Genomic DNA, 72,089 nt, shown 5'->3' on the forward strand with positions numbered 1-72,089 from the left:
TTTATTTCCACATTCGCCGTCCGCCTTCGTATCGCAGCCTTTTCGCTCGATTTTCTTCTGGTTCTCCTGGTCCCTCTTTCTCCCCCCTTCCCAGACCCTCCGTCTTTCGTCCCTAGGGAGGCCGCTTACCTCCGCGAGACGTCTGACATCCAGCTCGAGGTGGATCGCGGAGTAAAGGACGCGTTGGAAGGACGAGCTTACACGGGGCTGAACGAGAAACCGGGCGGAAGATCGGTATCGCGATCTTGTTGGGCCGAATGAAGAAATGTAAACGCCAATTAAACATTTTATTGATATGCTTATGTCGTGTACGGACGTCTGTTTCTCTCCTGTTGCACCCCACCCTCCGACCTCTCTGATCGTGGGTGAGGAGGGAATAGGGGGAGGGGGAGGGGGGGTAAAAGGCAATCGGAGTAACGCACACGTAGCTGGACATCGTCGTACCTTTATATACCTACACGAACGATTTGTTGACCGAATGCCCTGTGCTGTCGAGGGGCCTAGTCCATTCGCTGTTTTTAGCTAATCCCACTCGCGGGAGAGATCGAGAGATCGAGATAGAATCGATTCCATGCCGGCGAGATGCTCCGGGGGGACACTAATCGCGCCAAAGGAAGAGTATTTGCCGGACGTGCCGACTAAATGCTACGAATACTGTCAGTCGGGGATTAGCGAAAAACGGCCGGACCGATTAGCTGGATAACGTCGTTGCCTCGAATGCATAATGAACACATTACACGCGGCCAACGTGTTCCGAGAAGACGGAAAAATTTGAAATTGAAGGGAACGAACGTGTTGCGTATTCTCGATCGCCTCGGTCGTGTACTATTGTGGAATCGATTCTGCTGGGAGAGTTCTAAGCAAGTTAGTTAACATTGGTTGCTAAGAAAGCCATTGTTAGTGGGTTCGAAGATCGTATTCGATCTACCATATCTATGTTTCAGTATGTGAGGGAAATATGTATTTAACACAACTATGTCTTTGGTACTCAGGATCGTAAGAAGAAATGAAATAAGAAATACTTCTGGATGTTGTACATACGCAAATAGACGTATAATAACTAGGTTGCTCATTCGGTTGAAAGGCCGTGAAATATTAGAAAAAGCTAGCGTATGCTCTGGGGTCATCATTCTGCCTTCGCCTGACATTCATTTCTTTTCATTCCCTCTATTTCTCTGTTTCCTAGGCAACGAAGATTTCTTCACCGTACCACGCGTCGTTAGAAGTAGACAGGTTGGTGATCGTATAGCAGCTATCTTCTTCTAATTTTTTCCAAATATACTGACTACAGGAGACATTCAAGGTCAAGTTCAGACCTTATAGGCGCAGTGGAGAGCATGATTTTCGAGTGCTAGACCATAAATTGGATAAATGCTTTTCCAATAGTCATTCTGAAACGTTCTATGACTATGAGTGCAAGCTCAAATAAATCCTTCCATAGTAAATTTCATTTTACTCTCTTGTCTTGCTTCAGTATTCGCTATATACACGTGTAATAGTGTCTATAAAGGTAACCGGATTTTTCAATACAGTAGCAATATTAAAAAAATCGAACAACCAACTAGCCTGTTGCAACAAGTACACTCCCCGACAACGTGTCATCACGCGAACCCCAATTTGCATACGATTAATCAGTCGTAACCTACACGGTACTGCCCGAACAGCAAACCGGGGATAAGCGGTTTTTTCAGAAAACAATGCCGTGGAATTGCCGGCGATTCTCTCGTTCGCGTCGCAAATCGACGAATAAACCGCGTTGATCTGTCAGTCAAGGCCAAGCCTCGGGATAATAACAACGTAACGAAAAATCCGTAACAATGGCAAACGCAGTCGTGGCGGCGGCTTACTGTAATTGGAGGATGAACTTTCTCGCGAGATAATTAGACGTTGCCACCTCGAGTAATCACGAGGATGCAAAATACGGTGAGGACCGTGAAGTGTAACCGGGTATACTTACGCGGTTGCGTGCTCGGCTAAAACGGAACGTGAAATGCGCGGCGGGTATATACCTCCGTACAGGTGAGAGAAGTCCGTGGTGAACGTGTTAACCGAACGGTTCGTTTCCATCCACCGCCCTTCGTTCATGGCGAGTAGAAAAGAATATACGGAGACGTTCGTGGGTCCGTCGACTCGAGACCCGACGCAACGCAACGGGGCCCTCTGACTCGCGCCACGTCTGTTGTAATATGACTTATACTGCTTTTCCCGCCCACCATAGAGTAATCGCAACCGCCACGCCTTTTTCTGCACAAGGCTACCGGTACACACACGATCCCGAGACATTTCAATTAACGAATTTCGCGCGTGGCTTTCATCTATATTCTGTTCTCTCTTTCTCTCCGCGACTGTGCGTGTACGCGCGTGACAAGATGGCGACCGCCGCCCCCCGACACCAGCCGAGGGAAGCGGCCAGACGGTGTTTGACTTTTCTTCGTTGACTTTCCTTTTTGTGCCACTCGACTGGCTCCCGCTAAATTTAATTCATTAATGCCGGTTCGTCTACGAAATCCGGTTCCCCTTCCTTTACTTTGTAACTTCTTGTCGACGGATGGAAATTGTCACGGGCTCCAGACTCGCGGTTCCGTGAGAGGAGTCGCGGTGGAATCTAATGAGAAGGTTCTTCGAGAATCACGGTAGAACGGTGAATGTGTCGAATTGTAGGATTCCGGTGAGATAACTTTCGGTTTTGTGAAATTTAGTACGCTGTATCCGCGACATTATGGCGTTTAAGAGCAATGATTCTCGAATTGCACAAGTCGGAATGATAACGGAAGCAGCGCGGGAGATTCACATTTCAGTTAAGCCCCGGTAACATTCGTCGATCGCTATCTCTCGGGACTGGTACGTACGATCGGCGCATGTACCTACGCTTTGCGCCCGATCCCGTCGCATTGAAAAATATTACAGACCACGATTAAGATCGGAGAACCTCCTTTAACGGGATAATTGAGACGTGTCCGGGCGAGATTTCTGATTTTGTCTCTGCCGTGGGCGATGCATCCCGAAATGTATTTACGTAATACCCCTATAAACACGAACCCCGTACACGAATATTAATGTACACGACGACTCCGTAACCCACAGACACAATCTGTGGTGTGTCGTTCACCCGAGCGAATTTAAATCTACCTGGATGTCGTATTGCTACCCTTGTAACCATTCGAGTGTATATTATATTCAGAGGGTATCATAAGCGTGTTTTTGAAGAGACGCCGTGTATACGATTACTAAGGTGAACGAAAGTACACCTATGCGGAGACCAACACACACGCCCTAATTCGATACATTTAGGGTGCGTTTTCACATATACAGTCCGTGGTGCCTGTACCGCTCACGCACATCACATCGACGGCGTGTGCGCGACGTGTTGTACAAGGTTGGCCCGGGGGCCAGCCGAAAACCTGATTATTTTTATCTTTTACGCTTAGCAAAAAGCCCATAAATATCCGTTAAGGTGTTAAGTTACCACCCATGGTACGCGGCAGCAACTTCGTTCCATTCCCGTACCCGGCCAAAGGCTACCAGTGTGCGTTCGCGCACACAAACGTTCCACCACGGGTCAGTGTTTCATTCGTGCGTGAGCGTATATACACATCCGACCGCTAATCTGCGGTGGCATCGATGGTAGCCGAAAAGTCGATTGGTACGCTCGTAATTCGTCCGCCGCGTTGGACCCGGGAATCGCACCTGCGAGAACGTTATCGTCCACGCGGTCCCCGCAAATCCCATTCGGCGTGACTTTTCGCGCGGGAATGGTCTTCCTCGACGCGATAAAAAGTACCCGGGAACCACGTTTGTAAACCCCCTTAATGGGGACGCGATCGCATTTACTGTCGGACGGGGAGACAAATTCCGACCGCTCGGCTACGAATTGGATGGAATGGAAGGGAATGAGGAGGGGGAGGGGCTTTGGAGCGATTAAACGGGCCGAGTCTAAGAATTTACTAAGGATCCTTTTCGGCAGGCACGCCTCGACGTGCCGGTGGCTGAATTTTTTTCGGCGGTGCGCGCAGCCGGAACCTCGTAACTTTCGACTCTTGTCGGGACGAAACCGTGGGCGATAACAACAATTATGGGATACGTAACTTTCGCATATATGTGTATTAGTGAGGCTAAATGGTAATCCGAATGTCTGGTGCTGGTCGAGTGTGTTTACTGTGGTGTACGAGGGTCGTTCTGTGTTTGTAAAATGGTACTCGTGGAGATGGACAATGTGTGAATTAAGAATTCGTGGAATGTCTCGGCGAGTTACTTGAAGATAAATAATCGAATACTGAGTAATCAGATGAATTTCTGGAAGATTAGTAATACATATGGAAGAGTTACTGATATTGCCTCGAAAATGACACCGAATCCTATGACAGGGCTTGCCTTCCAATAACTTCTCGTCTAACAGACATTTTCTGTATTTTCTCAGCGGAACTATTTTAAGAAATAGACGCTATTCAAGTAAGAAAAGTGATTAGAAGAAGTTATTCGACAATATTGTTGACTCCAATATCCCACATGTAGCCTATAGTCTCTAGCAGAATAATTCACTCAAAAATAACATCCAAAACGTACAACAAAAGTACACGATTTCAACGTATCATTTACTCACTCAGCATTATAATGCGCCAGAAAACCATTTCGTCAAAAGGGTTAATCTAGTCCCATAGCCGTCCCGTGGCCCTGGTCCGCGACATAATTTTATCGTGATACGACGATCGCGCGGCATCTGTCTGTGCAAAAATCGTGTCTATTAACATCCTACCACATTGTAAGCATTAAACAAGGGGGAGGAGATTGGGCCGTGCATAAGTCCCGGCGGGCTCCGTCATTCCGCATCGACTCGTTCATCACGGAGCCCGTTTCCCGGCGTTAGCTCGTGCCCCGTGAATTACCATGGCTCCACACGCGCGAGCGTTAAACGAACCGTAGATGGAATCCAACGATAGGCCAAGGTGGAGATCCCCGCCGTCCAGGCGGATTAGAGGATGGAACGCGGCGGCGATTCCTACGAGATGGGCCTCATACGCCCTCGCTGGCCACCCTCTCACCGACGAACATTTATATATTTACACTCGACGCCGCGACGTCCGTTGAGAAATGTTCATTGAAATCTTGTCTTGAAATCCTCTCCCGCCGTGAGTTCGGAACAGGGAGGTGGGACGGGGGTAGCAAAGGTTGAAGGCAAAACGGAACAATCGATGATGGCGAACCGTCACGGACCTGGCCAGAGCTCGATGGACGTCCTCGTGGGGCATTGTGGGGTTCCTCACGACCGCGGGGAGACGTGACCTCGGTCGCCACTCACAGACGGCGAGAAAAAACTTACCGATGGATATCTTAATGCTCTTTCTGAGTGTACGCGGTCCCTTGGAATGTCGCGGTTCATCGCGGACTCGAATCAGGGATGCCGGATTTGCGAGGTCCTTGCTGGAACGAGATCGTCGGAGAGGGTTTGAAATTCAATGGAGTACCGCGCTGGCTAACTGGTCTACTTATATTCTTCGGTTAATTACTTCCTTGACTACAAACCGTCCTCAATAATCCGAGGCGAGTAATATCTTGAAGTCGGGTGATTTGATAGTCTCGCGACCTAAGAAGTGGATTGCGTACGAATTTTAGACAGATGTGTACAATAAGTTTCTTTGTAAATTATCTTATACCGAATGATAACATCGAAGCAACAAAAAAGTGGATATGCCACACACGTCATTCCCATTTTTGATACAAACGACCATCGACGTGTGTAGCACGGTATTCCTAATCTTGAGACAAATGACCTTCGACGTGTGTAGCACGTCATTCCAGCGCAAGGGGTTCCCAGAGATTTCACACACAGCAGTTTCAAAAGGTTCTGATAATCGCTATAAACAAACAGAATATGTTAGCTTGTTATCAAATAATCTCCCGACAAAAATCAGTAGCGTGTACCCCACGTTAGACCTATCCACAGCTAACGACCGATATTCGTCCACGTCGCATGCAACCGGCAAACGAATCGCGCTCGCCAAGGGAATGTCACCGGATTCCGATCAGGGCGTACGAAATTTCGCCCGAGGAACTCGCAGAATTTATTCCAACCGACTGCGTTAGTTTACCACGTTAAAAGAGGCGAGGGAATTCGATTTTTTTTCTATCTATCACGACGTCCCTGATGCCCCCTTTGGAGTCTCGCCGCTCCCGAACGCGTTATTATCGCCGCGAGATCTCGATCGGATCTTGCTCGCTCGTCCCTGTTACCGTCCACCCTCCGCGCCCCATCTCGATCTTTCCTCTCTCGGTCTTCGGGGATAGAGGCAGGCCAGAAAATCGGCGGAGACCTTTAAAGCGGTGCGCGAACGCGCGGAATCGTTTGGGAGGCAGCGGCTCGAACGAATCGATGAAAAATAACACCTGTCCCGGCTTGGCTGCCAAGATCGTAAACGCACCTCGATATATGTATACAGACGTAGGCAAAACGGGGTCCCGTGGTACCGAGAGATCTGTACCGAGGTGGAGAGGAGAGAGACCGGACACCACGGCACCCCGCATACGTGTTACACGCACGACGCTGGGTAACGGAGAGCGTCTCAGTTAGCAGCGCGCCAGAGCGAGTTTGGTTTATAGCCGTGCGTCCGATGACAATGTCCACGCGGCTTTAAATCTCCCCCTTTCTACCCCCCTCGCTCTTCCAACGGCGTTGCCCGGCGAAACCGCGGCGTTTCTTTTCTTTTCTTTTTTTTTTTTGCTTTTGCATTATATCATATTCCATCCCTTCCGTCGCGAGTTCCTACAGATCGTGTCGCCTTGGCGCTCCGCCTCCTTCACCTCCGTCTTTTTCCTCTTCTTTGCCCCGGTCGCCTTCCTTGCTGCAATCTTTCTTTCTCTTTCAACTTCTCTCCCTTCGCCTCTTACTTTATGCGTGTGCCGGTGTGTCCCCCTCTGGAACCGCGATCCTCCCTGCCGCGTATAACTCGCTACGCGTGGAGGGACCAACGGCACGCCGGCGTGGAGAACGAATGTTTATGCACTGATAACTGACAGCACCCCGGCGCGGCAAGTCGGTACCGATCGCCTCTCCTGGGATTCACCGCTTGGGCCCCAGTGGCCCCTCAGGGGACCGTGGCTCCTCGTCCGGCTACGGGTGAATCGCGTGACTTTTTTAATGTGTTATCACCGCGCTCTTCCCCGTTTAAACCTCGTAATTCATCAATTTCGGGTACTCGATTACAGTCGGAGAGCCTTAACTTTTAACGTAAAATCAAATAAGCACTGACACAGCATTCTGTCCTTTGTGCTACCGTAATATATGGTGACTCAGTCGGGGTAACTGTGTTCCAAGTCAGAAAACGAGCATTTTCGATTTGCAAGTCTTTAAGTTGTTAAGTTGATTTTTACGTGATAGCAATACCAACCTGTAAAAAAACTGCCAAATTGAAAATAATAATTTTCTGATTCTGAGACCTCGACCCCCGACTGAGTCCAAAGTTACTTCAAATTACAGCACCTTAGTCGAAATAGTATACTGTTGAAAGTTTTGAACGAAATGCCAATTCTACGTTCATAGACAGACTTCGACCTGCTATGAGGACTTTGACACCAACGGACCCCGTTGGACTGTGCCCTCGCAAGGAGAATTCTATCGCACCGGTCAGCCGGTGTAAACGACTCGCGACGAATGTCCAAGAAAATCGGATTTCCCCCAAGCCCGTGAATCACTCCCCCGCTAAAGACACCTCGTCGCCGGTCGGCGATCGCGAGAAAGCGAGTGCTCGCGGACCATTTTACGATCCCGATCCGTTAATTCAACGGTCTCGAGGCGCTGCTCGCCAGGAGATTTACGGTGGTGCTTCGAGTCCAGGTCTACGGACTTCCCCCCACTCTCTCTTTCTCTGACCATCTCTCCATTCCTCATCCTGATCCCTGGTCCCCAGTCCGCTGTTTCCATCGTTCTGGCCCCCCGACACATCGTCAAATCTGGTTTGGCTCGTTGCGCGCGGGCCCGAAAGGCCCTCGCCGTCTAGTATGACAAATGTTATCCCTGACAGTAAACGTCACTAGTTTAGGCGCGATGATTCACGGCCTCCCGGGCATAAGCGGGCGCGAACTTCCCGAACGGGGCCCGTCGAGTACCCCGAGAACGGGGTTTATTTTATTTGCGGCTTAATTTTATGTGCTCCTCCGAGAGTCGTCGGCGGCCGTTGGCTCGAGGAGCCGGAGTCGCATTATGCGCGTTTCGACCCGCGTGATTGAAGCCTCGCCGACCTTCTCCGGTGGGACCAGTCCTGCCGCGGGATCGTTCGACTAGGGCCCCGGTGACACCGGTCAAACGGGATTTATCGTCACTCGTCTTGTTAGGTTACTGGCTAGACACCCTCAACGAGCTCTATTCTCTCGGTCGGGAGACGACGTGGGTGGAGGAAGACGTTGGGGCCTCGTGGAAATTGTTATCCACGCGTTAGGCGCGAGTCTGGTTGTATAGTGCGGCTTGTCTCCAGTGAGACAGGAAAATTGATGTTTCTATCGTTAGAAGTTACCGAACGGTATCTTCGACGTTGAAATGCTCTACTACACAATGTGTTTGAAGGAAAATACTTTCCTCGAACGTGGAAAGTGTGATCGTTCCGGGGGTGAGTTAGACAGAAAGAGGTTTGATTTTATATCCAGGATTCATCGAATGTCCCTCGTTGGACGGAATTATAATAATCGAGGATTAAGAAAATCGTTCGAAAGCCAGCGAATTCGAGATTCGGGGGATGGTAAACAAATCTTCGGTCAATCGACGCTGGCCAAGAAGATACGTTGGAATTACTGTTCGAGAAAATAGCGTTCGGTTGAACGTGGTACGAGCTCCGATCGGGTCGAGCCGGGGTTACGACAGGGACATTCAGAAGGGAATTATGATGTCGTTTTACGAGCGTCTCGTGAAGTCGAAAGGGATTAAATCGCGGCCTCGCCAACGTGAGTCCACTGCTCTTGCACGGTTCCCGTTCGCCGGTTTTCGTTCGGTTGTGCACGCGGTCAAGAGTCCAGATCGATGAAAGGGATCAAAAGAACGGGGCCGTAAAAGGTCCGACGGCGTTCTGGCCGATCGGGCCCGAAAGAAATATTGAGAAATCTGTTACGATCGGACGGCTGCTCGTCGCACCGCCGCTCGGTGGACCACGCCGTGGAAGGCAAATTCCTTTGGTTGGCGTGTTTTAAACGAAACGCTCGGTAGACGGTTCTCAACGGTGGACCCCCTCTGTGCGGCCTCGGTCCACCGAAACGAAGCCTGAATATGTAGGACGGACACGGGACGTCATGTCACTCCCGCCGTTCCCCTATTGTTCCCAGACGAGATAGGGAGACACATCACAATTGTATTAATCATGGAGAGGTGTAGCGTGGACCCGGGGCCCTGACCCCATCGGTAACACGGTCTTTATCCGAGTGACCTTAAGGATCTCGGCTTGTCCACGATAACGTCGACTGATATCGATTATCTTTCCTAACACGACGCGTCTCGATCAAGAGGCCCATTATTTTCCTGCGAACGTGTCTTCGTACGATGCTTGGCATCGATCTCTGGTACGTATTGAAAGCATTTGTTATTGGGAGATCAGATTAAAATTCTCATCGTTCCTCCAACGTGTGTGCGCGATGCTTCTTACTCACGATGGATCCACCCGCATACGCGGAATTTTGTAGACGTCATTTTCAGTTTGAAATTCTCCAAATAATTATTATATAATATGGAAGAGAAATAAAACTTGTCTCAGTAAAAATATAGTACGTATAAAATGAAGCATGAAATAATATAACTGTGTATATTGTAGTTAACAAAATTAATCTAAGATTACATTTATTAAGCCATTGATAACCGCGAGACATATCTATTTCGACTGGTCGATGAACATGATAAACTTTTGAAAACTTACAAATTTATGAGTCAATTAATTTCTTCACTTTCATATCGTAGCAAAGGTTGCAGAAGATCTGAGAAAATATATTGTTATAACATTTTAATCATCGTTATAAGAATGTACTGACACAAGTCATCTGTACTTGCTTTCTAGTTCTAGTATTAACCCAATGAAGTTAAGTTATTATTTTTCCCAAGCAACCTATGCAACTGACAATGAGAAATAAATGCATATTCCATATAACAGTGCCAAAATTAGTAGATTAAATCCTGTGACGTACTATAGTACGATTACGGTCATCAGTGGGTTAATTCCTGGTTGTAGGTACTATTCAATTTAACAACGAACCAAATTTTTTACACAGTCAGAATCGACACCCTGTATTTTTTTCAAACCATCGTAAACGTGCAGACAAGCTCCGTTTCCACGGAATTCCGAATGCATCGCAACTTTCCCCGATCGCAGTCCATGGCGTGCTTTATGCTCGCACGGATCCGCCACTACGAAATCACCCCATTGACCCCCGGTCGCTCGTAAGAAATTCGAGGGCGTCGTAGCCGGTGCGCCTGGAAGCCGTTTGTTTCGTTGTCGTTGCGTCGTTTTGTGTGCAACGGGGCGCCGTATACCACCACCCGACGGCCCATCCGCCGCCGGTTCCTCGTTTTCTCTCTCGGAGGGACATCAAATAAATCACGGACTATCGTCTCTCGCTCGAAACGTTTCACGTCTGTGCCCCGGCTCGGCAGTCGTCGTCCCTTCGGCTTCTCGAACGAGGAACAATTCGAAATGGTTTCGTGCGCGAATTCAGAACTTATGGAATGCACTTTGAAGCAAGAACCTCCTCCTTCGGGACAGAGAGGGACAGAAGACGGGACGGAAACGAAAGAACGAGAAAGAGAGAATAAGATAGGCTAGAAGGCGATAGTGACAGAGAGAGAGAGAGAGAGAGAGAGAAAGAGAGAGGGAGGGAAAACGAGCGGAGAGAACGTTGGATTCTCAGGCAAGAGAGGCCGGCTAACGTTGCATCTCGTAGCGAACGCTAGTACGATAGAAACGTTCGGAATCTCGGTGACGTGATTATCTTTCCCATCGTTCGCCGCTTTTGCAATCTCGGTTAGATAATTACGCTATAAATCGCGCCGATGAATAGAGCCTCCCCCCGCACGGGTGTATTGCGCGCGCTCCCGCAAGGAACGTTACAACGACCTTTTGTGCAGCGCTCCTCTTCGTGGGCCTCGCGATGGTTGCCCTCTCCCCCCGAACCATCCGACATCGTGGATCGCCGTAGGAAAATTTTGACGGGAGAATGGGATGAGAGAGAGAAAGAGAGACCGGGGACGCGATATTTCAATTCCGACGCGGAATTTCTCCGCGCGGCGTGTCCCCCGGTCGTTCGCGATCGTATCTGAAAAATTCACCCGCCGTCTCCGTACCCCCGGCTAACTCGCCGCCGCTAATCGTTTATTTTCATCCGACCTCCGACCCCGCCGCTCTTATTCGTAGATCTGATCGGTGAGCTGGGGATATTAATAACTACGACGGCCAGGTAAAACGGCCACGAGAAGACGAGAGCGACAGCGTCGAGCGAACCGCCGTTGCATCGTTGTCCCTCCCCCCACACCTCCCGCCAACACGTTCTTCCTCTCTCTCTCTCTGTTTCCCTGTCGTTCCTTCTTTCTGTTTTTCTCTTTCTAATCGTGATCCCATTTTTTTCCCCCAAGCGTCGTCCGCGTCGCGACGTGCCACAGAAAGGCGGTCGTAACGTCGTTTCGCGCGTGGAGCACGTTCAAGATGGGCACGCCGCCGGAGGATCACGGGAAGGAATAGGAGCTGCATCGAGGGAACCACCAGGGGACAAGAAAAAGACGAGGTAGAGTCGATGCCGTGAGACGGACAGGAGAAAGACGACACGGGCCACGGAACAGTGAAGGAACGAGGTGAAGGAGGGAGGATAGAGTGATACCGGGGGTTCGTTCGCGAAGCAGAAAGAAAGAAAGAGAGAGAGAGAGAGAGAAGGAGTAAGACGCGTCGGCCGCGATGCCAGCCAAGGAGAGAGGAGTGTACATTCGTTATCTGATCAGAAACTTAAGGCTACCTTGAATGAGATGAATGCCTTTACGTGTCTCTTGCACTTGCCTAGGCACATCCATTCGCCCTTTCATTTCAAGTGCTCCGCTGCCCTTTTGTGGGTGGCTGCCCTTTCTCCGAGGCCATCGCGGTGTACCCATCGCTCTTTCTGCCCCCCTCCCCTTTTCTTGCCTCGGTTGGTCGCGCGTAATTTATCGCATCTGCGCGAAATTTCGTGGCCACGGACTGCATTCGTCTTCTTGGCTATCCGAGTGTTCTCGCGATGCCTGGTCTCGATCGACGGTAGCGGTTCCGCGCCGTCATTCGCGGGCGACCGGTGGACCCAGCGAGGCCCTTTGACCTTGTGGCTCGTGACTACGATCGATCCTCCGCTCGTCTGTATGAAACTGAGTCGTCTTACGGTCTCGTTCGAATTGGCTTTCGACGTTTCCCCTGAACCCCTTTCGACGGTCAAATGATCGACCATGGTGAAGCATTTATCGAATGTAACCCTTGCGGTACGGGAATACTTTTGACGAATGGGTCGCGCGTGAGCGAATTATTCTACTGTTTATGGCACTACTACTATTCACGAAACGTGTATACACATCGTGCTTGTAGCAGTCAATTCATTGAACGTGTATACACACCCATAGCATCGAAAGGGTTAATTTCATAAATTGAAACTATCAACGTCCTATCTGTCGAAGCGGGTAGCTTCGACGGTGAGTCGGTGCAAATTGTTCCAGCAGGTGTTTTTCGGTAGGGAAAAAAGCAGACTTAAAGGTAGCTATCAGGGGTGGCAAATGTTGCTGATGATCAGTTCGTAATCGCTAGCTCATTATAAGGATTCCATTAACGTCGGAACGTTAACGCTTCCCGAACCCCGGCAACAGTGTAACGCACCTCTTACGATCGTGCCAGGGCAGATCACCCCCCCCCCCCCCCCCCCCAAGGTGTCTGGAATTATATCGAAATGGAAGCGGATCGGGGCCGGGGATGAGTAGGACGACCGAAAACGAAGGGGCAACCCGGGTTCTTTTCGCGGCGGCTCTCGCCGATCGGCACTAATTTAACGAGGTATAAATAAAGCCCGAGGGCAGAGCCGAGCCGAGATGGAGGAAGCTGGAAAGACGTTTGAGTAGGGTTTGAACCAGGACGGAGAGGGGTGGAGAGGGGGGTAGATTCGAGGGGAGAGGGCTTGCGGAGGAGATGCGTTCAAGCCTGGCGGCGAGTTAGAGGTGGTTGGACCGAAGGCCTGGTTAGCTGTTTCGGAATGACAAGTTCATTTTATTAAGACGCCTTCAGCCGCATTATGGTCGTCACGTGTTATTCGCAGACCCGCAACCGACCGCACCTACCCATATCCTCAGCTGTTTCCAAGGGTCGAGTGGGGGTTTGTGTTGGTGCGTGTGCGTATATATATAGAGAGAGAAAGACCGATGGTGACACGATCCACGAGCAACCGGCGTTGGAACATTTGGGAGCATATATGAGTGCTGAGTGTGAACGGATATGTCGCTTCCTTTGATGTCTCCGTTGCTCCCCCCGCGAGAACCGACGACGACCAAGACAGCAACGAGCATCACGACACTGGTTTCAACTTTCTTTCTCCTTTTTTCCCTTGCAGCCGCTCCCGCGTGACCATGTTTTTCATTCCCTGACATATTCTCTCCTTTTTGCTGGGTGTTCACTGATTTCTCGGGTAATAAGGTCTTGTGTACATAATTCTTAGCTTATCGTCGCAGTCCTATATTATTATTCCTCTGGAATAATACACAAGCATGCAAAACGTTTTCCGTTAAAGAGCCGGGTCACAAGCAATCGCAATGTGCACGACTACTGTGTCGATTCGATTTTCGTACAGCGGAGGAACAAGTTAGAATCTGAACTTATGTACAATGTGGCATTGTTCGTTTTTTTCTGGTATCAGAATCAGAAACATTCCTATCAGCCAGCAACCCTGTTCTCTCTGGCTCCACCGTGCCCTTTCTCCCTTGCGGTCTTCTTCGACATCGTGTTGGCCACTTGCACAGAAGGGGTCCTTTGGTCCTTCTTGTATCAGATCGAATCGGTGGAGCACCTTCTTCCCATCTAGCAGGGGACAGAGTAGTCTTACCTTCGACCGGAAAACAACCAGCGTGCCAACCACGATAATTCTGCGTATCGGACAGTCATTGTGTTTCGTTCCGCTGGGACTCATTCGTTGCAATATTTCGTGACACGAATATTACCTGAAATTTTCATTGGAGCAGAGTTGGGCAGAATTTTCTTCGAATAATACATAGTGAAAAGCAGCAGTATCTAAGAATATCCTTCAGACCAACAAACAGTTAATAAGATTAAATAATTGTTTGCCATGTGCCTACACATTCCAAAAGTATTATTTGACTAAAAAGATTGGAACCTTCACGTTTAATCGATCAAAAGTAACCAAATACCTTTTTATCATTTATTCGTTATTAGAAACTCTTTATCCAAATAATGAATTTTTCCATCTCTGCATTGTAGACTGTACAACCGTTCATAGGTCCGTACATCCTGCCACTTACATAAGTCTTCCAATTTCATTTTCTACATAAACTTGATATTAACCTCAATCGATACAAGATCAGTGTTCATGCATCACATGAACGTACCCGTTTACACAGATAATAATCAAGAATTAATACAGCCTCCTTTAAAAACACTCCATTCAACTGTCACCAAGTTCGCAAATTGTTCCATCAATGAAGGCCACCATTCGGATCACAGAGAAACAAACGTCCCCCCGTCGCATACGAATACCGACCATGTATCCTCGATCCCGAGAACCGTCCGCGATCGTTCCTGGAGTTCTTCTTTGCCGCGCGCTGATTGCGCTATTGACGGCGAGCTCCTTGCGGCTGTCTCTTCGTACGAGTCCCTTACCGCGGAGCCGGCCAACGACGACGACGTCCAGACCGCGGAGACTCGCGGCACGATACGAATATTAATTAAGAACGATCGGATCGGTGGCCGTCAACGGCAACTAATTAGCGGAGCGTAGCTGCGTTGGCCATCACGACACGCGGACACGGTGCAGAAAAGGGAAACACCGCGCTCAGGGAAGGGAAGGGGGGCAGTGGCTTGATCATCAATAATCAGGCTAATTAATTATCCCCCTCTCTGTCACTGAGATTTTACAATTCGCGCACGGAGACACACAAAAGACCCCAGGGGAATCCCAGGCACGACGACTGGAATCCGTGTCCCACGGCGCGAAGACGCGTTACTCGTCGTCGCCCTCGAAGACTCCTCTCAGTTTCCACGGGTTCCCGCCACGGGGCTCCCGGCTCAACCGTGCCTCCTTTACGATCCCAGCCAAGTTTTTCTTTCGCGTAATTTTCACCGACGGCCGTGAAATCATCGTCATCGCGCCACGGGAAACCGGTTCTCCTTTCCGTCTCGCGCGTATACATGTAACCCTAACGCGCGCGACGTCGAAGAAACAACGCGACTAATAATGTATCGCTCGTCTCTCCCCCGTTCAGTTGTTTTCGTTTTTCCGCGGTTTTTGCTCGGCGAACGGCGAACATGTAAGCGACTCCGCCGTGCAATATCACTCACCGGTGGCGGAGCCTCGTTTAATCAGCTCTCGAACGAAACGAGACGTGTGTTCGACGCGTCCGCTAATGTTCTTGGGCGTGTGGATTCTGATTCGTAGCACGATGTACGTACAGTATGGGCTCGGAGATTCAATTAGTGATCGAGGACGTATAGGTACAGGGGAATTATAATCGTTGAAGAGTATAGTGTGCGCGGTATGGTATGTTGGAAAGGTTTGTTCTACGTGAAATGGGTGCAGTAGTCTCGGGGAATATTGTCAAGATTAGAGACAATAGTATATTGTGATGATATTACGTCAATTAGAAATTGAAGCGAAATCTATGAAGTAAAATGTGTCACGATTCTGGATGAAATAACCATCAGGATTTACTTACGTATGTTAATTCGGTAATTATGTATGAAAGTGCCCAATATTTATGGTGGCGGACAAAGGAAAGTTTAAAGGATGAGGTTAAGTGATACGAAAACCACTGTAATGGACAAACACATTGTTTCCGAACCGAGGAAAACATTTTTGTAAAATTGTTTTAAATAGTTTTAAAATGAGGATTGGTTCTTGATTTTATGAAAAAGATGTTGTACAAGATACCAAAAAGATTCAGTGAGTGGGTTAAACTTTGTTTTGTCCGCGAATGTACTGCCAAATGGTCTGACATTTAACGTATTATTCATCATTTTTACAACCATTCCTACCAACAAAATTATTATCAAACATTCTCATCAGCTCCAAGTTTTCATTTCTGAAAGTCGAACAAATGTTGCCCCTCTTACCTCCTTAGTAATCCTGTCCCCTCTTGGCTATATACCAACTTCCATTCAGTAGACGGAGATTCATCATAATTTTCGAAACTTATTCACGTGCATGCAGCTACGTCATCGCTTAGACACAACCTCCGTTAGAATGCTCTCCACGTGCACCTATTCTTTTTTTTTTTCTTTCTTTTGTGCGGAACGCGTTTCATTCGCGTTGTTTATGAATGCGAACCAGCACAGGTGTGGGCGTGATCACCTGCTCGCGCGGAGCGAACGCTCGCCCGCCCGCTGCTCGGTTAAGCGTACTGGTATTTCAATCGGTATTTCGCCAATGCGCCGGACTTAATTTCGCGACAGGCTTTTCGGCTCGCGCGACCCCTTGGCCCGGCTCGAAATTCTGTCGCGACTGCGTGGCGAACGAGCGAGAGAGATAGCTAGACCCCGTGTCGCGTGAATGTTTTCCGCCCGGTTGGAATTCCCGGTGCGGTGTTGTACCCGAAACTGGGATGGGGTTAAATTAAATCACGCCACTCGTTTTTCTTTATTACCGAATTTTAGGGGATAAAATGTTCGAGTAGGTAATTGTGTATCAAGAATTTCTGAACGTTATCTTTGTGACGATATCATTTATGTGAGAATTTCACTTAATAATTGCGTTCGTCGTTTGGAGCTATAGAACACGAAATTTAATTTTTTTAATGAATATTCGGTGTATTGTACAGTCTTTGGCATGCCATCTGTGATTATAATGTTTTAACTTTTTTATAATGTTTAACAGAGTTATAACATCCGAAATATCTCACACACCTGTAAAAAGTCACATGCACTCTGTGTTATTGTATTAATTTAAATATAAATACTAATACTGAAATTCCAGCCAATTTTGCCCTCATATTACGGTGAAAAATTATGAAACCACTAGCTCTAGAAGTATTAATCCATATTGTAGCAATAACTTGTGACAAGTTAGAAGCTCCAGTCAGTACATGAAACCGTATTAAAAATATCCAATTCGAAATCTGTCGCCGGTCTAATAATCCACACCAAGAATCGTCCGCCATAACATATTTTTCGCAACACGTGTAAATTTAACGCGTCGACCGAACGAGCTAGCAGCAAACCGACACGTTTTCAGGAGACTTTAATGCGCGGGCAATTGCACGTTTCCGCGGGCAATTGATACAAACGTGAAACGTTCGCTCGCGATTATCGCGCATCGGCTGGCTCTCACCGGAGTATCGTCAATTTAGCAGAAAAGCTCGAAAGAATATAGGCATTTCTGTTTCGTCGGTAGCCGTTCAATAATTCATGAAGCCCCTTCGCGTCGGTTACCGTACGGGGCGCAAGGAATTACGAGTCGTCGTTACTCGATACCGCTTCCGATTCACGCGAGACGTTCTCGCGTCGGCCAAGGGGGGAAAGGGGAGACCTTTTTTTCCCACCTAAAACGGCAGAAACCCGGAACGGGTGGAATGCACGACCGTGGAACGACGCATCGACCGATTGGTCGTTGCCGGAGCTGACCCCCGCGGGTCGTTTGCATGAATTTTCTACGGACCTTGGTGGAATCGCGTGCACCGGTTAGTGCGATCTATCACGCTTTCTTTCCCCTCTGACCTTTTTACCCTGTTTGAACCACCGCTCGTCCCAACGTCCTCTTCACGATTCTTTCGCTATTCCGTGTTCCTTTCCTTCACCCTCTATTTTATCTAACCCAATACCCACTCCCCTTACTTAATCCCCGTTCGGGCAGGCCTAAGCACCGGCGTCGAACGGCGAAACCAAGGAGCCCCTGACGGAGCAATTAGCGAAATTGCTAATTTCCAGTCTTTTTAATCAAATTAGTGAAAGGGTAGACGCGCACGCGCACTTTTATGCCCCCGTCCAGTTATTTATGGTTTATGGAAACTTCCCGAAACGGACTTCGTGCTCTACGAGGGCCCGGCCCTCTTCGAGTTTCGCCTCCTCTCGGATGACCGGAGGAGCTTGTTTCTTTTGCCAGAACTCCGGGGCGAGCACCACCTTTCTTTCCTCTCTTACGTTTCTTCGCCGCGCCGAGGCTCGTCGTCCTCCGCGAACATCGGTCACGGTGGCCAGGTACCCGTCTAATTAACGGCGCGTCCGTCGCGAAAGGAAGGTCCTGTGCGCCTGGATCTTTTTTTTTTTCCTTACGATCGCTACGTATGCGGCTCCTTGACCGAGGTATTTGACACCGAGACTTGTACTGTTTGAGGGAAATGTACACAGTGCAAGGAATTGTTCCCTTAAATTTGTTAAACTATGGGTTTAGTACGTTAACTGTCACAGTGAAAAGAACCGTATGTAGCCAGACACACTTTATTTGGTTTTTTAAGTTTACGCAAAAGTTTTGCAGTAATACCTAAATAATCCAGCCTCTTTGTAATGTACGTGTCATCGATATTTGTGTGATGCGGCAGTCAAAGTGTTAAGAGAGAATTTTCGAGAACTATTTTTTTGAAACAACATATTTACTAGTCATTGATACCTCGAGAGTAAGGTACGTCCTGAAATTAACGGAATAGAATTCTATACATGTGCCACAGCTATTAATAACTACATAGCCTTCGTTGATCAAGACAGTTGATATACAAAATTCTACCATTTTGATTGTAATTGTCAATGTTAGATACAGAACGCGGGAAATTCTCAGATTTTACATAGCTAAAATTCATTTGTGTTCAAATCAAATCTGTAAACTCTAACACAAAATCAATTAGGGTAAACACATCAAGGAATGAACACTTAAAAGATTTTTATAATAGATATTAGTAAATATTTCGCACATGAAAATTTGATTTTTTAATATCTATACCTTTTTATAACGTACAGATTTCAATTTGAAAAACTAAAAAAATGTAATTAATTAAATTAAAAAGAAAAAACACAGATATTATCAGTGAATGAACATTTCTAATCAATTGAGAAATGTTTGAATATGAACCAAGGAGTTAAAAAAAATCAATATTTAATCATTCGGTTATTTTAGTAACTTAATTTACTCATTCAAATCATCAATAAAAATTCAGAACTTTTGGGCTACTTGCGGTCTTTAAGAAGCTATTCTAAGACACATTTACAATACGAATACAACTTATATGTACTGATTTTAATAAAATAAGTACACGTACATAAAGAAACTATATTTATCCAAAAACGAATAGTCTATAAAAGTTTCAAACTTTGTACAATAATGAATACGTTCGTCTTACATTTTTCTCGCAATATTCTCAGAGTATACTCATCTGTCTTCTCTCACAATACAAACTTTTTTTGTCTGTACCTACATTCATTCGGACTGGTTTCGCCTTTTTCTCGTTCTGCAGTGTCCTCGATCATTACCTTTCCACGATCAATCGGGGGAACACTGGAGTGTCCCGACGAAGGAGATTTCCTGGCTCGCGCCTTTCTTTGTTTTTTTTTTCTTAACATCGACCCGCAAGAACGTCCACGCCGTGTATATTCGTCCGCGTAGCGGTATATACACGTCGCTGAATGCACCGTGCAGATGCCCACCGTGGCAGCTAAAGGCCTTCCTCGCGGCGGAGAACGATCTTCCAGGGATGGATCAACGACCTCCGACATGGATGCCTATCTACGGACAAGCGAGCCAGCATCGATACACCCGGCCGTGAGAGGAGGAGAGAGCGAGACGGGAAAAGAAAGGATCGTGGCAGGCGTTTAGACGAAACGGCGACACGTTTTGCCGTGTGTATCGCAGAAAAACGATGAAATAGATAATCGTACGGCTTAATATACGGCGACCTATGCTTCCTGTGTTTTGTCGAGGTAGGTACTCGAAGCAATTACATTTCGATGACTGAGATGCAGTAGGTGATTGCATGTCCTGAAGATTTTTTTTTTATCATTGATTAAGTACCTTATTCCGTTAGTAAACCGTTGATTGTTTCTTCGGATTTCCGTGGAATTTTTTTAGAATTGAAATAAAGCACTGTGTTCGAGATACATGTTCAGTTTCCATCTACGAGTGTGCAAAATTATCACTGTTTTTGAAAAGACTTCTAAAACTTTCAGTATAGGTGTTTCCAACCTGGTGGTACAACCTGAAAGGATGTGATCCTATATGCAAAAGTGAGTCGAAAATGTAGAATATAAGTTTGTCTCATGATGATAGTTTTCGAGACAACCGAATTCGAAAATTTGATGGACACGCCTGCAGTTGAGTAAGACTTGGCTAACGCGTCTGTTCATTACAGCCCGTTTCTACTTATTGCCAGCACACATGTGTGTTAGATGAGCTTTCAAATTCGATTCTCCTGAAAACGAAGTATCGTATGAAACAATTTTATTGTACTTTTACAACTTATTTTTGCATGTACAATTACTTCTTTACGGGTTGTGTCACTAGTTTAGAAACACCCTGTGTAAACACTGAAAAAAATAAGAATTGAACACTAAATTTTCTAATACGTTTTGTGAATTTGATACTTTAAGCTACAGGAAATACTTAAGCTATAGAATAGACAGGATTCACAAAATTCGATTAGGTTAGAAATATCAAAGAATTCGATAAATTCAGCTATTGTTCCATTCACAATTTTATCATCAAAGTGGAAAAATTTTATACAAAGGTATGAACGAACTATCAGAAAGCAATTACCTGCGTGCACTTATCTATTTTCTCTGAAACTCTCACCTACATCGATCCATCAGTCGCAATGAGAAAAGTTACACTCTACAACACTACGACGTACCGTACACAAAGATCGACTTCACAGAGTCATCAGCTTCAAGTGTAGAGTTCCCAAGTCTCGAGAGCATTGTCAAGTGTACACAGTCTCGCCCCCGAACTCCGAGCCGCCCAAAAACTCTGACCTTCGATCGATAACACCTCCCACAGAGAGGGAAATTGTTTGGCCCGTGGAATGGTAGGCGAATCGGGTTAAGAGCGAGAGACGTCTGCCAGTAACAACGAGCGACAAACATCGTCTGGGGGAAGTGGGCAGAAAACCGTGGTGTAAAGTATAGAAAGGCGAGTTCACCAGCGTGGACCAGGCTGAACTTTGATGTACTGTCAGCCGGACATCGTAAACGCATTAGTTGTCGGTATACAGCGCCGTGACCGGAGTGTTCGTCCCTGGGCATCGTACGATTCCGTTATAGACGTTGCGCTAGCCATTCGTCGAGTCGCGCGTATACACGTACCCGGGCCAAGAGGCGAGCTCGTGGGAGCCGTGCGCGCGACAGAGACACGGACAGATGAGGCACAATGAATAGAGACGAGCCATGGGACCAATGGGGGGTAGGAGGGGCTGGTCACGAGGTAACCCTAGGCGCATAACCGCGCGTATAGCTTGGAACACCACGAAGAACGTGGCCGAACACGAGAGGTGATCGATGTCGGGCTTTAACGCGGCCGGAATCGTGAAGAATGTTTGCCTAACAAGGCAAACACGGGGCCCAGGGTACGGTCGAGGCGATACGGTCGCGAAGCATTGTCGGACGGAAAACGAGCGATAGAACGCGGGTGTATCGATGCCGGGTATCAGACACGATGACCCTATGTCTGCTCCGCGTGAAACCGGGTTTCAAATCGGGGCGACGTCAATCAAATCCCTAGACTAGAGAATTACGTTTCATTAATAGGAATTCGATAGACCGAACAGAAATTCGTCGGTTCAGATATTCGGATCGGGATAGACGACTTTGCTCGTTTACAAGATGTTCGTGAGATTAGATCGATCTCGAGGCGATGTCGATCGAAGGGATCTATGGGAGCGAAAAAGAGCGATAAAGACACACAGGGATCCGTATAACATGCGAGTACCGTGAATCATCCGATGGGGAAATCGCCTGAAGTTACGGGCGCTGAGTCACTACGCCGGGAATCTTCGTCGATCCGGACTGGAAAACCGCGTACCATCGTAATTACCGATCGATTCCTGGTGACCATGACGATTCTAACAGTATACCACGACGAAACGTACCGTCGTCCCCGGGGCTGGGAAACGGGGACAGGAGGAAGGAGTGATCGTGTGCTTGGATCCGGCACGTCGTCGCGCATCGATCATTTCGCGCACAACTACACCACACCACCGCGAGGACCTCTTCTGTCCACGTTTCCCGGGGCACCGTTCGATCCCGTCGTCGTCATCGGTCCCGTCCGACTCGTTAAGCTGGCCGGCTCACGCGCGCGCGACATGATTCATCGCGTGAAACTCGGCGAGACTATGCGGAAACCCCGCGTGCGCGGTCCGAGACCGTGGAACGACGCTGGGCCGGGAGGAGAGGAGATCCTTATTGTTGGAAAACGTAAAGAAACCCGTTGGTAGGTGGGTGACGCAAAAATCGTGACGACCCGTTAGCACGGCGCGGCGTGGCTGCCGTTGCGCGGATCGGTTGGGCGCTCGTTCCTAGCTTTTAAACGTCACTTGGCCGGTAGGAAGAGGAGAACACACGATACGAATCGTTGTGGCTGAGTTACGGCCGACCTGCCGCGACCTCGGATTATGAGGGTTATTGCTGTGTGCGAGTATACTAATTAGCGTGGATATATACTATGCGGCTTACGGTAAATACCGCCGAGAATTTTCGCGTGATACCCGCCTGATCGTGTACACCGAACGTAACGTACGTGACGCCCGCGTGTATGCATCCTGGAGAGGTTTTCGCTTCCTCGTGACTCCGGACGATGCGCCTAGCCCGCCGTCGGGCAAATTATTTCGTCTTTTTTTCCCCTCTCCGCCTTCTCGTCCTGAACCTCCCTTCCCTCCCCAACCCGCCGTTTTCCCTCGAGACGGGCGGAAGAATTAACGCGCCCGCGCGCGCAACAGATACGCCTGAGACTCGTCACGATGAGAAAGATCGACCGCGACAGGTACCACGGCTCCGTTTCCGCGTTACCGACGTTATACGCCCTTGCGCGTGTATAATTATGCTAGGGGAATTTTACGTCTTACGGGTCGAGAAGCTGTAAAGTTTAGAAATCGGTTCGAACGGTTCTCGCGATGAAACTGGGGGATGGCGAAATTGTTCAACGAAGGCGGTGGTAACGACTGATCGCTGTCTGTAACTTTGCGGATGGCGTCCAATGAATACTCGGGTACTATTAAATTTACGTGACGCGAAGTATGGTTTACGAAACACTGTATAATACTCCGTCAAAGAGTCATTGAACGTAATTCACCAAAACTATTCTACTGAATTGTATATTGATTTTGTAAGAGTTATAGATTCATAATTCAATTCCTGTTGCAAAGTTCGCTGATTTAATCCACCAAACCCTATGACCGTGAACCAACCTGATAACCACTTCTGTACACTCACACGGTGACCTCCTTTTGATAGGTTAAATAAACCAACGTTACACGATCGTTTCGTGTTACCATCCAGATCAATCCAACACCGAGAATGCAAGCCGCTACATATCAAACCAGGTTGCGTCCCCCGTGTCCTCTAAGCAATTTTCTTGCTCCGGCTGCAAGAAAAAAAACTACCCAACAAATATGACGCGCAACGCGCTGGCTCTGCGCGATCAGAATCGAGAAATTCACCTGGATAGACACACGTACGGATCCGTCTGTCCGCGCGGTATCTACAGGTGGTCGGGCACTGTCAGGATTGGTCGTACGCGGACCGGTTCGAGATCTCAGGACCATATCTTTCTACCTCTCCGTCTCTGTTCCGCGGAACGGAGACCCCCGAGTCTATGGGCGCTACCAGACGGCTTCTTCGTGCACCGCGGCGGAAACGTAATACCTAGATGGTGGTGGCTCTCTCGATGTGGCTAGCGAGGGCTTTTGACGTCGTGGTCACTGGTCGCGCTCGGTCCCGGTTCCCTGCTCGGGGCTGCCTACCACGACGGTTTCGGTCGGTAGTTCCCGGGGCATTTAATATGGCAGCGAGCTCCCCGGAGACACTGACAGATCTCGGCAATTAATAAAACGTTTCCCTGCTTATTGTCGTGCGGCTACTTGGTTATGCTCCGTAGGCTACTCTTTTCACCGGCGTAGCGCGTAGTCGTTCCCCTGGGCTAACACAGCCTCCTCTGTTGGCTGACTGGCTGGCCCCGTCGCCATCTCCTTCACGATCTCATCCCGAAGCGCGCGAGAGAGATGCTTCCGCGAGCGCCCCGGAACGTGCACCAGCCCAAGGAAGCCAGCCAGCGGGGCAAGGTGACGTACACAGAGAAACAGAGAGAGAGAGAGTTAGAGAGAGCGAGCCCACGGCCCTAACCGGCGTTCTCAATGGACGCGTATTAATTGGGCCTCGGCCAAGACTTGGCACTAGTGGATGTCCTCGTGTCGAGTTTCCACCGGCAGCGATTGTTGCCCCGGCTTCGTCCAACGAGATAACGACTACTGGGGCTGTCGGTCCCCGGACACCAGGACCTCCTAGGTTTACGAGATCGAGCGTCACTATCGTGTCCAGGGCCGTGCCCGAGCGCGACATCGCGGAAGATTTAAGGAAATCGTCGTGTCCCCCACCCGTGAAAAATACCTACGGGATCAGCCTACGGGACCTAGCTCCCGGTGAGCGAGCGAGCGCGCTTCGTTGCGCCCGGCCGACATTGTTGTAACGATCTCGGAACAAGGGAAAACGATACAATCTTTGGAGGGTACTTGATGTTATTAAGGAACTGCCTTCGGGAGGCAGCTCCGTGGATGGGCCAGACGCTTGATAGGATTATGAGAGAGGCCAGTCATGATGAACGGTTTTGTCCGGGATTGTATCTTTGATGTTTAGATGAGGACTACCAGCAGGTACATCTTCGTACCGAGCATGAATTCCACCAGCGATCGAGTCATGGCGGACGAGATCGGTGAAAGTTCACCGATTACGATCGCAGAAACATACGAAACTGGCGATAAATTATCGGACGCTGGATTAATGGTACTGTTCGTGCTCAAAGGTATCCGTCCGTACGTTTAGTCTCCCTTAAACAATTATGATCATGAAACATTGCAATCACAAATACCGATCGAATTTAATAATAGCGTTCCTCTAGTTCTCGATTTAACCTAACAATCACTTCTACAAAAATTAAAGAGACTTTCACGGATTCGAACAGAGTAAAAACTGTCTACCCAATAATTGGAATCATATCGATCTTCAAGGAAGTACGAGCCGTACAATAATAGACACTCGGAGATACCGCTAGGAAGATTCCTGACGTTTCGAGCTGTTCATTCCACGGTTTTCGAACCGAGCAATTATTACGAACGTTCCGTGACGGAGTCCCGGTTCCCGCGTTCTCCGGCTCGAGCGAACCTTGGACAACGGAGGAATGTCACGGATTCTGAGAAGCTTTTCGCGGCGGGAGTCGTGGTCGAAGCGCTGCGGCGATTACAACGCTCCTTTTTTTTTTCTTTCTCTCTCCCTCTCTCTCTCTCTCTCTCTCTCTCTCTCTCTCTCTTTCTCTCTCTCTCTTCGCGCCGTGGTTTTCGTACCACTGCGAAACAGCCTCTATCGTAAAAATCGAGCGTGGCGGTTACGCAAGAACCACGGGAACGGGTTATTATTAACCCGTTACAAGCGATTCGTTTTTGCGCGGCAACCTCTGGAACTGCAGCAGAGGTATAGCGGGGAAAACGGTCTCGCGAATCGGCTGTTAGACGTGGGACCAGGCTGCGTCCGAATATAGATCAAAGATCCGATTTACTTTACGATCGCTGTTGCTCGATGTTCAGCCGCTTTGTGGTCACCCTGACGCGCGCCCTTGGCTCCACACCAGACGAACGGAGCGAACTGTATTAGCTATCAGATGCTCGCGAGTTCGCACGACAGTTAGCTTCTCCTTTAACCGTGAGTTTCTCATTTTCTACGGTGTCATACAGACGAGTGGAACGCGCTGGTGTCATGTCTCGTCGTGAGCAGTCGTATTCTTGGCCGTCGTCACCAAGGTCCATCGACCGACGTTGTGACTGGCTTTTTATAATTATAATGGTAATTTCGATACGTTCAAACCGAGATTTAATAGACCGCTAATAAAAAGGCACCCACGGTGTGTGTAAAGATAAGAATCGATGTGAAGAATTGCTTAATTCTCGATTCCGTGGCTTTCCCTTTGCGGCGAAGGGAACGCCGCTATTAAATCGTTGATGCCGGGGTACACGACCTGGCCCCACCCCCCTCCTTCCCCGACGAGATTCGTTTGATCGTTTTCAGAGCCAGGTGAGTGAGCCCCACGCGTCATTAACCGACAGCGATATTTGCTCGGCCGAGGTAACAAGTGGGCGAGAAGTGGAAGACGGTGTACTTGTAAATTGTATCGGTGGACGGCGAACGAGAAGAACTGGAAGAGAAGTTTTCGAAGTTACAAAGATAACGAAATCAGAGAGGAAGACGGTGATTCTCGACTTCGGCGACCGGACCGAGGGCTTCGAGAAATGTCTCCTTTTATCCTGTTAGGTGGCTGGACGAAGAAGCGATACCACCGGGCTATCGGTTCACGGAAATCTCTCGACGTTTACTTCGCTGGTAATTCGTTTTCCCGAAGCCCTGCCTCCGATATTACGCCAATCTATACGTTTCTTGGATTCGAGTTCGTGTTATCGGGCTCGTTCGATCGGGTTCCCAGTCGTCATTATAAACGGTATCCGTGGTAACGATTGCGGTAACTGAAAAGTCGCGGTCCCGACGAGAGGTTGACCGGTTTGTAAATTTCGGGGAACGACGGAATTACGTGCCGAAAACGGGCTACGTGTTGCAGCTACGTTTCGCTTCGAACGTTTCCTCTTTCACGATAGTTTGTCGCATCGTTTACATTTGTTTTTATTCGTATTATACTATTTTATTGTTGGTAAAATTGAGATTTTATTTTGGTACAGAGGAAACATTAAGGAATATCATTTAACCGTTTTTCGGACCATGGGGGCCGCAGCGGTTTTCTCAAAAACATGAAAGTAGACACGCTTTAATACGTTTTGATACAATTATTTGTAAACTCATGTAATCCTCTACTATTTTATCATGTTTCTAAATGTTGCCAAGTAAATTCTCGTGTACTTGCCAGTCCCAGAAATATTGGTTCTAGAAAATTGTCTAAATTAAAAAATACGAATAAGGGTTAGGCTTTAACGAATTATAGTGTTTAGGGACAAGGATTTTTAACCTGTAAGTAACATTAAGTCGAGTCACGAAAAACTTCCATCATATTTTCTTACCGACAATGGACAATACCAAGTCCATTATACAGAGAGTGTTAGTATAAATGTGGGGCACTTTCAGAGGGTGGATTCTACATGTCAAACTAACGCGAAAAATAAAAAATATCGACATTGTTTTTGTGGCTTCGTTTCCTAGTTACTAATTGTTGAAAATACGGGCGAAACACGTATGAAATACGTCTGAAGCGACGGGTTATTCTACTTGAGAGGGGCGTTCTTCAACTGTTCCACAAGTTGGTTTCATTCATTAGTTTCACTAGGTTATCGATCATGCCCGCGTATCAAGCTGAGAATTGACACTTTCATCATTCTGGATTTTCGTCTTCTTTGGTATCTAGAATCCACCCCGTGTAAGTGCCCCACATTTTTATCAACATTATTTACAGTATATCCTCAAGTAGATTTTCAGAACAAATATATCATCCCTATCTGTGATAGAAGTTATTTACGGACCGAACAATCCAACCCTGGAGTCTTCTACCGCAAAAACAAATATGAAATCAATTTCCATCGTGCAAAACAAAAATCGTCAATTGGATCGTCTCAACGATCGCCATCCTTTGCAAGTAAATCAAAACTCGAGCGACGCTGTTCAGATGCGGCCCAGGATTCCCCGTGGGTCCGAAACCGTGGAAACTCCTGCGAAATAATAGGCAGCATTACGAATGGACGGAAGTCCGATGGTCGGGAATCGTTCGAAACGCGGAGTTGCAGAAAAAATTAAAGGAATACGAGGACGCTGGATACGATGGAGGAGGAGAAGAAGGGGGTGGGGAGAGGGGTGGCGGCAGCTGACCTGGACGCCGGTTCATTTCGAGTTTGGGATTCGGGAATTGGTTATGAATAATGCAGGCGTTCCGACGACCGGCTGGAGATCGAATCCCGTGCTGGTCAAACGAAGGTTCCGGGTGAGAGGGCTAGCTGACTTTAAACGCGAAACGACGATGACAACGATCGAGAGGGAGGGGTGGGGGAAAGGGCCCGATCGGTCGCCTCGGTTGTTCCGGTTGTTTCGAACGGTACTCCGCGCCATTCCCTGGCGAGTCCTGGGGGATAGTTATCCGTCGAAATAACCATCGCGGACCCCCAGGCCCCCGTGGGGCCCGCGTAACTTTGTCTTTCGCCGAAATACTTTCGTGCCCGTATGAATAATGCATCCGTATCGCGTACTTGGCAGACTCTTTCAACATATATCAGCCGTGTAACGAGGATTCAAAGCGTATTTCCGTTTTCGCAAACGGTCGTTGATAAACGAATGACAGCGGGTACCCCGCGCTGGGTATGAGAGACTGAAATATATGTATATGTATACCGTGTTCCGTGTCCGCGAGAACGCTTCTCGTCCGATCCGACGCGTATACGGATTTATAAATTCTTGTTTGTTCCGGCGAGGTGTCGTGTATTTATTCGTTGCTCTACGCGTATCGCCACCTTCCAGTTTCTCGTATATCATCGCTTTCTGGCTTCTTTTAACACCCCAGTGGGCGATTTTAAAGAAAGGACGTATGAAATCTCGTTTTCGAATGAACCATATTCTCTTCATTAATTATAGTTCATTTAACGTTGTCCATTCATTGTTAGTCCTAGAAGGTCTCCCAGCTTCTATTACACTGGAAACCCTGAAACACTCGATACAATCGCTCTGTGAGTAGAACGAACGAAACTATTCTTTTCCAGAGATCGTTCTTGGACTTCTAAACTAGACAATTATTTATCATGTTCAAAAAATTGATTTCCTAGAAAATTAGTGAAAACCACAAAGTTTGCTATCGTTCGCTCGTGAGACAGTGACCACAGCAATTCAGAACCGATTTGCCCGCAGAAAAGAAGAACAGATCTCGTTTAATAAACAAGCAGGCACGTGGCACGAGCCATTGTGATTTATCGCCCCAATCGTGACCGTCACGAGAGGGTGATCCCCGCGGTATCTCGGCCCGCAGATGTTTTCCTTGTCCGACGTTTCGTGGAAGGCAATTTTGCGGCGATAGGTTTGCGTCTACGGTACGCCTTGCTGACCAGCCTTTTGACTAACGGCGGATCCTCACGAGTGGACCGTGCTTTGTGGACATCTGTGTTCATCGTTCGAACAACCTGGAAGTAATACATATTGGCGAACTATCCCTCGGGGTTGTTGGTGTTCAGTCAAAGCAGGGAAAATCACTTCTGCTGCTGGGTTTGCGGTTATTTCCAACATGTATCGCAAAGTGTTGTACGTAATTTTATCGTTGATTAAGTACTTTGGGAAAAATTAGACATTTTTTTCTACTATCAGTCAAATGTGATGGAACTACAAGCTCAAATTGAAGAATATCTATCGTCAATTTTAGATCGTATTACAATTTATATTGTACGTCTTACTTGGAAAGAATATACAATGTCAACAATAACGAAGTACTAGACTGGAGAACAACCTCAATAGAATTTTCTTGAGAACCTCTCGACCTTTCCATGCTTATTATCATGCGGTCGAAATTGGAGAACAATTTCGACCCTTACAGACAGACCCCATTATACAGAAACTCTAATATTGCAAAGTCAACGATAACCTTGACATAACATCATCGAAAAGTCCGCGGTCTCCCTCATTTTTCCTTTCAATATCGCCGCAAACCGAAGAAGCATCTATTCAAGCCGTTCGTTCTCATTAAATTCAAGTGAAAACCATTCCATCAATCACCGTCCATAGGTTCCGCCGTTGAACAGAAGATTATCACCAAGTGCGCGGCACAAAGCGCGTCTCGCGAATGAACCCTCCTTCAATAACTCTAATCCATCCGGTAGCCGATGCACGAAGCCAGGGCTTCGCTGTTGCGTCCGTTCGTTCTCCGCTGGAAAGACGACGTCCGTCAATGCACACAGCCACGAGTTCCTTGGCCGTCGACTAATTTTGAATAGGAGCTCATTTGCGGCGTGGTCTGGGTTTGCACGCGCGAACCCCTGGCCAAGCAACAAAAGCGGCCAGAAAAATAGAGGAATCCTCTCAAACACGATGTAGATCCATCTGGACGTTTGGCCGAGTCCTTCCGCTCGTGCGCCGTATGTCACGGCTTTTGAGCAGCACGGTACTAATCTCCGTCGGACGTTCCTGACTACGAACCTTTTCGCGAGCTTTTCGAGAATTTTACGAAGCGAAACTAGTCATTCGTACGGTGACCGTTTCGCGGCCGGGGGAAACAATTCGGTCGCGCCGAGAATGCGGATCGGTTTCTCGCGAAACGGCCACCGTTGCTTGATTCTTGACACGTTTCAGCCGGAACGGACGACAACCGACCCACGATACCCGGTACTGTCGCGTAGATACCGTTGGAAAAATAGCGGAAGAGAGACCTGCTCGAGTTCCTGCGGCTTTTCCGAGAATCGTCGCCGCCGGAGTATTGTTCCGTGTGTGTAGGAGCGATTCGCTACGGTACCGGAGTGACATTAACGGCCAAACGAGTCGAGGATGTTTTAAAGATATGTAGGACTTGGTCTCCTTTTCTCATGTCAGGGAGTTGAATTTGACACGGTTGTTTAAGGTTCAACGAAGTCTTTACTCGACTAGAATTTTTAATCTTACAGAATCAATCCTTCATGTGTCTTGATGAATTGACACGATAGGTCCCGTTGAATTGTTTAGTAAGAATGTATCTTACATTAAATTAAATCTTAAATTTTGTAGCATCGTTCTTTTATATTCTGACGAATTAGACTATTAGACCGATAGAGGTCGTTGAATTGTTTAGTAAGAATAATCCTAAAATAACAAATTAGATGGTTGTAATTGTACTGAGCAATGAGGATGATAGGCCTCGATGAAGAAGACTTTCTGTAAGGCCTGTTACCTATATCAGGAATTCAATCTCGAGAAAACACTTTCTATTTTGGATCGTTGTAATTTCCTATAGCACCATTTTCGACTATACAGCAAGACTTGGATTACTTTAACGACTGCACTGTACATCGAATTAGTGCTAACTAAATAATCCCCATCATATTCAATTGATATAATTAATACAGTTTTTAGTTTAATGACTCCATTCAATGGTCATCGAGAGACTTGGACCAATTTCCAAAACAAAAGTGGTACAGCAATCGGTATAACGTTCCTCGATGGCTACTATACATCGATGCAGACCGTATTGAGCATATGAATGCGTTCCTAAGCGCAGAATCCAAAGGTAATTTCACGTCTTTTAGTTTCTTTGCGAACTATCGCGGTTTTATGCACATTTCCGTTCGAACGGTACACCGTTTATGGCATTCGCGTTCGGAATAATGTTCGCAGGATCTTCCACCGATGATTACAAGGTAACCGGGCATGCACGCCGCGCATATCCGTGATTTTTCTAATCGTCGATGAAGTACCGCTAAGCGCACGATTACGCAGCACGGTTCCATGTGGCGCAGGTTCGAAGGGACCCGGAGTGATGCTGACAGGACTTCGAATTCGTCGTCCTCGTCCGCCTGTTAGTCTGTCAAATGCGTGTTGTCGTGAGCTTGTAACTTCGCGATAATCGCTTCCCCATTCTCCTCGTCATCCTCCTGTCTCGCGGAGCTCAGGTGAAATTAATTTCCGAGAGTGGAAGTGTTCCTTCATAATTAACGATCCATTTAATTCCACGGAACGGATTAAAGTGACTGTAAATTGAAGTAAAAATTCTGGATGCGAATGTCAGACTTCCGTTTTTATTGGTACAGAGGATTCCCTGCCATTGGTGCACAACCTGAATCGAAATGATTCCATACGTGAATGTAAAATGAAAATATGGAATAGAAAGGTTCTTAAAAGGGAACTTCATTTTAATATCCTTTAGGTGTTCGGTATATTTCTGTTCTCAACACTAGAGTTCCACTAAATAACAGGAACGATACACAATACTTAAGAATGCAAGAAAGTGGTCAAAGGCTAAATTCAGTTCCATCAGAAACGATGTCGCTTTTAAGACAACATTCATTCCTCAATTTCGGACTCATTCATGCCCACTCTGTACATTAGTCGTAATTCCGGAACCCTTGTGCAACCAAGCGAGTGCGCTCCAAAAGCGTTTTCACCTTTATAGAACAACTCTTTGAGGCGTCAACACCGTCTCCATCTTCACACAGCCGAAAAACACGACCCTCTTACCCTCGACCTAAAGGGGTCGCATCTTACCGAGAGCTTGTTTCCTCAAACTTCACCCTTCATTTTCTCCAACCCCTTATTCACTCCTGAAATACACCGAGCCATTCTCCCCGCGTTCCTAAACTACACGAGGGAAGAACACCTACATAGGCGTACACGATCTACACGAATTACTCAAGAAAAGAAAGAAAACGCGATAAACTTTCTCCTCGTCGGACACGGTAGGTCTACCCCCACGGCAATAAATACCATAAATTTGTCTTCCGCAGTCCTGTTTCATATACGAAGTTACGATCGCGAAGGACATATCTCACGGGGCGATTTTTCGGTCGTCTACTAGCTACATGCTTTTACGATACACAGGGTACGCAAAAGCGGCCCGAAACGATGGGCTCGGGTACCTACGTTCCTTTTAGCCGGTTCGACGGAGGTCAAATCGATTTTGGCCAGAATTGGAGATAAGGTTTACGGGCGCGTTTCAGCCGGGGTCGTGCACCCTTAACGCCGAGTATTTCGACATCGGCTCGTACGCGCGCTGCTCTCTTTCGCTATTTTCGAGTCGACTGTGAACGAGAACCGAGTGAAGAGGAAGGGGGTTTAACACGACCGGAGTAGCCGGCCGACGCATTTCACACGTGTCAATCGTGGCCAAGATTTACTGTCAGCTCGACTCCCCTCCAGCACACCGCTACGTCTCGTTTCCCCTTGGTATACGCGACACCTACCCGCGCCTTTCTTGACCGTTCCCGCCAACCACCCACCCTCTCGTCGTCGTCGTTCCTCTTCGGTCCCCTTGCCGCTCTCGTACTTCGTAAATCATTTCGCGAAACTTTGCCGCGCGAACGACGTTTACGGTGGCCCTGCGCTTATTGGACCGCGCAGGGAACGATGTCCCATTTTTGCGAAATTGACCCCTTGACTCTCGTATGAACGCGTAACGAGGTGGCTCCAGAAAACCGTGAGCGTGATTTTGAATCATCTTTTTTTTCCAGGTGAAGAGGTGACGAAAGGCTGCTCCACATATGACTCATCGTGTACGGGGAACGAGGACACGCGCGAGGCACGTCGAAGTGTAAGAGAAACGGTATTGTGTGACACGGTGTGCAAGACTATTTATATTCCGTGTACTTCCAGTGCTGTTTTATGCGCCACGTGGTGTGCAGAAGGTTTGGCTGTTAACTCTTTAGGGTTAGGTGGGTTAAAAACTGTCCCACCTTTTGCTTAGCTTTTTATGTATGGTGGAATATATTTTAACCCACCTCGAAAAGTTGAAGTTACTCATAGTCATACAGTTTAATATTTTATCTTTATATAATGTTTTTTATATTAAAAACACGTACAGTACGGTTTCATATAACACGGAACGTATCTCCCGTGTGATGACGGAGTGGAGGATAGGGTCTATTGTACTTATTATGGATTATATTTAAAATTGCATTCCGATCGGCAGCGACGACTCGCACGTTCAATATCGTCCGGATGCACGTTGGAAATAATTGAATCACCCGACGCGTTCCGATGCAACGAAGAGGCCACGAATGCGTCCCACGTCGCCGGCACGGGGAAAATGTATTCCGATACGATGACCTTCTTCGTTCGTGAACGAATATTTAATTTTCCGTGCCCCGTCTCCCGGTGCATTGTTATTCTTCATATGAGAGGGTAATGTTTCCTCGTTCGTGCCGGCGAGAACGGCACGAAGCCGCGAGCGAGGCCCGCAAGAGGAAGGAAGCTAGGCTGACTGCCGGGTGAGCCAGCGAACCGCGAACCGTGAGCAAAGAGGCTGGCTGCGAGTCAGCGAGATGATACGTCGTCCTTGCGGAACAACCAACGGTGATTTCGACATCTCCGGAGTGGAATTTCCTCTTTGATGTCTCGCGGTGGCAAACACTGCGCGCGGCACGGGCTTATCCCGGTGACAGGAATTCTTCGTCTAATAACGTCATCCGGTACCTCCGGCAATCAAGATACTCGATATACGGAAATTGGCTGGAGCATGATGCTTGTGTGCTGGATACACAAAGTGGCCTGGAAAATTGTACACAGAGGAACGCCGAGGAAATAATCGTGATGGAGAAAGAAAGTGCAAAATCTAGGTAACGTTTGAAAAAGGTGTACGCTTTTTGATAGTCGTCTTTTCTGCTTGAGTAATGAGGGCTTACATGTTTGTGTTGTAATTTTCTGCTGGTTTCTCTGTTACAAGAACGGTGAATTCGGGATTGCATACATTGAATCCAACTCGTGCAGATTGTGAGCTACCCGGGCTGTCGACGATTCTTCCTCTCCGAATCCATATAATGTACACGAACAACAAACATGGCTAACAAACTTAGGAAAACTTGATAAAGCTTTGAAGATCGTACGAAAGATTTGCAAGTTACAGAAGAGGGGATTATTTTCGATGGATAAATTACACTATTTCATAAGTCTAAACAATATTTAAGGCTACTTGTACCGAATTTATACTAATATCATTATAAGTGTATTCTAAAGTCGTATATTGAATCTGCAGTGCTATTATAGAAAACCAGATCACTCGATTCTACGAGTTGCTGCAACCGACCGAAAGATTGTCCCCATCGGGAGCGATTCATCGTTCGTACACAGTAAAACCGGAACAACGAGAATCCCACCCAAAATAGTCCGACGAACGGGCAAATGGAAAGAGCAGTCGCGCATGAAAATTTTACCGCTCGATTTCCAAGCGCAACTTCGTCGGGATGGATCCACCGCAACGCAGCCTATTCCGTGCACGCAGCTATTCCGTTAGGAATCTCATCTGCGTTCCCACAACAACGAGAGTACATGTCCGCGAACCGCGAATCCCCCCTCTGTACTTTCCCCCGCGCTTCGCCACGCGGGTTCGATATCGATGCCTGGTCGGAGCCGGAAGGCGAGAAGGTCGATGGATCCGTGGAAGATAATTGGGCATCGATCCACCGAGCCTGTAATTATTCCTGTAGATCGATTTCCTGCCGGTGGAATCGCGCGCGTGTACCGAGCAGTAAAGTTTGAGGCTGTACCCACCCGGATAATGAGGAGTCACGGGCGATTCGATCGGACCGCGCGGGCTCGATTAAAGATCCACGTCGAAAGAGCGATTCCCCCGACAGCGAAAAGTCTGTCAGCCGGTAGATAAAACTTGGGCAAACAGGCTGATACGATCGGCTGGCAAATTGACTCCTCGCGGTAATGATTTTCATTGGCCCGTCATCGCACGCGCGCTCGCTCGCTGGGCACAGCTTGCGGGAATCTTGATCGTCCTCGTCGCCAGGGAGAATGCGCGCGCGCGCGCGCCCGCCACACTTCACTAGCCGGTTTACCTATTCATGCGAGCCTTTACACCGTGTTAATGAAAAATGCGGCCAGTCAGCTGGTTCTCGTCCTTCGTGTATACTGGGTGGCCGTCTTTGGTAGAAGACGTTGCTGTCTTGTTCGTGATATAGGAATTATGGTACTTTAAACCTGAGACAATTTTGTCGTTTGGCGTGTATTTTTGTTGTTAGTTTAGAAAAATTAATTTCTTCGTGATTTGAACATGAAAGTGTAGTTTTTATTTTATGTGTTAGGTTGCACTATATGAACTGTTTCTATGAAAAGGTAATGCTTTTCTTGGATAAATAATTTCAATCGGTTGGAAAATGCACCACGCCGATTAAAATAGCATTCTTCGAACGAAATATTATCTGATACATTCGTTTTTTTATAATAATGTGAATGTTATGTTGTATGCTTTGGGGGTGTTTGTAATTGACTTTGGAGTGTTCAGTTGTATGATGTTTTCACACCCTGAAATTACCGACTGTAGATTAGGAAATATTTTATTTCTCTGAAGATGAAGAGTGTGGTTACTACAAGACTTTATGATTTAATTCAGTCAACTTTGCCATGAGCTAATTTATATTCATATCGGAATAGTAACGGAAACTCGTTTGATATCATATTGTTTACTTACGTAGAATAATTAAACAGTCGCAATAAAAATTCAATAATCAAAAGAAATAGAGAAGCAGAGTAATGTTGTAATTTTTTACTACCACAACAAACAATATGGATCATATTAAATTCAATAATCGTGGTTGATTATAATTATTCCAATACATATCAGCAATTTGATGTGATGAAACCTAATACATAATGTATGAAATAGGTATGCACTTAGAATCGTATCGAGATTTTTTATAAATATTGATTTTAATAATAATCGGTTATAAATTCTTCTATATAATCCGTTAACTAACTTCTATCTTCCAAGTACATAATTAGCATAAAGTAATTATCAACAGTACACTGTGTATATTTACAATTTTATCGTGATAAACAAAGAATAGGAAGATTCAGAGCTGTCTCGTTATGCAGTCAACGAGAACGTCAGTCAACTTTTTCACTGCAGGATAGTTGAAAGCGTTCAAGACCTATACCGTTAACCAATATCCGATCACTTGCAAAACACGGAGGCCCATTAATAATAACAATATCAGACTATTGGATAAACCGTCAACCGAGATGTTCGTTGCCTCTTTGTTATCTATCGCGCTCGAGCGGCCGCTTGATCGACATCCGCTTTGTGAACATCAAGGAACTTCGCCTCTATTCAAGACGTCCCCAACAACGAACAATTTCGCTCGAGTGCCACGTAACGCAACGGGCCGACGGACTTTCTTCCCCGTTGGTGGCCCCATTCGCGGCAGCAAAATTGCAAGAAAGTGGCTGTCGGCTAGATGTGGAGCAAACGCGAAACAGGTGCAAGCGTCCTGGAATAATATAATTGCGTGCTGCTTAAGGAATGTCTTTTTGTTGGCGAGAACGCGTCACGGTGGTTGCTGAAGACCGTGTCTTTAAGCGGTGTAAAATCGACGGGAGCTGCGAGCTGAAGTGCTTAGAAACGTTATGGGACGCATCTGTCTGACGTGCATCTTTAATGGTAGCTTCGCATGCGTTGCAGAATTTTCATGTTATGGAAAAAATCTGGCTATAATACGAAGAGTACTTACTCAAAGTATATTGAATTAAGGGGGTTACTTGGTTTGACGGATTCAAAAAAAAAAGAAAAGAGAAAACGTTTTTCCCATGATACGCCACCGAAAATGAGTTGTATGAAGAAATGTACACTTTTTACGTTAGAACTTGTTACAACTTTAAGCTTATTTGCCTGAGAATCGCATCTTTCTTATCATCTCACTTGAAAAGTTATGGAGAAATAACTTTGTTGAAAGTAGGATCTTTGGGCGAAAAATAACGCGTTTCTGATAGCTCCAGATTTTATTGTACTTCCAAGGACCGAATTCTCGTGACAGAGGTTCTGACCCCTGTGTGCGACGCTGCTTCTGAGAACAGTAACGCCTCGTCTGAGAACTCTTGTTTAAATACCGCGAGATATTGCACGCGTTAGTGACCCGCATTGAAGTAACGAGGTGCTCCGGAGTGCGAGGGTACTTGCTTCTCTTAATTAAAATGAATTCACCCCGTGTAAAATGCGACGTAAGAAAGTTCGTTAAGCCCGGGGAATAGTTTTCAGGTTAAGTGAATGTTGAGTTTCGCTGTAATATGGATTCTGTTTGAAGATTCTTCTTCTTATATCGAGACTTTTTGATTAGTTATCTCTATCCTCGACTAAACCGAACTGGAAAAGTACACCGTACGTTTTTACGAATATTTCCGTGGCGGACCAGTTTAATTCCTCAATTCCCTTACATCTAATCTTCCAAGCAGTTAAATTTACGTCACTCTTGCAAAATTATCTAATTATTTCCAACAAGCAGTGTTATAGGAAAAGTAAAATTACAAAATAGAAATTGAGTTTCGTGGAAGTTACAATTTACAATAGTATCATACATTAAGGTTCTTCAGGAAGGCAGCATAATCTACCCTTTCGATAACGGAAGTCGAAAGACAGCAGGTGAAAAATTCGTGATCCACGCGCGATATTTCAGCCGTCACCCGGTACGTGCGGCATTATGCGCCATGAAGGGATCCGCTACGCGGGCACATATACTAAATGTCCACATAGATACCTTAAAATACATACTTAGCCTTCATATGTGGTGGCGCATAAAAGTGCATAAGAGATGGCTATCCCGAGCGAAGGGAAGACATAGGCACCTGCATTATAAGTTCCTGCCTACCGCGTATATAGCGTCCATTTATTGCCGGCTTTTCAGCCGTGCCCGAGGCGTGTCCTAAAGCTCCCGGAGCTTTGTGCTTTCGCCAGCACGTATCAACGGGCCTGAATGCGTTCGCGAATCGTTTGTAAATCGGGTCGGCCGACCATTCGCGGCGAAATTATTAATAACCGTCGATCGAACCTGAAACTTCCGGGATTCGAATCGCTCCAGAGGCTTATAAATTCTTTCCAATACGATTTTCTTGAAATTATTAAGCGATCACGCGAGTTCATAAAATCTTACCGATCCACGTGTTCGCAAATCCTATCGTTTTAACCGCTTGTATTATGCAAGCTACGCGAGGTTATATATCCACGAACCATTAGGTTGTCGCGAATAAAATGGCGAATTTGTTAGCGACAGTTCACTCTCCATATTTATGAACGCAACTTCATTGAAATTCGTATCCGTTATCGTTCGCGAGAATTTAATTTTCAGGGAAAAAATTTCGTTAAAAGCTTAACGGTAACAGAATGGACTCGAGACAGTGAACGGATTTATGTAACAGCATTCCGCTAAGCGGATAGTAGAGCCGAAAAAAATCGAAAAATCAATGAAAGAAGTTTCGTTCCATCGTCTGATCAAGGAACGCCTACTTTCTGAAACTTCTTACACGGTCGAAACGCGAAATTGATTAGATTCACGGAATATCACCACGAATAATAGGAAAAGTTCGTCGTCGGTTCGGGTAACGGTTAAGAAGCGTCTCTCCGCCTAAAAAGCGATTCGTATCGGCTGACTGGGCGCGAGCTTGTTCGCCGATTAAGTACGCCGCTCGCGCCGATGATTAATAATCAGATTAATAGGCGGATAGGAAGTTGCGAAGAAGACCGTGCTTGGTTCGCGATCGAAAAAAGGAAGAACGGATAAGAAACGGACACTTCGTGGCGCTGGGAGAGAACGAACAGTGGGAAGGGGGAACGGAAAAAGGGGAACACAAATTAAGTTTCTTAGAAAGATTCGTACGGTTTGCCTTCCTACCATTTCCTTCACTGGGGTTCGGTGATTTATAATTCTATCAGCATCTGTTCGGAAAGGGCCCCGAAGAAAACACACACGATAGATAGTGTCTGGCTTCGGGCGTACTTCCCCCGCCGCTAAAGTACAGCTCGAAATCACCTGTATAATTACAGGTATCAGTAGGAACATCGACTTCAGCGTACGCGTTCTCGCGGCGCGTCTTATTAACATAATGTTACAAGGGAAGCACCGCTGATGTCATTAACATTAACGCGGGCAGACTTTTTCACGGTGTCGTGCGTCGACGTGTACGCGAGTTAGGTCCAAGGTAACTTATCGCGTGAAAATTTCCGTGCTCTTTATCACCTATAGCATCAATGTTACAGATTCCAAAGGAAATAACATGTCCAGCGAAAGTTACAAACTGTACCGTTCCGGGTGACTTAGGAAATATTATACCATTTGAACCAACTTCTCAGCAACTTAACACGACTTTCACATAGAATATTTGGATAATCAAAAATTTTAAAAATTTCAAAATATGAGCTACTCAACCGAAGATTTATTATTGTATTTACCTCGTGCAGCTCTATTAAACTTTCCAAATCCCACATTAAACTCGTTTCATTTCACAAAATCGATTTCAACAAATTAATTTCTGCGGTCGTGTAGTCAAGTATTCAGCGAGCGACACGATTTGTTGCAATAAAGTGGAAAAACGAGGCGTGCAGAGCACGATTAGTGGTTACGTGCCGGCTGTTTAAGGGAAGCGGAGAACACGTTAACGCGCGCACCGGTCACACTAAGCACCCGTCACGTTCGTGTGCGTGCGGGGAAGGTAGATCCATTGATAATGTCCCTGGCTGTTCTCGCGTCCCATCGTAAGGACTTGTTCATAGTTCATGGATGTTAACCAGCTGGAAAATAAGAGAGGCTCGGCTGGATCGTCGAAGGAAGGAAATGAAGGTGGAAGGTGGGACGGCTTCAACGCTTGTCTAAGGATCGTCGTAGGAGGCTAGTTTGCAGTTTCCTCTTTTTCTGCAGGTTCTTCCTCCTGACCGCATTTTGTTCAGCGTAACCTTCGCTCGATCGTTCATCATTGACTCTCAATCGACAGGTTGGAGTAGCTGTTCTTTCCTTATTTTCTGGGTTAACACTGTCTGCTATGGTCTCGCACTGTCTACTATGGGAGATTGCCGTTAACTACGTTGAAAATATGATGTGAAACTTTCAGATAATTGGTGTTTATTCCACTAATTCTACTGAGAATGCAATTTAATTTCATCTCCTCTTTTTTTAACAGAAATGGATTTGGCTGCGATTTATGGTGTTAGTCCTTTGCTATTTTTTAATAATGAAAACAGTGACCTAAATTCTTCTCACTTCTAAACGCTCTTTTAACACTAGAACTGCCAGCACTGAATGTGTTAAGTTAAATTGTGTAATATATGTATAATGTATTATAGCTTAGTATACTATAATATAAAGTGTATAAGAAATTAGAGGTTAACATAAATTCCGATGAAAGTATCTCTAAGTTGTCAGTAATTTAAACTAAAAAATCTGAAAACCGTCATTTTGACGGGTTCAGTAGTTCTAATGTTGAAAAATTGAAAATGTATATAGTATATTCGCGCCAACTATCAGAACTTGTCCAATTGCATAATTTCTATATTCTATATTCTATAAGATTGAAATAAAATGAATTTATTCGGACGCCTTCGTGGCGTAAACCATTTTATTTTCGTTCACCACGTTGACTGCCACAGTGAAAAATGCCGCATGTAACCAGACACACTTTATTTCGTTTTCTAAGTCCTAATCGTCGAAAATATATGCATTCAGATAATGGAGGCTATGGGTCTTGTCTCAAATGATACCGCAATACTAATTTTACGGAAAAATTTGTTAATGGTATTCAAACAATCGAGCCTCCTTTTACAACGTACGTGTCATCCATATCTGGGTGACGTGCAGTCAGTTAATTGACCCTCAAAACATGTTCCAATTTCCCGACGCTGCGCCCATAGTTTCTAACGCAAGACAAGCCGCGAAAGGAACGCATCCCGATCACGGCTGGAGCGCAGCCAATCACTTGGATACGGTAACTCTCGAACAATTTTATACGACCGCGGGTAACATCGCCGCGCGTCGGCGTAACACGCTTCTCACCGGGCGCTGCTATCCGATTTTACTTCCAGCCTCCTTTACCGTTTACGAGCGTGAAACGTTGCTCCCATAGTTTCCCCGATGAAATTCGCACCTAGCTATATAGCGTAGATGATCGACCCGTAAATCGACTTGTCACGAGCCTTAAAAACCCTCTTCCCGTTATCCACGGAAAGACAACGGAGATCGTTTCCGAGCTATCGTTTCTCCACCCCGGGGGGAACGGTCAATCGTTTTTATCTTTCTCCTATTTTTTTTTTCTTTAACTTCCTTTATTCCGTATTTCCCGGCGCCCCGTGCCGGGCATCGATGCGACACAATTGTCATTAGTGCTGCATGTGAAGGCATGTTTGGTGTCACTTTATTTCCAAGGCGTTTCTCGTTGCGTTCGCTAAGCGGTCGAACAACACCGGCACAATGGGTCGCGGGGGCCCCTCTTTGATCAGTCCTGACATTCGGAATTTTCATAATTTATTCCACGCTTCGGGCTCCTTTATCCGTTCCGCGCCTGCGACGTTCGCGCAAGCATAGGTGGAACCTATTCGTTACAGCCGTCCGTTCTCGCGGCTGGCCCGACGCGTATATACACACACGAGTGCATTAACACCGGGTGTACCCTTCATAAATTAACAGTCGAAACGCAGACGCGTGGGCAACGCTTAATAAGCTATTTAGATAAAGGAGATGGGTCCCTCGGAGTTTCCCGATTTATTGCGGCCAGGATGGAGCCACGTCCGCCTTCCCCCGCGGGCCCGACTGTCCAGGAAAGTGAGAATGATAATGGACTTTTCGTGCGTTGGCTGAGAGCGTCGAATGCAATACTTTAATATGTTGCGGTCGAGTGCTGTTTGGTATATTCGATAACAGTCACTGTCGGGATTCATACGGGAAGCGTTTAATAGGTATTAAGAACAGATGGATTTATTAGTCTTTGGGACGTAGGTTGTTGTGAGTTATTATCTTGTCTTCCTTTCTTAAAATGTTTTCGTGATTGAAAGTCACCTTAATAGCAGTAATACTCGATGGTATCATATCGCGGTTAACGGCATTATCATGTTGGTTGAACAATAAGTAAATGGCTCTTGATTAGACAAACTGTCCTGCATTTAGATTATTCAAAAAAGAATGCACAATCAACTCTTTATAATGTAAAAATGTAATAGAATATTCGTATCTAATATTATAGTAATAAATATAGAAAAATTACGAGTATTGTTAATTTTATCTGTTAAAAGAATTCGACCGTGCATATTTATTACTATTCCAATAATGCTTTTCCATTAAATTATGAATAGACTGCGGATTGTATGCGTTTATCGCATACACGATTGTTTAAAACTGAACGCATTGAAAATTTCAATAAATTGCACGAAGTTTTAATACGAATAATTGAAAGAGGTTTTTATTAGATCAATTTCATTATCAGGCTCCATTAATTTGGAACGTGATGTTAGCAATTGCTAACATCGATATTATTCCATTTGACTTCGTTTTCTATTAATAACTTGATAAAAACCTGTATTTGCATAAGCTTCCGCAGTCCAATTATGAATTTTATCGTATTCAGTCTAAATTAACTGCTACGTGATCTATGTTTTCCAATGTCAAATAGGACCATATGCGAGTGTTATTTCAACAGAGCCATAAGTCACCAGAAGTTATGAATTCATGAGCATTTGTTTTCGGAGTGTCTTCTGGTCGGCGGGCCCCAAAACTTCCAAATTTTTCATCTCTACCATTTTGGGATATAAATCAGTCTGCACCCTCGCGTCGGCGATTCACGTTCCAGATGGTACAAGTTTCCAATAACTTCGACTTCTCGCGCGTGCACGCCTTATGGTATTGTTAGAGCGGAAGTTCATTACAAAGCCTAATGCTCTTGGAAATTAGAATTCTCTAGATGCCAGCCCGGCGGGACGGACAAATTAGTTCAAAGACCAATTTCCATCCATTCGTTAAAGCACGCGTCCGTGCCCCTTTCGCTCGATGTTAATAAAGCATGAACAGCGACGGGCGATAATCAACAAGTAACCCTTCCCGTTTTGTCGCACAAAATTTCTGTCTGTCTCGCCGAAATTCTCTGGATACCAGACAGGTGCTTTCGAAACAGCGAAACCTCCTTTATCAAAGCGTTCGGTGATAACACGCGAGGCACGTTTATGTCGAATATTTCATTTTAATGATCAAATTTATATACGAACTCTGTGAAAAATCTTTCGGACGAAATTGGAATTGGAATTCAAGATGGAAATTTGCCATGTTACGCACAATTACTCTGAAAATACAATTTCCTCTTGTTGGCCATTTCCAACAGCCTAATAAAACAGAAATTAGTTTACGTTAGATCACAGACTGTCAGATATTGGCATTCGTGCTGCACGAGTTAATTGTCGCGTGTTAGTAGGTTCCTGGATCCTGTACAATTACTACACTCCTGTTTACATGAAAGCAAATATGTATTCCATGCCTCACAAATACACGAAATATAAATGAAACACGTGTCTGTGGGACGTGTTAGTTATAAAAGAAACAGAAAGATAAAATCGACTATTGTTCCACGTGTACGTGTTAACGAATGAACTTCTTGCGATGAACTGTGCGACACGCCACACACGCAACATGATAGGCGGTCATGATCACACCCCACATACCCTTATGAAGAGCTTCATTTTCAGATACCAATTACAAATCAACTAACAAAATATAACGTTTCTAATATTACAGTTCATAGATATTAGAATAAAAAATTGTACATATCAGTACCTCGGTTCAATCTCTGATCGTTTCAACCGGTAACATTCTATAGTCACAAAAGACAAGGGGTTCTCGTTCCCCGTGTCTGTTCAAACAGTGGTTTCACGCGTTACATCCCAAAACCGTCGAAATTAACCGTAAACAGGGGAGAATGGTGGAAACCGTACAGGGAACCCTCGACGAAAACGCAAAAAAACCGGGAACGTCGCAGAGGGGTTAATTTCGTGAAATACGCACGCTTGTTACGGCTCACGCTGAGCGTGACATCACACGTTTTTACAGTATCCCCTCATTTTCCCCGCGTAATATTCTCGACGGGAACAAAAATCTTCACGACCGCCGCGCTCTTGGTCCCCCAACCCCTTCTCCCGCCCTTTCGTTCCGCCTCTATGATTCCGCCTCGTCGACGATGCACCTGAGAAGAGTCCTCGTTAAGGCTCCGTTAACTCCGCGCCGGGAACGAGCAGCACCAGCACCCGGCATCAGACCAGGGCTAGGAATTACGTGGTGGATAATTAATTGGGTGACATGTCGTGTGTTGGTACGTCTGTGGCATCGGCCCGTTATACCTATTGCACGGTGCGTTATAAATAACGCGGCGCATCCCGCGTATTTGCATATTAATTTCATGTAATGAAGGCGATTAGGCTAATGAGCGTCGAATGTGGTCTCCGTGGCTGTAACTTTATACCCTCTCGGCTATCCCCGTAGTTGCTGATAAACTCGACCGTACCCCCTTCCCCGACCTTCCTCCATCACCCCCTACTGTCTCTTTACCACCCCCTGTTCCACGACTCTCTGTCTCTCTCTCTATCTGTGTGTCACCCTTGCACCTCTTCCACTCGCCCAACGATCGTTCTCTCCTATCCCCCTCTCGCAACAGTCGATCGATTCCAGGCAAGATTCAATTAACCAGCGCGCATAACGCGCTATCGACGCGATCCAAAAATCTGCATGGAACAGGCGAGCCTGATCGTCAAATATGCATACGCAGTCCGATTATGTGACGCGTTATGGCCGTCCGCTAATTACGCGCTGCTGGCCACGCGACTAGATCATTCCCGCTTAAATCGCGTTTATTGATTTGCATTAGAAGGGATGGTTTTACTTTGAACGGAGACAGAAGTCCGGTGTGCATGATTGATGGGAAATTAAATTTGGGATGTTTTAAATGAAATTATATTTCGCTGGATGATCTTTTTCAAAGAAAAAGGTGTAAAGCCTAAGGTGCTTATTGTACTCGCGGAATGGAATATGAAATATGTGATCAATGGACTGCGGAACTTTATGCAAAATAACAATTTTTGAAGTGATTTGTAAAGACAGATGTGCATATAATTTACAGTCTAGTAATTAACATAGAATTCGATGAAAAATACAAATGTTTCTTTTTACATTTGTTACATATTCTAAACCCAATTTTTTATTTACAATATCGAATGCTTATAAATATAAAATTTTATTTTACACCGAAGAGATTAATTTTAGGCCTTATGTTGATTAGATATTTGTTACTTCTCTCGCTGGGTACTATAAACTCCTAAAATCTTGGACTTTTTTTTTGTTTTTTCTGATTTGAACACCCTGTCTATTTTGGACCACTTTCATTTCTTTAAAGTAGCATAAGCGTTGTCTACCGAAACTTTACTAAACCCAAACAATATTTATTTCAGACTTTTCAGTAATTTCGTAATGTCTTCTAACATTTACTGCATATTCAATACGTGACCTAATACTTATAACCGGCAGTGTAAATATCTAAATTGTTAATATTTAATTAGAATTCTGATTTATCAAAGTCGGAGGCGGTATAGTTTCTCTGCCCATAAACTGACTATAGGAACTAATGTGAACGAGTCGTTTATTTCAAAGATCTTTCACTTTCTTGCCAAGAATCCTTGGCGAAATTAGTGTTCCCCAGAGACGGATAACAGAGATGGATTTCAGTCGGAGAAGTTCTCCTCGTCGCCCGAGGCGAGCGAAAGCAACGATTCGCGAATAAATGCTTCCTCGTGTCGATAAATTTCTGGCTAAAAGGCGACGCGAAACTTGACAACTTTTTACCCGGCCTCGTCCGTCGATGACCAAACGGAAAATTTATTAACGCGATTAATTTTTGTCACGGATCTCGTGATCCATCGGACGGATCGAGTCGACGATTGGATAATTATTATTTGCCATGTTCGCCAAACAAGTTTGTAACTTTGCGAAATCTAAAATGATTTGCATCGTTAACGAACAGCAGTTCCGAAAATGCCATCAAATTAATTTACTCGACCAGGGGGGTTCGGTCGGCCATTAGTGGGACATTTTAATAAGAATTATCCTCGCGTCTAATGTATTATGACAACCGTCGAGATATTTTTAATACGGCCTTATAAATACCGGTGTTATCTAATAAATTTCCGGACAAGAAACAGTTTAGCTAAAAGTGTTTAATAATCACCTTCGTGACCGCCCCATCTATTCAATGATACCGGTTAACGCGGCCACGATCTCTGGCGGGGCCGCTCACTAGCATCCAACATTAGGGACGTTTAACAACGTGTAAGCATTAACATTGGGTCCGGTGCGCCTGTAAGTACTGGCCATATAAATCATCGGGTACGCCCGCGGTCCACCGATCAGCCAATCGTAGGGAAATTAGACACGCGTTTGTCCTCCATCCTCTCACTTTCAGTCTTCCTGTTCCCATCTTCCTTCAACCCCAGTCTGGTCTTCTTGGTCCTACTCTTTGCGCCTCCATTCGTCTGTATCTCCGTTACTATTTCCTGTCCGCTGGTCGATCCCATTTACCTTTATCTTTTTCACGTCAATTAATCCCTCTGTGTTCCCCTCGGCCCACTTCGTCGATTCGTCTGTATCTCTCGTTTTTCCTGGTTCCTCTTTAAATCTCTCCATCTCCACCCAAACTCTTCTTCCCCAACCTCTCTCTGGTCGGCGTTTCTTTTTTTTTTTTGTGGCTCTTCTGGAGAACTCTTCTTCGTTCTCGTCCCATCCGCCGCAGCTGCAAGTGCACTCCTCTTCGTTCGCTGCCGACTAATTTCTGTAATTACGCGATCCTGACGCGACTGTCCTCGCGACTCGCGTGAAACGAAGCGGCCGATTCACGGAGAAGCTTCGCTTTCCTGTGATATGTTATCGTTAGAGGGGCCGTTACGTTGATGTTTTTCTTGATATTTACTTCTCCCTCGATCCTCTGATGCAGTGATGGGCAACTCAGCGCCCGCCAAACTCGCTAGCGGGCAACACCGTGCAGCATGCGGGCATATGGCAGTGGTGGGTGAAATGTGTGAACGAGAGCACGTATTTATCATTTTCTTCAAACACAAATATGTCGTGAATCACGACTCGTGACTCGTGATGTGTCCTGCTTCGCAATCCCTCCACAGGAGTCCGACATCTGTCGTATGTCTATTTATTTCGCATATCTATTTTTAACCATGTGACAACTAGAAAGCCAATTCCGTAATTATTTTAGACTCACCCGAAATCTCGTTAGAGTCACGTTAAAATATAAATTCACATAAATTACGCATTCGTGGAGCGACGAATGCGTTTAAACGGCTGCGCGTGGTTTCAAACGGCCTCGAAAATAATTCTCACAGTTTCGAAACTTCGTGACGCCCGCTTAATGACTTGTCGTTCGCTTAACGAATCAACTTTATCAGCGAACGTACACACATTATTCGACGGTTATAAAATATGGATAAACTCCGACGGAAATAGTATAGCAGCGAGCTTTCCTAACTAGACACGACGTCTCAATCTTGAAACGGGTCGCGACCGTAAATTCACCCCCCACCCTCCCTGGACGAACACACCTTTAACTCGTTTCTTTTGTCCGTGTATCTACGGGCGTCGAGTCGTACGTGCGTATATTTACGCGAGCACAATTAAAGGAAGCCAGGCTCGCGTGTATCTAAACGACGACGGCGGCCGGGGGTATCGCGGAATGGATTAATTTCGATAAAAAGCCAATTAAATCTACGCGCTCGTAATCAATACACGACGATACGCTCGCACACGCTCGGCCGTAATTCACCTGGTCTTCTTTCCATCCCTGGCTTGGCGAACGGTTGAAGCAGCGTACAGGGAGAGAGGGGACAGAGGGATGGAGAAAGAGAGGAGACAGGGAATTGCTCCATATCGTTTGCCAGCCCGAGAGCACGAGAAGGCCGGCCACGAACCTATCTAAATCAAAGAAGCTTAATGAGCGGCAGATTAGCGCCTGAGTAACGCCGATACGCGCTCCACCGTATCGGGCGATATAGGACGGGGACCGGTTCCCGGTGCCGTGAGCCGACCTACAAAAATCAATGATCCGTCTACGGTGCGATTCGAAATAATTGGATTGTCTCCGCTATCAAGCAGGGATGGACGAGCCCGGCCGAACGCGCGGACCGTCTCGCGATCATGTTATCGTATGCAAAGTGGAAAAGGGATCCTATGGTAAAAGTAACGACCAACGTGATTGGTCGAATCTTGGTGGTTTTAGGTGGTGTTCAAAAATTCAATTGGATGGTGTTCGAAAATTCAATTGGACGATGTTCAAAAATTGAATTGGGTGGCGTTCGAAAATTGAATTGGATGATGTTCGAAAATTGAATTGAGTGGTGTTCAAAAATTGAATAAGGTGTATTCAAAAATTGAATTCTCTTTGCAGGGACCTAATAAATTGACAAATTATTAGTATCATGAACTTATGTCAGTTGAAAAGGGAGATCCTACTGGTAATGATTTTTTTATTATATAAGTTAATAAAGAAATTGTTCGTGTAAATAATTACTGTGTATTACGTTCTAGTTACAAAATAAATCCTATATCTAACGTGAATATAATTGTGATTCGATTTAACCTACAGACTACGAACATACTAGTGAATCAAAAAGTACTCAAGAATCAGGGGCTGGTATTATTGTAGTACTTGAGGAATTAATATTTTATTTAACATATCATTTGAGTCGTCTCCCTATTGCTAGAACAATTTAATGTTTACCTATTTAGAATTATGTACCCCAACTGTACGATACATTCTTGAAATAGGAGTTTAAATTCCTCCTCAAGTAGAAATAACCCGGTGAATTCCTACAGCAAATCTTTCCAGTTCTCTAAGACAGAAAAATGTTTTCAAGGAAGAAGCATGGCACGTAAAAATTAATTAACAGACGACTGATCGTCTTCGGGTACACCGACCCTATGCAATATATTCGAATGAGAGCGGTTTAACGAGTCACGGATTACCCCCTTAACGTCCATGCGTCTCTCTTTCTCTCGCGTCGCGACTGCGGAATAAAGGATGATAGGTCGGTTTATGGTCGACGTATCGCGGCCGGTGAACAGGGGGGAAGGACTGGTGGACCTGTCGCCGCTCCCTCGAAATAATTGGGTCGTTCTTATTCTATCGCCGTTAAAGGGCCCGCGAATCTACGAAGCCCGGGACTTATCGCGGAAATTCTTTTCCTGGCCGTTTAGTGCTCGTAAAGAGGACAGTTTGCGCGCCCGACTGTATCGAGGAAAGGAACGAGCTAAAGTCAAGTTCCCCGTGTCTCGATAAAATTTAATCGAGACCGTAAAGAACCCAGGAAACGTGGAACGCGCGCGACCCGTAAGATTCACAGGTGAGGGTTACCGATGATTTTCGAGCGTTAGAAGAATGTCCGTGAACAGAAAGGTGAATGGCCGAACGAAACGAACAGAAAGATTATTTGAAAACCGAAAAGGGAAGAGAAAGAAAATGGCGAGCCTAATGAGCGGCGGATTAACGCCTTGGTTACGCTGCCGGTCCTATCGAAGGATAAAGGACGACAGGTTGCGACTGGTGAAGGGAACCAGTCGGGAAGAATCGATAATTCTTCCTCTCCAGATATGTAACGTCGATCGAAATAATTGAATCATCCTTATTCTAAGGCTATTACGGTCGTACAGGCACGACTCTTTATCGCTCATCGTAGATTGTTTCCAATTGTCCGAACAAGCGTTCCAGGTGGAAGGAGGTACGCGGAACACGGATCGTAAGATATTAATTTACGTAAGAGGTCGGGCGTTCGACGAAGAGCAACGTTTATCTAATCTTATTTCACTTAATTCCTGGGCCTGCAAATAGACCGACACGTCGCTAGCTGCAGCGAAGAATCATGATTCGACCTTGATCGTTGCTAAAGATGGAAATCTTAAATTTCTCGCGAATTTTCTTTCGTTCCCTTTCTGATTGCACTGTCTATCATTTTTATTATTCGTCATCCTCTACAAATAAATTCTTCTCCCGGGAAACATTAAGAATTTGTATCAGGAAAATTACGGCAATTATTCATGAACTTATGCACACAGTCCAACATATCATTCGATACACCTTGGTTTCTTTAATTTCACTCTGTCCTACTTTCGATGAAGCCGCGTTTCCGTTCTTAAAACATGTAATCAGATTCCAGTTCCTATAGCTTCAGGTCATAAGAACTTTATCCAGAATTTTCGCACGAGATTCTGATCCATAGCATCGTGACACGATGCAGAAAACGGGACACCCGACCGAGTTCTCCGTCAATTTTCTGTTTGTCACGCGATCGAACCGTCCAAGCGTTGGATTTTATATGTAAACACGCTTTTAGTCCTGGCACCTAACTATACAGGAGGGGGGAGTCAATTAGTATCTCGCACGCGCGACTGTATTCTTCACGCGACAAACGGATTTCCCGGTATTATATGCACGTCAATCATTTCGCGGCCCGTTCGCCGTCGTTGTCGCCGTTTTAGCGAAGAGGGTGAGAGGGAGGACCGTTTACGTGCAACAATATAACGTTCGCGTGTTCCAACGGTCCGCGGGACATGTATGAAATTACGCTTTCAGGCTCGCACGACCGTTTTTTTGCGCGGACCCCGTGTAGACTTCCCTCTTTTGTGCAGGAAAGATTGACGGTGATTAAAATTATCAACGTGCTCTTTCACCGGTGCTTTTACGCGGACATTTTCGTTGACTGAGAAAAGACGTAAAATTAATTACGGGTCCTTTTACCGTTGCCCGAACAGACAAGCCGAAGGGGGGTGGGGGGTGACGGCGTGATAGAACAAAAGGGTGGAAGTACAATTTCTTTATAATTCTGACGGAAATTATGTAAAAAGTTGTCGAAAATATATTAATAAGTTCGATTGTGTTTCAATAGTATTTAACTTATGCAGGGAGGAGATTTTTGCAAAAGGTGCTAATCATTCCTTTTGTCTAATAAAAGAGTATAGTAACTGACGGTATGTTAGTTTCAATGAAATTTGGATCAGTGCAGCTTTATTTGAATTAGCGTTAATATTACTACCATTATCGTCCCTTGTATCGCAATAGTCTCTTCGAGCAACTCTTCGTCGATACGGCTTATTCTCCTGATGCCTGAGAATGCCATAGATTAATTCTTCGAATACACTCTTACATACACACTTCGGTGAAGCATCTCTCGGTTTTATCGCAACGATCAAGGAAGAACCGTGTCTAGCTACATTACGTTTCGAATCACGACTTCTGTCCGCCCGACCAGCAGCTGGACAAACAGTAGCCTTTCACACGAAACTAGCATCCGTTGCACAATTCGCAACGGGAAGTCCGGAACATCTTGCAGAAGTAGCTCTCGAAAGCAAGAAAGCCTCAAGTGCCCGAAAAAGGTGTCCCATTGTGTACGCAGGAACAATCGCATTACAAGTCACTTGACTTCAACGACACAAAGTCCCACCGCCCACCGCTGCCCGCAGCCCCCTCTTATCCCTTCTGATCAGCCGGAAGGGAAACGGGCGGACTTTTACGAGCCGCGATCAGTCACGGTCGTCACGACGTCATCGAGGCGGATGGCTCTCCCACCCCCTTCTAGATTCACCTCGACGGACGTCGAGAGGCGGGAAACGCGATCCTGACGAAACTTTGTCAGTGTCTGGCACGATTAGCGGGCAAAGGTCAGTCCCTCTGATCTTTCGTGTGTCGGGCACATTCGTGGTCTTCCTCGTTTCATCGTGGCCAGGTTTGCAACATCCCACCGTCGTCCGAGCGGATCCCACACTCGCTAGCGACGACGATGCACGAATTATTCCCTGGCTATCTCTCTGCGGAGCAATTAGTACGGCGCGGAAGCCGCCCACGTTGTATCGGGCAATTAATAGACAGGACAGAGAAAGGGAGAGCCGAAGGATAGGGAGTCTCCGCAATGCACGCGATGTGCCACGACGTGAAGCCGGGGGCCTTTGCCTCAACAATATCGTGCACGACCGGCCAGATAGCCTTTGAGGAATGGGCCGTCGCCGGACGGTGATCTACCTGGCTGAAACGGGAGGTCTTCGGATAGATCTCTTCGGTCTAGTTAGGGATTAAAGCCTATTGTGCACGGTCCCGCCGCACGCTCGGCATAGCCTCGAACTCACCTGGCTGTCCACGTGAAATAACTTGGTAATGGATTTTGTCTGAGATTCTGTGCTATTTAAATTAGCGAACTTGGTGTATGTTTGTAGTGATTCTATCATGGTAAATATGATGGTTCGGTTAACCCTGGGAAGATGGACTTTGTTAATGTTCGTACAGCAGCGGAACTTGGGTCTGTTCCGACTCTTAATACTTCCCATTTTTTTAAACATTATTTTCGAACGTAATCATTCAAGGTGACCTGCTGTGACTTAATATAAATAACCCCGTAGTTTAAATACAATTTATAAGTTGATGAGTTAGACGAAGCTTTAAAAAACTGGGGTCCATATAGATCCAGACACCGCCATGGCAGACTTAAACAATGAAGATGATATCTACGATATGTTATATTATTGGAAGCGAACACCCACGAAACGGACGCAACAGCGCGCGCGCACACACAGAGACACTGGCTCGCCGTCCAAAAGAGTCGAGAAACGCCGCGTAAATCTGCAAACAACGTATCAAATTAAAGCACACCTCGCAGCCGAAACTAATACCCGTCGGTCACTAAAAATCGTTTGCGACGGATGGGAATCGGGCATGTTGTCCGTTGCGGAAACGCGCCACGTATCGCCGCCGCCCCCCCCCCCCAGTCGTAAATAACTCCTTCGAGCGATACCAATAAAAGCAACCTCGTCTAATTAGATCCCGTTTTTATTCCCTCGTCGGGAATTTCGACAAACTTCACCGTGACCGAGACGATCGGTTTTACGATCGGACACCCCATCGGGACGGTTTCATTTGTAGCCAGCATCCATCGTGTCCGCGGACCCGCCGACTCGGGATGACCAGGTGCAAAAGAAGCATCGGGCCCCGGCGGAGGCATCGATCTAATTTCATTTTTACGATTGTCTGGAATTCGACCGAGTCCGTTCCGCGTTGGGACGTTGCCGCGAGTCGTACAGATCGGAAACCGTCCTCTCGTCCAGGCCGTCTATCTTCGAAATGAGACGCCGCATGTGGTCGTTCTCTGTGTGGTCTGTCATTTCGTAGATTCATTCTAGGATCCCGTTTGGATTGTTTAAGGGACCGTTGTGGCTCCGCGAGACGCTCGGTTGCAGCAGGATGAACAACGTTTCGTTACGGACACGGAAAAAGTAAACAACCACTGTCTACCGTGTGGTCGAGTTGTTTCAGAAGGTAACAACGGGTCTCTCCAGGGCATTCCCACGTCCTTCTAGCTGTTTCTCGAGGCCGTCCGAAGGCTCGCGTGTCGACGGTCGCATCACCGACCCCGTGGGTCGCTGTAAACGCTCCAACCAGCCTGATCGTGGGGCTCGTTTTTTAATATGCGGCCGTGGCAAAGGAGGCGATTTTTGGTGGCACGGCCACACGATAAAAGAAACGGACCTCCGGCCCCTCTTTCTCGACGGGGCACAAAAGCGTCTTGGAGCTTTGCTGGATGACTCAACGAAAACGACGCTGTCTATTATTCCTGAGGGAGTGCACTTGAATTCGCCTCTTCCACTTTTTAAATCCCCTCATCCCCCCTCTATCGCGCGGATGATATTGGTTTTTCTTTCGTAAGAATCGATAACGGATAGGAAAAACGCTGATACCAGAGGATTCGTTGAGTCTGGAGTAAATAACGGGGAGGCGAATAAGATGCTAGGGAAATGGTGAATATTAAGTTTCGTGGATGAAGGATTATCGAAACGTGGTCTCTAAGATTGTATTCAAAATTATTGCATTGTTTAATAATGATGTCTCTTAAAGGGACTGCAGATCAATATTATCTTTTTTAGACACATTAGTGGTCCGTTTTTAGAACATCGGCGTCTGCGTGGTAAATATTTTACTCTCTGAAATAATTCCTAAAGTTTCCCATATATCCGAATTTCATTATACCTTTCATGCATTCATACACGCTGTCGCATCGAGAAGGGGAAAAAACAGCACGCCGGACTAGTACAGAGCAACGAGGTCCGATCGTATCGCTTTCAAAGAAACTCGCAGGAAGAAACGCAAGTGCGCGTCGGGCGATTCGTTCCACGAAAACCGTAGCGCGTGGTTTGAAAAGTCTACCGGAACGGGGGCTCTCTGCCTCTCGAAGGAGAAGCGCGCCGAAGAAGTTCGTTCCGTGCATCGTTTTCCTTTCACCCGGTATTCTCGTGCCCTGACGAATTTCGAACGGTGGAAAGAAAAGAAGAAAAAAAAAAGGAAAGAAGGAAGACTGGGAAGGCCGACGAGGAGGAAAGAGGAGGAACACGTGGAACACGAGCAGGACAGGGGAAAAAGAGCGCTCTGTCCCATGGCGAGTTGTATGGGTTGGGCATGGGTCATTCAGTACCTCTGAGTGACCCATTGTAACGTAGGACAATATGGTGCCGCTCTTCAATGGCCGGCTGTTCCCGAGGTGTTATGTTATGTGTTGGCTGTTATTCAGATAGGTAGTAGGTAGGCATTCAACGACGTTTGCCGTTGTGCCGAGGCCACGGTGTGGTACCGTGCTGGCAAGAAGCGTGCAGGTTCGAGGAGAGGAGAGAATCGAGAGAACCCGCCTTCGGTATACACCCAGGCAACAATGAAAGCGAAGTCCCATGGCGATTTGTTGGTGCCCGCGAGTCAACAAATTGGATAACCTTAGACAAACTGTTACGCAACCCCCACCGCCACCCGGACACCCGTGATACGTGGACCTGGGGTATGTGTATCCACCGACAAGATATTTCATGCGTGTCACGAGTGCGAGAGCGGTTATCTCGGTCGTGTGCACTTAACTCAGCAGGATAGTAATGGATTACTCCGGTCGCCGCTACGGGTCCCGTGTTCTCCATTGTCAGGATTCGTTAAGTGGATTTATCAAACCGTTCCGCGAAGTAATGTTTTAATTAATGCCAGTGCCGCTGGTAATTGAGATCGAACGCACGAACTAGGCGATTAAGCAGCAGTGAACAAGTTCAACGAAGATCCTTCTAGTATGGAGAGAGTTTTTTTCGACGATTGAAGGAAGATGATAGGCGTAAAGGCTAGTCTGAAGAATCGTTAATATGCCTATGTGTGTAGATATATATGTATAAATATATGTATACGTTACGTAAATAGCAATACAGAGAATAGAAAGCTTTCCCAGGCAAGAAAAGAACTTAAGGAAACGATGAACCTAGAAGAGACAGAGTGTTATCCAAGTCAATTACAATTATTCGAATTAGATAAAGAAGATATGGGAATGAACAGAAGAGATAATTAAAAGAATTCAAAGGATCTCGAATGAGTCAACCATGGTCCAGTGAGTCAGCGTCGAGCAGATCTTGGCGGACTTAGGAGAGGGGTTAAAAGGACTGACCGGAGCTCAGGATCCGGCGCCCAAGGGCCTAGATCTCCTCCGACTACGTTTCACCGTTCATGCTCGGGAGGGCGGAAGCGAGACTGCTTCGAGGGTAGAAAAGGACGTCATCGACGCCGACCTAATATCCGTTCCCAGAACAAAGATGCACGCCGACGTTTTCTCCGCGGCATGGTTATTTGGAATTGGGAGTCGGGAACGTAGGGCGTGCCCGCAGACATTTGTCCTCGACAAGGAACCCCGGCGTATCAGCGGCAAGTTATGCGGTTTCGAAGCGGACAGAGATGCGGGCGAAAGAGTGGGATTGGATGCAGTCCGAGTTCCACCATATTTCATGGGGAAAGAAAATCGAAGGCCACCGAGAGGTGGAAAATTCGAATGAAAAAATAGTAGGCTGAAGTGATAAGTATCACTGTACATTGAATAAAAAAAAAACTGTGAGTAACAAGAACTACTTACATAAAAATTATTTGTACCAATTATCTGGATGTTGATTAAAATTGGTTCGATTTGTGGCGTTGTTTTTCACTATTCAGTAGTGATAGGTATTTGGACGAGTTACATTCACAAAACTATAATTCACTGTAAATATTAGTTGTAACTACTACTTTTCTAATGGTGAAATAATACAGTTTCAATTTCAGTGTGTTCTCCCATTATTCCTTTATGTCCCCTTATACAAGATAAAACTGGCGTAGGATGTTAAAAAAAACAATGAAGAATATGACGAAGGGATTCGTAGAATACCCAATATTTGTAGAGAAATAATGGTGAAGTATTCAATATGACACTCAATACGAAAACGATAGAATACTTACTATAACGAAGTGTACATAATAGCTTTGTTTAAACACCTCCTATTCGCAAAACAATTTCCACCAGTTATTGATACCTTCTACAGTCTACCCCGAAAACCCCAGAAAACATGTTTCGAGTCACGATCCTTTAATTACACCCGCTGTCAAAAATCCGTAATTAATTTTCCCACGTACGAAACCGTACCTATCGGGTTTCTCGATCTCTCTCCGTATCCCCTAACACTTATCGTCCAATCTCCTCGGGCGGTCGGTTTATTAGCAAATCTCTGTTCCCGGGGGAATGGGCGGTCGAGTCGTGTGTGTACGAGGAGAACACTCGCATAAAGCAATAATGAAAACGCGAGAAGGCTGCTGCTGGTTGCTACGATTCCTCGACGGCTTTCCTGCCACTCGAGGAGCGTGGAGGCACGCAATGCGTGGAAGCTGCAGGGCTCTCTTTCCGCCCTCGCGTTGTCTTTCTCGCTCCAGCACGACCGATGGAACGTGGTCGTATTTTCGTGAGCATACCGGCTACCAGAAGCTTTGATACCCGGACAGTGGAACAGAGGGACGAGGAACGGGGAGCCGAGGGGAGGGCTTTATGCATTGGCAACTTTAAATCATAGCCTGGAAATAACTTACGTATGGATAGATAGCTATTACTATAAAGCTTACGTGGGACGTGCGTGCGTGCTCGACAAGAAAGATGCGTGCTCCACGAGCAAGAAAGATCCATTCTGACCCTGGCCTCTCATTCTTGGTTCTATCGATCCTTCCGCGCTTTGTTTTAAACTCTACTCGAGGCTGTCCACGCTAACGATAACCGATGGACGTCGACCGATCCGCTTTATTTATGGATATTCGTCGACACGTGAAGTGTAATTCGAAAGTGTAGTGTGGAAGGCACGAAATATTCGTGAGAATACATATCCGTGATATTGCTTAGACGAGTATCTCTCGACCCGTTGAATCAAGAGGATTCGTTTCGAAGGGCCGGGGCCTCAAGAGATCCAGAAGTGTTTACGCGAGTGATTTCAACGCTCGGAGTAGTGTAACTATAAGCGACGTATTCCAAATGCGCGCGCGCGCGGCATGACTAGGCTGTAATGATCTTAAGTGCGTTAAATATCTGATGATGTAAAGAATTTTTGTGGTTTTCTAATGCTGATCTCTTGTAGCAGAGAATAACATCTACGACAAATCGGAGATTTATGAATAGCATTAATATTCAATGAGACTAGTGATTTTGAACTGTTTATTCTTGTTACGTACGCCACGTAGCGACATCATCGACGAACTAAATTTATTAACAGGTTACCAGCGATCGTACCCAACATCTATAGCTACGGCTTAACCTTAATCTTCGAAAATATGTCCCCTTTTATAGTGCTTCTTATTTTCCCGGGAAGATTGATTTCAATATGTTTCCGAAGATCGATTAATTTTATGCAATATACCGGCGAGATTGTTATACAAACAGACCGGGAGGTTGTTACGAGGATAATATACGAACCTCACAAATCAAGGACTTTTTTCTGCTAAAAACATGAAAGGATCGACTCTCGGTGACACTCGTTAAGTGTTAGCCGAATGAACACATCCGATCGTTTCCGTGAAATATCGTTATTGTACGGGCGAATAACATTCGCATAATCGACTCATTCCGATGGATAAACCCATCCCAGATCACGAATTCTACGAGCGAGAACGTCACTCCGCAAATATGCGCGTAAAGAGCGAGGCGAGAAAGAGAGATAGAGTGGCAGAAGTGGTCGAACGTATCGTAAATTAATTCGTCGGGACACCGGTAAGTGCGTGTCCCCTCTCGTTTCCTGGCGATCTCTTTCGAGCAATCGGTCTTTCCTATTACATCGAACAGTCTCTTATACCAAAAGAAATATTTAGATAAATTTTCCGCGCGTACACCCCAGCGCGCACAAGAGCCGAGGAACGCAGGCCCCCGGATGACTGTTCAAACGAGAACTTCATTCGTCATTCACGAATAAAAAATTTACTTAATCCAGGATTATGCTAATGCGTGCTGTTACAACAACAATAATAATACAGAATACAAGCCTTAAGAGCAACGAAAAAAGAAAAAGTCACGAGGTTCGGTGGTTTCGTCTGTTGGATGCTTTTAAGCCTACAGATTCTGAAGTCGTTTGTAGGCGACAATTTGCACAACTTAACTTTTTTTTCCCCTTCTCTGGCTTTTTCTCAGCGTTTCTTTTTTTGTGTTCCCGTCCCGAAACTGTATTACCTGTCTCGAGCTGAAGTCTTAATGATCTCATTTCTATTATACCGTTCTAAAAGCTGTAAAAAACGGAAAATAATCGTGTAGAACGCTCATGCTTACTTTTAACCTTCTGCGACATCGTGTGACTTTCATGTCGCGTATTTATTATAAAAAAATCCCTTATGTTCCATACAAAATATTTATGAGCTGATAAATCAGGGTTAACGAACACGAAGTATAAATATGTAGACAATAATTGCGATTGTTCTCTTAGAACTTCTCCATTACTCAAACAAGCTTAAACCAGAAGATACATTGGACAAACACATTTTTCCTTCGTCCGTCCTTTGGTCTCATAAAGGGACCCCTAGTTTAATCTATTCACTGGCCAATTAACAATTACAATTCTCACTCCGGTATAAATCACCTCAATAACTTCCATACAATCGCGTGAGTAAAGTGCTCCAATAAACGGTGTCACGTTACGGCGTAAGATCGTCAAAGGCCCGCTCAAAGGCTTCGCCCCCCTGGTCGTCGGTCGTTGCGAAAAGAAACCGCGAGAAAAGGGAAAACGATAACAAGGATTGATCTGCAGGGAAATGGCTCGTGCGCCGGGATCCCCGCGGCGGCAATCGTAAATGTCTGATTTACGCATGGGATTCCGGACGGCAGCCAGCGGAGCAAGAAGGAGGCAGGAAGGAGACCGTTCACGTAGGAAGAAACAGAGAAACGGCACAAGAGCGAGAGTGAAACCTCAGGTTAGAGGGAGGAGAGAGCTCGTCGTGGCGTAGAGAAACGCCTCGAGACTGGCTGCCTGCTGAATATCATTTTTTCCGCTCGAGGAAATTTTCACTTTTTCGTACGTCGACTGCCGTCGTCGCCACAGCAGCAGCCGCCTTTTCAAGAGGATAGACGCAAGATGGCACAAGGAAGGGGATGGGGATGGGCGAGCAGCGTCGCTTCCGCTTATACGTGACTCCGTCGGTGCCAGACGCACTGCGTCGCTTCTCGTCCTGTCGTTTGTCAAACTCGACGCAAGATCACGACGGGCTCACGGGTGGGTCCCCTTTCTCTCACACTTTTCGCTTGTTCCCGACCGACGACGTCGAGGGGTAGGTAGGAAATCGGCGTCGATTGAGAAGCTTACGCGATAATGTCCTTCCCAGCCAGATCCAGGCTCGCTCGACGCGTCAGACGGGAGGGAACGTATCAAACGATGTCGAAGAATGCGAGAGACGACCTCGACGGAATATCGAACCAGGCCTTGTCCCTTTTCCCCTTTGTTCGCGTGGCTGGCAATTTTGGCTCGCGACTCGGGGAATAATTCCGTGTTATAGAACACACGATGCCCGTTGTTTTTCATTTGTATATTGGACGTTGTTGGATTTCGAGTTGTAGAATTGTGTACAACACTTTTTGAAAATCTTGAATTTGTGACAGTCTAATCGAAATACGCTGGCGTTTACTAAAGATTAATTTCGACTGGCTGGCATCTAACAACGTGGACAATGGTCGGAACCGATCGAGATTTTTCGCAATAGCGGGAGTCTCCAAGATAAATGTGAAAGATTGACGGTCTAGAAGAACGGCTTTGGTTAATCGCTTTGAATTAAGCTTCAGGGGGATGCAGGGTTTCCAAAAAAAGGATAGGAAAGCGAAAAATCAACGGATGATATTTCGGTGACACGCGACGAAGAACCGCTTTGACGCCGGAAAGTGGAAACCGGTTGCATTTCCGTAATTTATTGAAGGAGTTACGGCCCCTTTGGGGGGGGGGGGGCTCGTCGTTATTACATGCACGCGGACATTCAGACGAGTTTAAATTCTTGTACGGCAGAGGTCGAACCGATCTGCCGATACGGGCCAACGCAGCTTGGCCCTGGCAGATTCACAAAGCAGCAAAACGACCATGCCAAGAGATGTGTTCCGCGCGCCCCCAGATACGATATGCGAATCGCATTATTGCGCGAGGGGCATAAAACATGCGGATAAACATATTTAAAGTTGCAGGAGGGGAGGGGGAAGAAAAAGACCGGCGTGGTTCATCGATTTGCCGGCAGGGCTAACCGGTCGAGGCTTTCGAGGATATGCCAACGCGAGTATCATCGCGAATTCGCCTCTCGGATGTTACCGATGAAAATTACTATTTTACGCAGAATTTGATGTTTTATCGAAGGTCAAGAAGAAATATTAGGTACTGGATTTAAGAAACTAAAGGTGACTCGTATCTCGATAATAAAAGCTAAGTAACAAAAAATCGATTGCAGTACTGTATGTTCCCCCTGGAAATCATGCAACTTTTGTTGGAAAAATGTTTCCTACCAACAAATAATTTACGAGTTATTTGAAGTCGTCATGTTTCGAAACACAGCCTGTATATTTGCTTTAATTTAGATCATATTAAACATATGTCATGATATATCTGTATAATAACATATTAAATACAATGAAATAATCTACTTACAAGAAGAAGAGTGGTCACTTGACAGTAAGAAAATATCATCATTTTTACATTCCATTCTGAACGGTTTTGCTTGAATAACATCGTCTTGTGTCTATACTCTGATCCTCAGGATAGAGACTTCCTATTAATCCTGTCCTACACTATTTCCTTAAATCAACAAAGATTCGCGTAAGACCCCAAAGAATTCTCTGCAAGTGGAACAGCGAGTGAGGAAAAAAAGGGAAATGAACCATTTTCATTTCGCTTCCAATCCGCCCACGCGAACCCCTCGGTTGCACCGCGAAGATAGCGGGGTCTAATCCGAGGTCACGGGATGAGCGTATTACCCTAAGCTTAAGCGTGTAATAAAATCGCGGAACTAACGGCCGAGCGTTCCTGAGGCGTCGCGCGGAGGTCAGAACGCAATTGCTCGGAATCGTTTCAACCCGGCGCGCGAGGAGCCGGGCGGGATTTCGATAAACATTGCCTCGATCCACTTCGACCCCCGAGGTGTGTGCTCATCGTGTGTCGCGGTCGCTTGCGAGCGAAAGCTCTGCGCGCAGTGAAAATTCACGGTGTCCGCGGGTAATCGTGAATAAGAAACCGCCTCGTAAATTCGACCGGCTCCGTGGGCAGTCGGAATAAACAAAGACTCTATTCCAGCGACAGCAGATCGCTTCGGTTGAAAGCTCATCGATGTACAACGTTGTTTAACCCTTTAGCCGGTAAAGGCTTGCAAGTACGTTCTCACATGTCCATTAGCATGTATGAAGGGTGAATACAGTACCCCTTATCGTTGATATTTCATCGTTTCACTAAACAGATATAACCCTATAACGCCGGAATTTTCATTTTAAGAAGAAAAATTGGTTTTCCTTTTTTATTCGTTATTTTCATCTTTATGAATTTATAAATTCTAAACACGTTCAGAATTATCATCAGAACTTCTCACATTCATATTTAGTTTAACCCTATACACATTCTACATTCTGCATCATAAACGTTATAACGCAACGTTACCAAAATGTCACACTCTGCGTTATAGGAATAATTTTATATTTATTATTACATGTCATCATTGACGTGATCTGTTATCCTTTATCAGTTAATTAATAAGTAAAGAATTCATATCTACGCATGAGTAAATTAAGAGCATGAAAACGAAACTGATTTTACGTTAGGTAAAGGTTAAGGGTCCCTTTAGTTGTTAAGATGTTACTTTATCAATGTTTATATTATTGTTGTGTAATTTGACGATATTAATGATTATGTATACGAGAATTATAGAAGTAACAGTGTGATATCGCTAGTACTTGAGAATCAAGGAAATACTAATAATCTATACTAATACTGTTCAATATAAATTCAAGGATTTTACTAAGTTTATTTACCTTTACTCTTACTTCCATCACTCTGTTTCCGTTACTTCCACCGCGCTGTCTTTACAGGTACCGTGTATTGCCTGTACAATATCCCTCTATGATTCATGTTCATAGTAGGATGAAATCCATAGTGCTACCATAGCAAAGATTAGTACCCGGGGATTTTATCCTAGTAATATCATGAATCATTGAAAGGCTTCATACACTCCACACACTTTACGTAAGCAGAATGTGACATGGAAAGAGGAATACGAATGTAAATACAACAGATCACATTCTGAACAATAATCGTGCCAACCCCTCGACTGCCAGTATAATCCTAATAAATTAACCGATTCAAATCCATGTAAATTTTCACAATTCAATAACCAATCTCTAGTATATCGTCGTTGAAACTCTTCTAAAGAGAACCGTCCTGAAAAGAGACTAGAGTTCGATCGTCTGTTCTAAACACGACGATCAAACGTTCGATTCTCCATTCCCAACGTGTATTTACCTATCCCTGGTAGTTACTCGGGGATTTAGTGTTTTTTACGAATCTCTCGGGGGCAAAAGCGGTGGCTAAATGGCAACGTGTTGCTCGCCCACCTCTCGAGCACCGTTTTTGGGGGAAAAATCCGGTGTTCGACGGTACCTGGGCCAGGGGTGGCCTCCGTCTGCGCCGCGTCCTTTGGCTTCTACACCTCCCTCCACTCACCAATGCCTCTTCACGGCCACTCACCGTCACCGACACGTTTAATTATGCCCCCTACACCCCGGCCCGCCAACCCCTTCCACCGTTATTGCGCCGCGAACATCTGCCGGGATGAAAGCAATACAGGGGAAGCGGGGAAAAGCTCGGGCAGAGTCGTCGCGGCATCCCCCCGGAGCACGACGTTATCAGGAATCGGGGAAAGGTTCAAACAGCTGCCACTTACCTGAAACAGAAAGAGAAATGTCGTTGGTGAGCAGGTGATTTTTTTAGCGGTGATACGGGCGTCGGATAAGGGAGGCCATATTATTCGCAATTCTCTTTTATTTTCTCGCCTGGGTCGAGAGGGGTGAGCCTCCCGTGCACACTGTTTGGGGAAATGCAATCGGAGGAACGCTCGAGTGGAAAGTCCTTTGTTCGAGAAGTTTTGGCTGTGATTTTTCTGACGAATCCCGGTGTCGCCTGGGACAGTCGTCGATTGATTTCGACGTGATAAAGAGCTGGTAATTGTATCGAAAATCTTTTTGTGGTATATGTATAATGGGACTTCAGACCACGGGTGTTTTGTCCTGCTCGAAGGATATTTCATCTTTTTGTGGTTTCACCGAATTGAATGTTATGAAAGGCTGGATTGTTAATAGCAGTCACTTATAATTATGGAAATGTATAACAATCGATCAAATATCGACAAGAAATGTTCCGTATTTATATATTCATGAACTATTTAGACGCATTAGTGTAAAGCGAAGGAAAGGATTTTATGTTCGCTTTCAATTTCATGATTGTCGTATGTACCAATTTATCAGATGGTAATTATTCAAGAGCTCGCATCGACATTTATACCAATCGAATGACGTACAACCTACTATTAACCGTTTAAATCCAACACTGCCACTGTTACTGTGACATTTAAATTGGTAATGCCACTAACACTATAACAGAATGACTATAATATATCACACTAATGCGAACAGGACATTTGAATAACGTTGAACGTAAAATGTTAAGCTGTACCATTACAGCAGCGATATTCATTGCTCTCCATAAAGTCGTTTACATTTTTTCTTCTTTTTTTCGAAACTCCACAAATCAGTTGGGGTCTCATAAGCCCCGCGGAACAACCCCATCGCGATCAGTGTCCCATTACTCCGCGTTCCACGGTACTCCATAAAATAGTAAAACGAGGCTACCATTCCCACGTTACTACTTTTACGAGGCGGCAACGGGTCAAACTACACGTGTCCACGTCGCCCATTATCGGGACACACGAAACCCACATATCTGAAATATCCCGAGTCCGCGCGTCATTAGTACCGTATCGTGTTTCGACGACGACCTATTATTCTTCTATTATCCCACGATCGACTCACGGCGCCGGTGTTATGTTCGAACGCCGCGTCACCCGAGGTGATTCAAACGAGAGGTTTCACCGTGCAGGTGAATCCTTTCACACCTAATTGGTGATACGTGTCTTGGATTTCCGGGGCTTGGTCGCTCAACGATACGGCGATTCGTACGACGGCCAGGTATGCCCACCATTTCAATCGTGAAGCTCGATTTTAACAGTCCCTTAAAATGGCCGGTTTCAGTGACATCATCGAGTCGACGTATAAAAAGATATTCTTCGATGGGTTTTGCATAGCGATATGGACTTATTGATAATGGTTAGCGGATAGAAACATACCGTAATGGTTTTGTCTGAACTTTTGCTCGATTAAATAGTTGTATATGTTGATGTATTTTATATAAAATGTATAATAATAGAGGTGTTAGTTTGCATCTCTGTTTAATAAATAGTTCTTATTATAGTAGGAAACTGTTATTTTCAGAAAAACTGTACGTTGAAAAGGAATCCTGTTAAGCGTTCTGATTTGCTGGAGATTTCAATCACAACGACCACTTTAGTGTAGAAAAAAAAAACGGTCGTAGTGAATGTGAGTGTTCAGTATGCGAACGAAGTGGGCGATATTTGCTTGTGAATAGTTAAGTAAATCTAGAAAGCGTACGATTCGTTTTTCGTTCGGAACGTGAGATTGCAGGAATTTTTCGAATTTCAGCTTATACAATTCATATCCATCTCGCCGAGAGTCCACTCATTTCCACTGATTACGATTTTACATCCCGCCGTTGAAATATGAATTTAGTATGATCGAAAATGTTCTCGGGGAAGAGAGAGCTTTTCAAAATTTCGGAATACATATTTATATTCTCTAAACGGTGTTCCAAACAATCCTGTATTACTTTCAAGCATTGCAAAATCGAAGGGAATATTTAAACGCTCGACAAACGTAACAAATATCGGATTTACAAGAAAAACATATTTTATTACAAAAATATATTTAATAAATATTTTTTACTTTATTTCAGTGATACACACCGAATGTTTAATAATTCGGTTCGTGCAGTAATACCAACATGAAACTGTTTCATATAAAAAATTAAATGTTTCTCTTACAATAAAGAAGAATAAACATTATTCTTATACATATTCCATTTGCTTTCGATTAAGCCAAGTCAGTCGATCCTTTAAAACTGCAAATTTCTCAAATAGCAAATATTTGTAAAAAGGTAACGAAGATACTGTGCTCGGAAACACTACGAATTTTCTAAAGGGTTCAACATAATAGTGCTTCCGGCTACAATTTATGTTGATTCTTGTTTTACTATAAATTTTAAATTACTCTATATTATGCTAAATTCTACTATATGTATGTTACGTATATTACTGTATTGTGTAATTTAATTAAGTGTACGTTCAATACTGGCAGTACCGTAAAAGTAGAAAAATCGTACAATCAGCAACCCCGTCACAAATCACGCTCGACTATAAGCGTCACGGTCACGCTCAGCCAAGACGACGTCCCGCGTCCACGTCGCGGCGCCTGTGCGTTTATGCGAACAGAGCCAGCCAGCTCTCGGAGAGCTCGACGTGTGAGGTTTTTCACGCGGTTCACCTGGACGACTCCGGCCGAGGTTTAAGTGGGTGTCCAGGAGATAAGCGACCGGGACTGGCATAACAGCTCGATAAACTCTCGTGTTTATTGGATCGTCTCGGCCCAGCCTCTCTTTCTCTCCCTCTCTCTTTCGCCGACCTGCACCGCCGGTTTTGAATTTAGCTTCTCCGTCCTCTTTCCCATCCACGTTTTTTCTTTCTCTCGTTCGCCTCCGCCACCTTCCTTGCTTTCCTCGCTCGTATCCTACGCGTCACCTACCGTTTTCCTCTCTCCAAGCCAACCCTTTCGCCCCAACTATTAACCCCGGATTAGTCGCCTCGCGGAATTTCAAAAGTGCGCCCCTTCTCTCCCTCTTTCTTACCGATGACGTTTATTATTTATCGTTCGTACCCCGCATTACCATGAAATTATATGAATTTTTCACGTCGCCCCCGCACGTAGAAGGTTTCCGGCGCGGAAATACGAGCCCCGAAATTGGCGAACGTAAATATCGTATTGGGGAAAAGCGGGTGGCGGTGAAGTCCCTCCGTTTTTATCGAGTGTTTACTATCGCCGCGGAACGGAGGGGGATAAATATTCGCCTGTTTTATCGCGACACCGTGCCCAATGAATATTTCAAAATTAATAATACGATCTGCCAACATACCCCCGCTCGGCCCCTATTCGCCTCAATGCCCGAACAATCACGAGCGAAATCGCAATAACGCGTGGACGCGATTAAATGGACCGCCCCTCATCCCCTCCCCGCGTTAATCAATGTAATGCTCTGCGTTGGAAATGTTGATGTGATTTACGGCTGGCGCGTAACTTTTCTCTGGTATCATGATTTTCATTCGTATTCCCGAAACACGAATATATTAATATTTTTCGTTCCGGTTAAAAATGAATACTTTTCGAATTGTCCGACAGTGCATTCAGAATTATGTACTTATTCAGCATTTGTGACTGGTTGGTATTAATAAAATACAAGATTCGGTCGGTTTGATGTTGTCAAGGATGAAAAGCAACAATTTTTTGGTGGGATTGTATGAGAATCTCGTATCAGTTACAGAATTATTAAATGGGTATAAACAATTACCGTTTCCTTTCTTACCTGTCTTGACGATACCCAGATACGAAGAATGCCGTAGCACAAGTGAGACCAATGAAACGGGAGTCAATTTAACTGCATTTATCCTTTCACAAACACATATAGTAATCACGAACCAAGAAGTAATAAAAGTAAATAACCAGTAAATAACAAGATCGTTCAAGTTCTCCCATAAGAGTAATGGATTAAATATTCTCCTCCACGGATCATTGTACATTCACTGCAATCTGCATAGGTTCATAAATCTAAAGAGCATTCTTCTTTGACCTAACAAATTTCCATTTTCCGTTACTCTACCCTTTAAGCCATTCCACCATCTACAGTACTCTACATAGGTGCAACCTTACAATTCTGAACGTCTCCTTCAGCATTGTACGTAACCAACATTCTCACCCCAGGCTTATTACGCATCCACCGCAGAGCCCACAATACCGCTTCAAAATTCTACGATACTCGAGAAATTCAACCCGGTAACGGAACCGCAAACAGTTGTCCATCCTGTGGCGTTCCACCTCGTAACGGAAAACCCGCCATAAATCTAAGCTAGTAGGTTCAATCATAGGCTCTGCGCGCGCGAAAGAGAGAGAGAGCGTACTTGGCAATCGATCGGATCGTTTATTCTTCGCGCGCGGAATTTCGAGGTCAGACACGAGCGATCGCAAGACGCGTCGCGGTAACGGGAATCCGCGCGAATTGAAATTCGACGCGCGATTCGCGTGTCCGCGGCTATATCTCTGGGACAAGAGATTCAAGGAGGGAAGAGCGATCTGCATTCTAACAGGGAGACAGAGAGATCGGCGTCGCCCGAACTCTGGCGGTACGCGCCGCGCCGTTGCGACCGATTTACGAAAGTAATAGGCGCTACGGCTCCCCGCTCGACCGTGAATGCTAATACCGCGTTTATAAGTGGGCGTACTGCGGTACCTCCGTAGCAAATCCAATCAAAGGCGCACCAGGCGACGGTGTCTCATTTGTGCTCTGGAGCACGTTGCGCACTCCGTTCTCGCGATTCCCTCGAATTACAATCGTCTGTCCAATAAGAGCGTGACCGACAAAATTTTTACCGGAATGCAGTTATTAAAATTCCCAGTGAATTCAGGTGGCCTGACTCTTGATACGATGTTTTCGTGTCAATATGCTGACCAATCGCCGTTGGTATTTATAATTACCTCGCAATCTTCCAATCATATTCTCTGTGTAAAGATCGCCATGTTGATGGAATTTGGCGAATTAGTTGCTTTAAATTCCTTACACTTGTTTTTCGAAGTTTTAACTTTATATGTAATATCCCCACACATTGTCAATGTAGTTTATGTCGAGTTATTGTGAAAACCAATCTAATACTTGGATTCCATTTACTTTTCACTTCGTACGGCGACGGCTCCGATGTTTAGGATCGTTATCCTCTTGCAAGTCCCAAATTCTTGTGTGGAAAAACACTCCCAAAACTTGTACCTTTACAGGATGTTTCACAGTCCGTTGAAGTAGTCGGTTTGATGAATTTTACAACACACGATTAATACACATTCGCACCCAAAAAGAAGCTTTACCGAAAAAAACTACACTTTCGCAATTCCGGTCGATATTTTTGTGTGTCCAAACGGTCCTTTTTTAAAAACACTGCTTCGAAACGAGTGTCGCGCGAAGCACTCATACTTGATAACGTCGTTTCCTTACGAAGGTCGGACTATTACTAAAAATTTACCTACAAAGTGTCGTACAAGAAGGGTCAGGCTACCTGAATTCACCGGAATTTGTACGATAGCGGTATTCAGGTAAACATTTTACCGTTCACTCTTTTGCTAGATAGACTGTACCAACGTCATTGTCTCGTCGTTCCTCCCAATTTTGTACCAAACCCCCTTCACCAATATTTTCTCATATTGTCAAATGGTTTCCAAATTTACAGCTGAAAATTTCGATCATCAAGACCAAGAACGTTTATTGTTTATTATAAACAATATAACGGTGTTCGTCAAAATGGACCTTTGAAATTGCCTGAAAACTTCTCAATCGCTAGACCCTCGGCACAAATTTCATTGACCGAGACATGCGCCAAATTGCCAAGGGACACCAACACGCTGCTAAAGCCAACAGCCTTCGAGCCACGCATGACTGTAAAAATTCCCCTCGGTATAAATTCTCGAACCGCCACGAACGAAAAGCTGTAACTAACGCCACAGCGATCCGGCTTCGACTAGTCCTGAAATTGCATCGCGGCCTTCATGAATATACATTCCTCTTGTGCTCTTTGTCTTCCCGCGTGCCTGCTCCCGGTGCGTTACATTCGTCTTCGAAGGACCCGCTCGCTCCTTGCACGCGCGTTCGAAGCCCGTGTAGCACGCACGCAACCCGCGTCTCTTCACGCGGCGGAGGCGAAGGTGTCGCGAGGATCAGATTATCAGGGCCATTGTTTATGCTTTATACGCCCGTAACCAGACGCTCGCGACAGTCTTAAATTTTCAGGATGTACGCGCGTACCATACACTGCGCAGGACACCGCGACCGTTTCTTCTTCGACTCCTGCGACGCTGCAACACGCGGCTCAGCTGATCTGTCGGTGGAATTCGCGACGTCTTTACGTCGAAACCCCTGGGGCCACGTGATGAAGGGACCGTGGCCCCTGGTGATGTCTCCCGCACAACCAGGTGCAAGAATCTCTGTTCAGTGTAGAATCACAGACAGTATTTTATATAGCGACATGGAATGTGGATTCGAGCGGTATTTTCGATGTTTGCGGTTAGCGATCTTGAAGTCGTCATCGCTTATATGTGAACTGTGATGTGAAAATCGAAGATCGTAATCTATTAATTTCAGCTCGTGTGTCGTTGACGACTATTAAGATAAGTTAGGGTAATTCCTGGAAGCTCACTCTAGGTTCATCGTATCATTAATTGAGATCCAATTTAGGAATTTGTTCGAGATCACGTTTCAACATAAGCACATTTATTTTTAAATATCGTGTATAGACTCACGGTACTACCGATTTCAAAGGAACATACGGGTGGTTCTAAACGGTCGTTCAACATCCCATTATATTCTCTATTCGAGAAAGACCGCCGCCTATAATATTAATCACCGTGTTACATCATTTTTAGCTACCAGAACCCGACAATTCCGAGGACCCTATTGTCATCCCCCGACATCAGTCTTGTTTTGTTCAATCAGTAACATCTATCGATACCCAGACCTGAACGATGTTAATCGAAGGGTTACACGACGTGCCCGTGCATCTCCGCTATCGGTAACGCATCCAGTTTTCATGCGTCGACCGCGACCGGCCACAGACCAGATATCCTCTATCCTCGAAACGCCTCGAGGGGCTTTCGGAGGGAGCCGCTTATTCGGCGAGCCCCGCCACGATTTTACGATTATGGAAGGGAATAAAGATTTCCGTGACTCATTGCAGAGTGTCCATGGCAGTAAAAGAAATACGTAGATAGAGGCCGGAGAAGGAGATTCTTTTTCGAACGGGCTAGTTTACTTCGGATTCTTTCGATCCTCCTCCTCCAGGCGTTTATCCGAAAGAGGAGGACGACTGGAGATACTGGCGAATCCCCGCGGGCCGGAAAAATCAAGTGTATGGGTGAGGAAGAGCGCAGGTCCCCGGTCGTAAAGGTATTACCCGGCTCGCACCTTTCCCTCCAATCCGCCCCCGTGTTCCCTCCTCTCTCTTTCTTCTTCCTCGTCTCCCGCCCTCGTAAAACGCCGTAAATCCGTTATCGTCACTTTCGTCACCAGAGTTCTCTTCTCCATCGGTCCCCTAACACTGCCTTACAGAATCGTTCTCCACCTTTGGATTATCTTTACTTCCCCGGCTCGGAATGCGACCGTCGCGAAGGATCGACCGTGCGTGTATCGGGCGTAGTTTAACCCTTTCAAGCGGCGCGAGATAAAGGTGTCGCTGGACACCTTTTGTAAAATTGAACGATTCCGGCACCGCGTCATATCTGTCCTGAGGACCGTATAAAAAAAAAACGCGGCGTCACTTATCTGGTATCTTCGCCGGCTGGTGTTGGGCTGGCTGGCGATGGAGGTTCCACGCTATCGAGAACCTCTTTCGTCCGTGATTCGAGGCGTGAAACGAAAAGGTGCTCCGAGGATCGATGTACCGGAACCCGTTCCGTCTCCGCGTTCGGATGATCGATCGTGCACCGCGGCTCCATACTCTCTCTATCTTTCTCTCTTTCTCTCTCTC

Source organism: Dufourea novaeangliae, unplaced genomic scaffold (genome assembly GCF_001272555.1).
Source record: "Dufourea novaeangliae isolate 0120121106 unplaced genomic scaffold, ASM127255v1 scaffold56, whole genome shotgun sequence".
Taxonomy (NCBI): Eukaryota; Metazoa; Arthropoda; class Insecta; order Hymenoptera; family Halictidae; genus Dufourea; species Dufourea novaeangliae.